The 72,089-nt window shown below is 39.8% G+C and overlaps 1 long non-coding RNA gene across 1 annotated transcript; it reads left to right on the top strand.

Moving 5' to 3' along the window:
* The first annotated feature begins 7,973 nt into the window (after nt 1-7,973).
* Nucleotides 7,974-43,874, top strand: LOC108434385. Its single transcript, XR_001858366.2, has 3 exons — nt 7,974-8,061; nt 43,555-43,723; nt 43,796-43,874. It is a non-coding gene; the product is annotated as an uncharacterized LOC108434385 (long non-coding RNA).
* The last annotated feature ends 28,215 nt before the right edge of the window (nt 43,875-72,089 follow it).

Genomic DNA, 72,089 nt, shown 5'->3' on the forward strand with positions numbered 1-72,089 from the left:
ATTTGAGATAAGTAACAAACGGACACATTTTTAGGAAAGTGGTTGATGACTTAGGCATATAGTTTTCACAATGCTAATTGGTCTGTTGGTTCTAATGTAGCCAAGCTAACCTTCCATTGCTTTACAGCTTTGTAGCATTGTAGCTTCAGTGCAAACCTAGAGAAGCAAACTGTGGATGCCAAATATGTCTTTGCTCATTTGGGATGAACATCACTTTGACCTTTATCTAAAATTGCACACGTCAATAGCATGAATTAATCCAACCCTGCTCTATCCATTTGCACCTTTTCATTGAATCTGTTCATGTTGGTAGTTAAGAGGACTCTTTGCAGTAATAATACCTGTTCCAACCTTGAGCTGAAATGATCAGTAGAGGACACATAAGCTCCGCATGTCCCTGACCCTGTTGCACAAGAAGCATTAGTGAGAACAGAAAAAAGCTAAATGGAAATAATGGAAACAATTAGTTCTGCTAAGGTCAGACTGTTTACCACCGCATATATTGTAACCTTTTTCCGAGATATTTTGCTCTAAGCCAGCAGTGTGGTAGCAAGCGGTCCACAGGATCGAGCCACAGCGCCAACTTAAAAGGCAGCCGTGGCTGATATGATAGCTGTTATACCCCAGGGAAATCAGAAAGCCAGCATCCACCATTACATTAGCAGGATGGCCCTGACATGAACACTGCTCTTATAGAAAGCTTCTCTCCTTACTTCCCTCTCACACTTCTTCTTTTCATGTGCCTTGAGCAGGGATTCGAGATAAAGGGGAAAAAAAGCTTCATGCATTATTCATGACTTATTTTCTTACTGTTTTGTTTCAAGGATGAACTCATAAACTTCAAAGTGAACTTTTGTCTTAGAACAATTTCAATAAGCGAAATTGCCTAATGTTGTTGTAAGTGGTGCATTTTCAGAATTATACAGCAGCGCTTTCTTTTTTTACAGATTTAGAGACCAAAGCGTGGGTGTTTGTTACACATACTAAATCCTCTAAAATGCTCTTCAGGTTGTTTTATGTTCACAGCGCTGTGTTCCATTCATCAGAGAGAACATGACAATGTGGTCTTGCTGTTTGAGGATTATCTTTGGATCAGAGGTGCAAGGGTTTCATTAAGATAATTAAAATACAGTCAAATGCTTAAAGTTATATGATGCTCATGAATTTACCACCTACTTTGCAGGGAACAAGTACCGAATTCATCGGCACATAGACAAATGTCATTCCAGAAATACAGTGTGTAAGACAATGTACCTGATTTTTAACCAAGACAAATAGGCTTTAATGAAAAAGAACTACAGCGATCAAATCCTTTGTATGCATTTGAGCCTTGCTGCAGTCGTTTTACTGAACTACAATTCCCATGAAATGTGTGTGAGTCTAGTCAATGAGTGATTATGCCTAATTCACGCCGTGTTCCTCTTTACATCAAACTGTCAAATAGTCAGTCAGCCAAGACATGCTCTTTAGTTTTGCAATGGAGCTACAAGCCTAGTGTAGCTAACACGTAACTGAAGTTCATAGTCAGCATTTAGGGGGCAATGTTCATCCACTAGCTAGGTCTTCCCGTCCCACATTGGCAGGGTGAAGGTTAGCACATGTGTCTGTCAAGTCTGTAGCTAATGCAGTTCCCACATTAAATAGCATCACGCTGACACATGAGGAGAGAGATGGCCATCCTACCCACCCAGAGAGATTGGGGCCAATTATTTGCTCTTATACTTAAAAGATTGTCATGCTTGGCTCCTCCCACTCCCCCATGTGCTTTTTGTTTACCTTTTGATAGTCCACGTGCTTCTTTGTTTTGGTATCCCTAGTCCTGCCCCCTTGTTTTGTGACTCCCGCCCCTGATAGTTTTCACCTGTCCCTCGTCTTCCCGGTGTCGTATTTAAGCCCTGTGTTTGCCCTTTGTTCTCACTGGTGTTTGTTTGATGTGTGTTTGTTGGATGTTTGGTTATTCCGGCCTCTGTCTTGTATTTCAGTGTGTGTTTATTTTGTCATGTCTGCCCTGCGATCTCTCCATGTTGGTTATATGAACCTGGACTGTCATGACCGCGACCCTGGATTTGCCCTCAATAAAAGTCGCTTATCTCAGCGTGTGCGTCCACCTCCTTGCTCCGCGTTACAAAGATGCACTGCCACATGCCAAAGTTTCAGTTTCCCAAAAATAGGGATGTGGTTGCAACACTTGGGAACCCTGCTCAACCTCTTGCATGACATACATATTCTCCCTAAACATGGGCAGAAGTATATTGCAGGGCTAAAAAGGGGTAGAGGGAGAATTTGAATCTTTTACTTTTTTTCAATTTTTGTAGATAAGGCTTTGTCATATGGTGTTTCACGAAAACATAAGATGATTTGTGTGGTGACCTGCAGAAAGCCTTCATGTGGTGAAATTTTGGGCTTTTTGAGTTTATTAAAACAATTATATTTTGCTTTATGAAATGAAATTATTATACAAAGTCCACCAAAACTGAGAAAATCACATTTATTCTGTTGCATTCCATCAAGGTTGTATTTAAGATTTTTCAACTATAGACAAAGCCCCATATCATTTCCATTATTAGTCACACATATACCACTTTAAAAGTTATAATAATAATAATAACATTTTTTATTTTATCTCCGCTACGTCTGCTGCAGATAACCTCCTCACTTCATGAGCGCTGCTCATCGCTTGATTTACTAGTAGATTTCTGTTTTTTGGACTAGATTGGATAAAAATCACTTCATGTCAATAGCTGATGTATTCACTCACATCAGCTATTTGAGTTTTTTCTGAATGTTGTTTATGCTTAACATGAGTGAGAATGTTCAAGTAATAAAGTTGCCTGCTTCTTTGAAGAAGTTGATAAGATACGAATTAAACCCAGTCTTTCAACAAATACTGAGTCTTATTCCAGAAACTACACAAACACGATCAAAATGTAAAATCTCATTATTTGTTTATTTCTGTAGAAGAGACTTCACTAACATCTGCTTCAGTGAAAAACTAAAGAAGCAAACTTCAGACACCAGACATGTCTCAGATGATCAAATTAGCACTAAGGGGGAAATTGTTTAAATGTAATTTTGTGTTTTAATGCAAAAACATATGATATTTGAAGGATAATGAACTACCCTGACTGAAACATCTGTATCTATCCATGTGCTCTCATTCTTTTCAAACCGTGTGGCAGAATTAACCATTTGGAAAGCTAAATGTGTCAGTTCTGTATGATTGTAAGTGCTGTTTGAATGCTTGAGCGGCATCCAATCAGCTATTTATATCTCGAAACATAACACTAATCTCTCATGCTTACATTGTTGTTTAGACTGTGGGTACCATCACCATTGGCCAAGCACTATTGGCACTATTTTCGCATAGCAATCAGGCATTCTCCCAAACATTCATTATTTACTTTATCTATTTTTAATGAGAAATGTTGGCAGAAAAGTCACTGAGGTAAGATTGCATCTCTGCCTTTTTTCTGGAATTACTGAAACATTTCAGAAAGTAATTTATGTCGTATTATTCCGCTCTTTTGCTGCAATATTATTGTCTCCACAAAGTATAACATTATTTCTGCATGGTGATTTCATATCTACCCTTTTCATTACTGATCTAATATAACTATATGGCAGAATAAGAACAGGGCACGTGTACAAATCACAAGGTAATTGTAAACATGTTGCATGCAAGAAACACAAATAGATCACTTCATGTGCAAGATGTGTGTAATATTTTTGGGGAGATTAGATGTATAACCCTTTTTCCAATGTTGGGATGCTGTGCAAAATGCATATAAAACCCTTATATTTAATAGAAAGTAATACAAAAACATCATATCAAATGTTGAAACTTTTTTAAAATATATGCCTGTATATGCTTTTTTTTTTTCTTTTGGACACCAAATTTTTTTTTTTTTTTTTTTTTTGGACCCCAACATTTCAAAAAAGTTGGGACAGTAGCATGTTTACCACTGTGTTCCATCAGCTCACGCTGTAAGCTGAGGAGACACTGCTGTAGTTTTGAAAGTGCTCATTGTTGCTTGATATACGATTTCAGCTGCTTAACTGTTCAGGGTCTCCTTTGTCGTATTTTTAGTTTAATAATGCGCCAGATGTTTTCAGTGGGTGACAGGATGACTGCAGGCTAGTTTAGCACCTGGATTCTTTTACTACAGAGCCAGGCTGTTGTAATATGTGCAGAATGTGGTTTTACATTGTCTTGCTAAAATAGTAAAGACCTTACTTGAAAAAGATGTCATCTGGATGGCAGCATATGTTGCTCCAAAATCTGTACACACACACACACACATATATATATATATATATATATATATATATATATATATATATATATATATATATATATATATATATATATATAGTTCAGCATTAAAGGTGCCTTCATAGATGTGCACGTTACTCATGCCATGTGCACTACACATGTGCACCCACATACCATCACAGATGCTGGTATGTGGTCCGTCTCTGCTTTAGCCTGGAGGGGCAGTGAATTTGAAATGGGGTTGTAAGATAATCGACTTGTCAAAAGAAAATAGGGGGAAAAAGAAAGGGAATTTCCAAAACTGAAGCAAGTGAAGTAGCAAATAATAAAAAACCCCTCCTGTTGTGTCGTCCATTCGTATTATTGAGTATTATTCCCTGTTGAAGTTATTCATCTGGTGGTGTTTAGCATTTAAACTGTAACATTTCTATTTAGACACTACCTTGGCACCCCCATGGGCCTTCTTACAGCACATAAAGAGACAGTTACATATTTTGTTTTGGCTAGGTTGGCTAGATCATGCTCTGTGAAAAGCGACCTTGGGTTTGTGAAGGGCACTATATAAATGTAATTTATTATTATTATTATTATTATTATTAGATTGGCCCTTTAAAGTAGTTGCTTTAGGTTCCACAGCCTGTAATGAACATAGAAGTAATACTATACTGGAATAATGCACAATTACTGATTATTTGCTGAATTTAACATTTTGCAAGATATTTTCTTGGTCTATGGCGCATTTTACAATATGTTAAACTCAGCAAATAAACTGAAATTGGCACTAAAATTTGTAGAAAAATGGCACGTGTAACTTTGTTTCCATTAAAAGTTGTGTTAACTTATTTACACTTCAAAACGTCAACAAAACATCACTTGACAGGTAAACATTTGACATTTGACTGTAAATTAAGCAAACCAAGGCTATAGGCAAGAACATTGTAAATGACAATCTAATGTAACATGCTTGATGCGTAGTTATTAGTGTGCACTCGTGCATTTTACTGCTTTGACTCATGTATTAGTCATTAGCAGCTAAGGCCATACTTGTTCCTTGCGTGTGGTACATCACTCCCAGTTTAGGTCGGCCCAAGCATTCCCGGATTTGTTGTTTAAAGGAGCAGAATGTGCCCCTCACGAAAAAACAACGTTAGCCTCGGGGTCACAGTTGCAAGTGTTTGATTAGACCCAACAGGAAGTTAACAATTAAGAGAGTGGCGAGGCGTGCTGCCCCCGCCCGCTAAGCTCTTTGAACCGTGTTCCAGGACTGCGGAATTACAAGGGCCACGAACATGGAATTACTATGAATGCTGGAAGCAACTGCTCCATTTCTTTGTACCAAGCACTAAACTCTTTTTCTTTTTTTTGTGTGCATTAGTGGATATTAAATGCTGACACCTTACAGAAATGCACAACCACTATGAATTTTATGTGCATACATTGAATAGTTGTCTTCAAAAGCAAGGGAAGTGGAGGCGTTCGTGTTTCGAAGTATTGTTGTACATTCATCATGCTTAAAATACCTTTTTCATTCAGCTGCAGGGTTTTATGGGCCTGTTCTTTACCGTATTTTTTTCCATGAGAGCAAGCCATTTGAGGGGATGCACAGCTCAGGCTCTGCGTTAGTCTGACATTTTAATCGCCGGTTGCCCCCCTGACATTTAAGTAGGAAAATACCATGGTCTGCTTAACTGCCTGGCCCAAGATGAGCAAAGATATTACGTTTTTATGGTAACATTTCACATGTAGATGTACAGTACTATGATCAGAGGGAAGAGTGCATTATGAAGCAATGTGCAGACAGAGACCAACCATCAAAACTGCCATTTAATAATAGTTATTCGTTGTTTTTGGGAAGATTTTTCTGAGGAGACTACATAGAAGATAATCCACTTGCATAAGAAAGGGGAAGTCAAAGAAAAATATGTGATAAAAAACAGGAGTTTAAAAAAACTGAAGTTCAAGAAATGCTCCAGACATAAAGTGAGAAGACCTGGTACACCATCAAAACTGTCCACAACAGATAAACAGTACTTAAAACTTTTATTCTTGAGAGAGGCAAGAAAATCAAGCGCCACTCTTGCATCAGATCTTAAAAGTCCACAAACAACTCAAAGCTGTGGGTCTGAATGAATGTCACCGCTGTTTAAAAGCCAGTACTGAGAAAAGAAAATGGACAAATTTGCGCTTGAATATAAATTCCTAATTTGGATTGCTTGGACCGTGGTTTTTGGAAGCTGGAATGAAGGTAAAGTGTGGACACACTAATAAAAAACAGTCAGTATTATATTAAGTTGTGGACGTTTCTGTGGAGGTCTTTTGTTGAATATGTGTTACCCAGTTGCCGTTTTGGCTGGAACTGAAAGAAATAACAGGGGGTCTCCAGCATTTGCGCTGTACTGTCTGCAGTATATGGTGGAAAGTAGATCGAGCGATAATACATACATAGTAAAATCAACAGTGTTTACCTCTGGACGGTGTTAACTGGACTGGTTATATGGACTCATTTAGTTTAGTGGAGTTCATTTATCTCAAGCAGTTATATTCTGTACAAATAGATTGGTGGCCTGAGATAACTGTTTTCCATCTTAATGCATTTTCCTCTGATTGAAGCCATTGTGATAATTCAGACTGACTGAATTAATTTCATGCTCATTGCTCATCATAAAGTATCAGTTGGCGTGGCTATTGGTGATTCATATGGCCAAGTGAGTTTCAGAACAGACTGTAAAATGCCATCCATTGTGCCCCTGAAATGAATGCCAAAAGATGTACAAATTCATATGCAGAGAATCAAATATACAGTACGTCTTGCTCTGGCTCATATGAATGATTTTTTTTTTCAGTCATGAGGAGAAATTAGGTGTTTGGAAACAATAAACAGTTCCTGAGAGTGCTTTGAAATGCTAGTGGTGATAGACTTAAAATGTACTGCCTTACTGCACTGCTCTCTTTCAAAGTATTCAGTTCAAGTGGAGTTTCGTTTGTCTTCCTCTAGCTCTAATGAAGTTCCTCGCACTCGAATTCATTGTAGTACATATTGCCTGTTACATCAAAGAGCATGCATTAGATTCTACCTATCCTTGAAGCTAGCAAAGCCTTGCAAATTCACTGGGGAATGAAGCAAGGTATATTCTGATTGGGTATAACCAGTATGGTTGTGCGCTTTATCCAATATTTATGACTGTCAGCATTAAAAGCTCATCTCATGTTTGGCATTAACACATGTTTATGCCTCAGATACTTCACATTTACTAACAGAGCTGATTGTTCCAATGACAATACTGAGTGCACTATCTAAGCAGAGTTTCACCCACAAGTATAGTGCCTGGTTTAGGCTTGACCAAAGAGAAATCCAGGTCCACAATATATATCAGCCTAGGACAACGGTGGTAAGGACATCTCCCTAAGAACATGAAGAAGAAACACTAAGAGGAACCAACACTCTAAAAGGGGAACCCGTCCACTAGGTACACTGCATAGTGTGGCTTTGATAAATGAGAATTATGTTGTAGCAGATGAGAGAAACAGGCACTCAGATCAGACCGTGAAGAAGGCTGTTTCTGAGATTGTCTGGTCTGATCTGGTGGACTAATTGTGTTAAATATATAAATATATATGTGTTAAATAGCAGAACATGGGAAGTACAGCATATGCTCTTTTTTCCTTCTTTCCCTGTAGATCTGCTCGCTCACTATGATGGACTCAACACTGTTTTGCGAGCTATTTGTGGATGTTGAAGCTGCACTGCTGTGGGAGCAGAAGCCGAGACATCTTTGCCATCTCTAAAGGTGATTACTGACTTATTTGACCTCTTGATGATATATTTGATTTCTTGTCCTAATATCTTCTTGATCTCTGAACGGCAAATCTGATCTCTTGACATATTTGATCTCTTCACAACGTGATTTTTGTCAAGATATTTGACGTGCTAATGATATATTAGATCTCTTAAGGGTGTACTTGACCTCTTCATGAAACATTTAATCCATTTATGATAAACTTGACCTCTTGACAGAATATTTAAATGTCTTGGCAGCAAAGGGCATCTGTTGACAGCGTACTTGATCTATTGACTGTATAGTTAACCTCTTGACAGCATAGTGGATCTATAGGTGGTGTACTTGATCTTATGAAAGTATAGCGGATCTTTTGACAGCGTACTTCATCTCTTAATGGCACAGATGTTCTGTGGGCGGCGTGGTTGATCTCTTAACAAAATATTTGACCTTTCAATGATATATTGATATACTTGACATCTTGCCAGCAAACGTCTGCTCTTGGTAGCAGTTGGTAGACAATCTCTTAAAAGCAGAAGTGATCTCTTGACAGCATAGAGGATCTATTGACAGCATGCCTGATCTCTTCACAAAATATTTGATTTCTTCACCAATACCAAGATTGATCTCTTGACAGCATAGTTGAACTATTGATAGTGTACTTAGTCTCTTGACAGTTTAGTGGATCTCTTGACAGCCTATTTGACCTCTAGGCAACTTAGTTGATCTGTAGACAGTATATTTGATTTGGACAAAAAGTCCATCTACAGCTCTTTTTAATTGTACCTTTTGTTTAGGTTTTGATCCACATTTCATAGAGCGCATTTACCACAATACCTATTCTGCAGGTAGCACTCTGTATATTTTATTTTATTTTTTAGAATATTTGATCTCTTGATATGCACTTTATCTCTTGACAATATCCAGGGCTGTAGGTCACAGTCTTTGATGATGAGTGTCTTGATGACAGATCTCTTGATGGCACATTTGATCTCTTGACAACATGCTTGATCTCTGGAGTATATAGTTGATCTCCTGATGATGCATTTGATCTTTTAATCTCTCTAACGCGCTGCTGTCATGTCATGTACATGTCCCACACATACGGGCAGGACCGATTGTGACGTACATTAACATGCTGTCACCTGCCCACATCTACACGTTTCATTATCCCTGTACCTGCCGGACTGCAGCAGCAGCAGCTGACATTTTAATTTGAAGCACTCTTTTCTCACTTTGGCCAAGATGCCTATGATGCAGGTCAATTGTTCCCCCGCTAGATGACAGAAGACAGCAATTAAGCGGCGCAGAGGCAGCCCCACAGAGGGGAGCAAGCAAGCGGCTGGGTGTGTGGGTTGGGGGGGGCGAACGGGAGGGGGTTGCTGAGACAGCCCGGAGGCTGTCATTGTCTTCAGGGGCCTCTGGGAGAAGTGTGGTTAGTGTGGGCGGCCCAGTGAGCCTTGACAAGGCCGTTAGCGGAGGGGGTAGGTCAGGTAAGGTGGGACGTGGGGGTTCATGGCGAGGGGTTAGTTAGTCGAATTCACAGAGATGAAAAGCAGGCGAGGTCCCTTAGCATGTACAACCGCAACAAACGTTTCCGACATGAAAAGGTGAAAGTGGCAATTAGAAGGCATGCTGCAAGATGCCGTGCTGGGAGTGTAGTTAACGAAGCACCTCTCACCTCCATCGCAAGCTCCCGACCTCCCCCATTTCCCCTTGGCCTTTTTTGTCAACTCATATCGTCCTTCGCAGCTGTCACGTTTGTCCGTTGCTAATTCGTACACATGCTCTCAGACTCCGCCATTTAACCTTGCTGATGAAAAGAGGCCACGCTAGCAGCTTTAAGACGAGCCCTGGCGGAGGAGAGGAGGAGCTTTGGGGCTTAAAGGTTTACTGCCTTGTAAAGATACATTCTGTTCTATTTACATCTAGTGTGTGTAGCACCAGCAGGAATATGAGTTCTTTCTAATAACTTATTTATACATTTTTTGCATCTCCAATCAAAGGGCCTCATTCACCAACTGTTCTAAAGAAGAAATTTCTTCTTAACCCGTGTGTGGTGTTCCTTGGCTTTTGCTCATTTTCTGTGAATAACACAAACACATTTTCAATGACTTCACACGGTTCACCCCCCAAACATTTATATTACCCCCCAAACATTTATATTACATTTGTATTAAAGTATGGAGGTGCTGTGTCCTTTCACTCTGTTCTCCTCCTACATGGCCTGCTGTTAGTGTGTGTTTGTCTGTGTGCATGTGTATGGTGTGTGTGTGTGTGTGTGTGTGTGTGTGTGTGTGTGTGTGTGTGTGTGTGTGTGAGGGTGGACAACATGGACAGGCTGCTGATTGGCTACAGCTGCAAAATGAGAGCCCTTCTACTTGTATATCATACATCATTATCATTTACACAAGATTTTAGCTGCCCCTTATTATTCTGTTAATAAGGTTAATCGAGCCAATAGCTTGTAAATCACATATCAAGCCAATACCTGCTGATTAACTGCTGCTTATTACTACAATATTATGCAGTAACTATGGTGAATTAAGCTTTTTTAGAACACTTCTGTTTGGGTATTATACATAATCTTTTTTTTTGGGTGTGCATTTCTGTGTCCTTTAATTTTAATGTTTTTGATTAAAACCAATAAATCTCTAGAACATTGGCATTATATTCTGAAGTAATGAAAACATGCATTAAAGAGGTGTTAACATTAATGTTAATGCATATTAATGTAGTAATTAACAGCCAGTCATTTACCAGTTATTGGCTTGATAAGGCGTTATAAAGGCGTAATAACGGACAACTAAAATCTTGTATAAAAGATTATGATATATATTATGCATTGCTTTATAGTAGTTACTGTTCAGGAAAGTAGTAATAAGCAGCCAGTATGAAATTTAGATATAAAAATTGCTGGTATTCAGTGCCTAATATGTTCGATTTTGTAGCAATAGTGCTCTGACAAATGTATTTCACCCTAGTAATTGCGTAATAAAGTATAATGAGCTGTTAAATACCAGTTACTAGCCTGATAAGCCTTAAGAAGAACCATAAAAGGATATTATAATGTCCTGCTATGCTGAAGTGTCCCCAGACTTTTGACAACCATTGTATATACTGTACATATGATGTCCACGTGAGTCCCTGCTGTAGCGTCTTGTAGCTGGCGTAATATGGCACTTTCTCAGCACATTCTGAACACTTGTACACAGAGTGGAGTGCCATGTGTGTGGGCTGCAGATTCCACTCTCTGGGCTGAGGCCATTAATCTCGGCCCCCGTGAACTGCAGCAAAACTTTTCTGCTGCAACAGCTCTCACCTCAATGAATATGTCAAAACACTCGAAGCAGTCAGGTGGATGTATTATTAATTTGAGGGGGGTTGTCATTGTTTATTTGGACTAAGCTCTCGTTGGATCCTGGCTATTGCGTCGGATGCTTGCTTCTCCTCGCAAGTCTCGGTCGATACAAAATGACGGCGTAGGTGAATGGAATTCTCTGAGCAGAACATGCCGTCTTGCGGTGGAGAGTGCTTGCATGCAGCGAAGCTACTCTGATTTACAGATGGAGGCGCTTGCAATTGGCTGCAACGTTACGGCCCATTACTAGACTGTTCATGGAGTGCTATGGGTGTGGGCAGGGAAGTTTAATGTCCTCCAGTAAAGATGAAAGGCTTCTGAAATGCATTGGTCAATCACATTGATTTTTGTCAAGCCCTTCCACTGCAGCACTCCATAAGGATGAAAAGCAAAAAGTTGTTCAGTACCTATATCAAAGCAGGCATACCTGCTTTTGCCTTTTTTGGTCTGGGGATAGTACTGTATGGGCAATTTACAGACAGGGAGCCCCAATTAATCCTGAGTGCAGATTGGGCATCTACCTCTTCATCTCAAGGAACTGGGACACAACTTCTGTAAGAGTAGTCAGTCGTATATGTAATAGCTTTCAAAGTGGGGGTTGCAGTGTGGGGGCTTATGGGTTGTGTCCAAAGTCTGTTTTTCTGTTGTTTGCCACAAGCCCACAAGGCACATATTACTAGTGCAGAAGTACAAAATGCAAGAAAAAGTACAAAGTACAAAATGTTCCTGTTTTTCAACAGCAACTATTGATACACAAATGTCCTGATTTGCCACTGTACCGAATCAAATCTGGAATAAAACAGGCTTCCTTTAGCCTAATTTGTGCTGATCATTTTAACAGTTTTAATAAATAAATGGTCTTAAACACTGGAGTTAATGTATAACTGCTAATTTACCGTTTAGCCCTAAAGGTTGGTGCACAGATTACTTGTCGCCACAGCAATGCAGACAACAGCCTTGTCTAGCTAGTAGCCAATGAAATGGCAAAGAGAAAGGTTTGGTTGGTTAGTGTAGTGGTTAACACCTTTGCCTTCTACGCTCTAGACTGGGGTTCAATCCCCGACCAGGGCAAGCACCCTACACTATACCAATAAGGGTCCTTGGGCAAGACTCCTAACACCACCTTGGCCTACCTGTGTAAAATGATCAAATTGTACGTCGCTCTGGATAAGAGCGTCAGCCAAATGTTTTAGATAAACATTGAAAATTTGGAGACAAATGGACACATTTGTGCTTATAAGTGCTCAGCTGGTTTCTTCATGCATTGAATTTGTGATGAGAAACAGTTAAACTCTAAAAAGTGGTGAGGCTGAAGTCAGTTTCTTGTTTGAATTTTCTTGTTCCACCTTAAATGGTGCAGCAGTTACATTCCTATTTAAGGTGGAGCGGAAAATTTCGAGCATGATGCAGGCAGGTGAAAAGCTGACTTCAACTTTGAAAAAAGTCTAACGTTGAAAGACATTTTACAAGAAACTATTCTACTGCCGAGGAAAAGTCTCCTGCTGGAGATGCTGAGCAAAAGCTTAAAGCAGATGAGAGTAAGTCTGTGCTTTCGTTTATATTATACTGTTCGCTTGTACTTGTACTAACTAACTAACTGTACATCAGCACATACTGAGACATACAGCAATCAGGCTTTTAAACACACAAGGACTGATCTGAAAGCCCCCCTCACACGCATACTCCACACTCACACACATATACCGCTTTTGATGCTCTACCTGCACTATCTGGAACATTGTTGCTAACACTGTGTTTACACTGTTACACTGTTTCCTCAGGTTTTACTACCTCAGTTACGTCTGTGTTTATGTATGTTATCTGACTGCATGGTTCACAGATCACAGCATGTTTAATATCTTTGCCCTCCACTGTACTTGTACATAGATGGAATAACAATAAAAGCCTCTTGACCCGACTCTTGACTTGAGTAATGATGGTAAAACGGATATAAAAATGTTGTGGCTCTCACAGTGGTTGGATTTTTATTGAAAGGACCAAATGACTCTGCCTAACATGTGGGTTGCCGACCCCTGGTGTAGGCCAATGCTTGTTTTATTCTTTTATCACAATTGTTTTACTCAGTATAAAGACTACGTTGTGACAAACGCTTCCTCTACATGTGGGTTTTGACATGAAAAACTTTGCCCTTGGTAAAGGACAGGCTAATTATACATCTTGGAGCCACAATAAGGCTGTGCAGGGTCCTTCAAAGACTGCACTTGCAAACTTCCAATAATTCTAGATCACTAGTCAGCCAGTCACTTTAAATTCTACCTCACTTCAGACCTAACCTTGAGTAAAATTCATAAAAATCTCATTTTGATTGCACTGGGTGACGCTAGTGGCAGGTTCTGAATTTGTTGAAAGATCAGTAATTATTGACTAACACTGTTGTCAATTTTCTTAGCTTTTCATGGAAACAAGTCAGAAGATCTACAAATCCGGAGAAACTGCGAGACGTTTCCACTCCGAGAAGCGCATATCTAATGTCACTAATGCATACACATACAGATGTTTAATTCATATCACATAGCTGATTAAACCCAGTAACCAGATTGATTCGATGACTGTGCTTCACAGCCATGGACGTAATCGATTATCAGAAACTTTCACATTTGCATGCCTCCCAGCATAAATCAGTGTCTCTGCCGTGGTACCAACCTGTAATACAGCAGTAATGATTTCTCTTCCTCGGCTCTTATTATATATTCCATATTGGAAGCAAAAGGAAGGCGATTCTATTGTTAAAAAGGCTAACTAGACAGGAATTGATAGACTTTCTGTTGATTTTTTTTTTTAACCCAGCTCAAGGCGAAGGCCTTTACAGATCAGTGGCTGTCATGGTAGGCCAGCTATTGCAGAGGGACTTTCAAAGGAAAAGCTATTTCTTATTTCAGCGCCACTTCCCCACCCTCCAGTGCAGGAATGGAAAAGTTATATTCTGTATTCAGTTTCAGTCTTGAGGGAGAGATCAATATTCATGATTCGCAAGGCTGAATCAATGCAATAGCACTTTTTCTTGCCTGCATTTAAGCGAGGACTTCTTATTACTTATGAACAACTGGCAGTTTTAGAGACGGTGTAGAGAGATAGAATTGGGAGACTGACTAAATACTGCATTTAGAAGTGTAATGCAAGTGTCTCAGCAGGCATTTTGTTTTTTTTACAAAAAAAAACAACTTTTTAATCTGAAGTTTAGTCTGTAGTCTTGCTTTACATGTGAAACTTTCACGCAACTTCAGGTGCCCAAACCTTACATGAAACTCAATTTTCAGTGAGTTGCTTACGTAACCTGTAATGTTTTAAAAGCTTTTAGTCCTTTTTCGACTCTCAGTATTGGACTCTCTCTTTTCTTATGCGGGAGGATTATCTTCTATATAGTGTTCTCTGAAATATCTCCTAGGGGCTGTTGTGACACCTAAATCAAATGATCTGAATTGTGGTATGATGGTAACAGTGGCTTGTTTGAATTCTTTCAGTCATGCTTGTGTGAGCATAATTTTAAGTAATTCTCATTCAACTTCAAAGTAAATAAATAAACAAACATGTTAGTGCATTTTTTTGGTTCGTTTAAAACTTTGGAAGCCAGCACGTTACTGCCAGTTAATGTGCACATTTCATCCTACGCAGGTATTCCTCATTAGCTCTTCAAACACAGTGCCGGGGATTAAAACGTTCTTGTAAACAGTCTAAAAGATGATCTGCCTGGAAAGAAACATTGCATGAAGAAACATGTCTGAAATCCCACCTTATTAGCACAATGTAAATTTGTACTCATTAATTTGAATAACAACTACATTCCCGCTAACAGACATGACAGATTTGTTAACTTGTTCAGTCTTCTGTCTTTAAGCGAGTAACATCTTAACTGAGGCAGCCTGGCTGACGCGTACCTTTAGAAGATGATGCATAACGTGCTTTTATTCAAATGCTGGTGAACATTTACTGACAGTATGCAAGCTTGCTTTTTTAATGATGTTTATTTGTTTACTTATTCACTTGTAAGCGCAGTAAGAGGTGGCAGCTGGGGAGTTTTATGATCTTTTCATCAAGCACTTTCCTGAATATCTTTAACTATGTGATTTGACGCTGCCTTTTTTTCATTTTGGAGCATTTTTTGTCTGGTGAAATGCATTCCATGATATTTCAAAGGGACATTCCAACCTGAAAATGGACTTCAGTGCGTTGTTTGTTGTGTAATGTTATGTTTTTTTGCACAACACATCCCTCATCCTCGTCACTTTGACAGAATTCTCGATTTTATGTTGTTTTCGTGTTCGTCATGTTCATCTGTGTTTTCTCACTACAATACCCACCATGCGTTAAGGAGACAATTGGGAATCACTGTGGTGTCAGACAGCCTTGACTCCTAATAAACACGACCATTCCACTTTCAAGATACGTCTTCAGACCAAAAGTTTCAGTATCTTTCAACCAGGCACTGACGTGAATAGGTATTTTTTACAATAGATGTAGCAGTGGTCTCATTTTGGCTAATGTGTCACTTTAAGGTCTCTCTGTTTTGCCAACATGGACACTGAAGTGATTAGCTTCTCTCATGATTCACATTATGTTACTGAGCTGTATGTGAAGCCCCTGCTGTGCTGATGATTTCTTGCATTGATGAATGAGTGCAGGTTAAAGTGGAGAGAAATATGGCCGTACATGAATTTCTCAGCTAGTGAAATTTGAAATGTGGGCAATATATCTAGCGTTTCTCATAATCAGGTTGGTCTAAGAATATTATTCAATTATTCAACCTATTTCTACACCTTTTATTTCAGTTATCTTACTCCTTTATACATTTTTTATTCGATATAGCTCAACTTAAGATGTATTGCTGAGATAAAGTACAGAACAATATTAATTGTGAGGACTTCTGTCTAAACTAAGCAAAACTGCTGTTAAATATGTTAATTTTTAACTCAACATGAGGTCAGATGCTCACAGTGAATACCAACATTACCAGAAGCTTCATGTCAGCCTTGAAAGTACTAAAAGTGCTATCCTTGTAGTGTTAACTAATCCTGATTGCTAGCCTGGCAACTAATCTGTAGGCTAATGAATACCACCAGGCAAGCATTAGTGTGACTCTTAACTCACTGATCGAAATTATAAAGAAAAGAGTGATCAAGAAAATTAGCAGGTGAAACACCATATATTCACAGTTGACTAGCATTTCATAGAAGAAAAGACTGAGTCTTATGGTCTGGCTAAAAATGATGGATGAAATCAGTTGCTGCTGATGTCTCTATGAAATTTTGATGCTTTGCCATCGTTACTTGATGGTATAAATTTTATACCAAAATTGGGTAATGCTTTACTTGAACCCTGCCACATAACAATGATATGAACATGGCATGGCAGATATTATATGCGGTCTTGGGTTTTCATGACATATTATGCCCAGTAATTAAACAGTATCAATTTGCTTATACTGGTAAATATTATGACAGATGTCAAAACATTTTACTGGCTAACTTGTGATGTTAATGTGATATAAGGTGCCATAAAACACAGCAATATTATACAATACAATTCCAGTGAAGTTGGGAAATTGTGTAAAACATAAATAAAAACAGAATACAATGATTTGCAAATCCTTTTCAACCTCTATTCAATTGAATTCACTACAAAGACGAGATATTTAATGTTCAAACGGATAAACTTTATTGTTTTTTGCAAATATTCACTCATTTTGAATTTGATGCCTGCAACACATTCCAAAGAAGTTGGGACAGGAGCGTGTTTACCACTGTGTTACATCACCTTTCCTTTTAACAACACTCAATAAGCGTTTGGGAACTGAGGACACTAATTGTTGAAGCTTTGTAGGTGGAATTCTTTCCCATTCTTGCTTGATGTACAACTTCAGTTGCTCAGCAGTCCGGGGTCTCCGTTGTCGTATTTTGTGCTTCATATGCGCCACACATTTTCAATGGGAGACAGGTCTGGACTGCAGACAGGTCAGTCTAGTACCCGCACTCTTTTACTATGAAGCCACACTGTTGTAACACGTGCAGAATGTGTCTTGGCGTTGTCTTGCTGAAATAAGCAGGACGTCCCTGAAAAAGACGTTGCTTGGATGGCAGCAGATGTTGCTCCAAAACCTGTATGTACGTTTCAGCATTAATGGTGCCTTCACAGATGTGCAAGTTACCCACGCCATGGGTACTAACAGCCCCCCATACCATCATTATGGACTGTAGATGATGAAATCCCTAAATTCCTTGCAGTTGCACGTTGAGAAACGTTCTTAAACTGTTGGACTATTTGCTCACGCAGTTGTTCACAAAGTGGTGAACCTCGCCCCGTCCTTGCTTGTGAATGACTGAGCCTTTCAGAGCTGCTCCCTTTATACCCAATCATGACACTCACCTGTTTCCAATTGACCTGCTCACCTGTGGAATGTTCCAAACAGGGTTTTTTTGAGCATTCCTCAACTTTCCCAGTCTTTTGTTGCCCCTGTCCTAACTTCTTTGGAACGTGTTGCAGGCATCAAATTCAAAATGAGTGAATATTTGCAAAAAACAATAAAGTTTATCCATTTCAACATTAAATATCTTGTTTTTGTAGTGTATTCAGTTGAATATAGGTTGAAAAGGATTTGCAAATCATTGTATTCTGTTTTTATTTATGTTTTACACAACATCCCAACTTCACTGGAATATGACATCTGCCATGTCATGTTTATGGCATGATTGTGTCAATGTTATATAGCAGAGTTGATGTAAAGTGTTACCCAAAAATAGCTACAAGATATAAATCCAGGGAGAGTCTTACTAATATTTTCAGACTAAAGATGTCTTTTGCTTTCTTTATTCTCCTACATTTCAGGGATTAAGGTCAGCAAAAAAAATGGTGGAAACTGCCAAAATTGTGAGTTAACCTTTCTAACTAACCTTTATAAGGCTACAGTGCTACATTTTATGCCTCTGATATGGCAGTACAGTTTGTCAGGATGTCAATAAACTAGTGCTGAATAGAGATCAAATAAAAAGGCAATGAATTTCACCTCCAGTCACTTCTCTTCTAGTCAGCCATTTGTCGACTGCGTCTGGCTTAAAAAAGTCTTCCTGTCAGAGAAGTTGCAGTGTGCCTTTCCTGTGCTCTGAAATCCTGTGTTCTGAAAGTGTCCTGTGTATCTGAAATGCACATCAACTCCCTCGCATGAGGTTTGAAGATCTATTTGTGAGCATTTCCAGGACAAAAATGCACTGGTTCTCACAGTCCTAGTAATCCCAGACGCAGTCAGTGATGTTGAGGTCTGGATGCTGGGGTGGTCAGTTCATTCTTTTGAGACCACCAGCTTCTTCCATACTTTTATACTTTTTTTTAAGACTTTATCACCTTCTTGACAGCTACACATACATCCTTTCAGACCCGTAGCGCTGAGTTGTCTTCTTACAGTGGAAGGATGGACAGAAACGCCGGTGGGTTATTTCAGATCTGAAGCAAGAGTTGATTTTCTCCTCTCTCTCAAAGTACTTGAAGTACTGATGGGGGTGGGGTAATGGTGGTCTGCTGGGTTGTTAGGAGTCATGTTTTTGTATCTTTTCCAAAGCTCTTTATCTTTTTCCAAACTCCAATTTTGGAAACTCCTGTCTTTTTCTCACTTGTCTTCCTTTAACTTTCTCCTTCCTTATGCAAGTAGATTATCTTATAGTTAATATCCTCAGAAAAATCTCCTGAAAAATAACTGACTTTTGGCCATTTTGACTAGAAATGTATATATGAGACACACTATTATTACACAAACACACACACACACACACAAACACACACATACACACACATATACGCACACACATGCGCACACACACACACACACACAAACACACACATACACACACACATATACGCACACACATGCGCACGCACACACATACACACATATATATACACATACATACACACACATACACACACACACATACACACATACGCACAATAAAAATACATATGTAATGTACTATATACTATTTCACCCCTCATGCAGTGCCATTGTATAGAAAACTGTGTGTGTGTGTGTGTGTGTGTGTGTGTGTGTGTGTGTGTGTGGAAGAGAGAGAGAGAGAGAGAGAGAGAGAGAGAGAGAGGCAGATTTTGGATGACAAGTATATATACCACTAGCACTGTATTTCCTGGGGTGGTACACAAGCCATGTTTAATTTTCGCAGTGTGAGACCACTGTACACAAACCTCACGCTCTGCTGTGCCAGGAAACAACACCTAAATAAAAGACGTTTGTTGAGTTTATGGCTTGGGGCTAAGGGAGCAGAACAGGCAGACTTTCCCGAAAATATCCTCCGCCATATCACAGCAAGTGTTTGGGTGATATTTCATCCTCTACAAAGATATGTCTTCTTTTAATCTGATCTAAAAGTTAACAAATGTTTAGGTCAGAAAACACTAACACTTTAAAAAACTGCTAAGACTTTGTGTGCTTTAGAGTCAGTAAAGAGCAGGGACTTTTGGAGTAAATGACTTGGCAATTTAACTACTATGATGTTGAGCATATGACTGTATGCCCAAAAGTATGTAGACTCATTTCTAATTAGTGAATTCAGCTGCTTTAAGGTGCTTCTATCATTGGCACAGGTATTCAATTACACACCCTGCTCATAATATCTCCATAAAAAAGCTTTTCCAATGGAATGGATTGCTTTGGAGGAGCCACACAGGAGCCCAGGATCAGCATTTCTATTGCCAAGCATTGAGCTGTGGAACTGTGTTTGTGTGATGGAGCTCCGTTCAATCTGACATCACTAATTGTGGCTGAATGCAGTCAAATTCCTCACAGCAGTAATAACCAGTCAAACAGTGAGCCTGTGGTCAGAAACTAGCCCGTATAAGGTAGAGTAGTGGGCACAGCATGTAAGCCACAATCTTAAATTGCACACTTGTTTAGTGAATTTTTAACTTTGGTGGAGTTGGTGGAGTCCAGTCCTGACTGCCAGCCTAGCCGCTGAGCTATAGACTGATGATCACAACCAGTCTAGCCTAGCATAAATGTGCGTCTTATCTCTGTCGGTAGTTAAAAAATTTCTTTTCTTGAATTCTATTCTTATTTCTTATGTTATTTCAGCACAAGTACAGTGTCCCAAAAATTGGCATAATTTTGTAGTCTAATAACATAGATTATTGTCCCTCAAATGATCTCAAATTTTAAAATAATGTGTAAAAACAAACCAAGTGTAATTTTGAATGTTTTTTCAGGTTGAGGAATGGCGTTCACTAGAAACGAAAAGGCATTTTGTGTGTTAGAACATGCGCAAACACAGTGAAACAAGAGTGTGCATGTCACGGTTGGCCCCTCCCAGTCCTGTCCATGTGTTCTTGTTTTGGTTTGTAACTCTGCCCCTGATTGTTTTCACCTGTCCCTCATTGTTCCGTGTATTTAAGCCCTGTGTTTGCCCCTTGCGTTTGCCAGTCTTTGTATCATTGTTTCATTGTACCTGGTCTTTGTTTGTGTTGATTCTAGTCTTTGTCATGTCATACCCTAACTCTGTACGTGTCGGCTCATTGACCCTGGACTGTTCTGACCACGACCCTGGATTTGCCCGTAATAAATCTCGCTTATCTCAGCGTGTGCGTCCGCCTCCTCGCTCCCCCTTACAGTGCAGCATGCACTTGAGAGAAAATTAAATAAAAATCCACCAACTGGAAAGCAGATTTGAGCATGGCACAAAAAATTCAAAGAGGCATGAGCTGGACTACCAACTTGACGTGTGTCGTGTCACAGGCGGTGCACATATTGAACATTTGTGAAGCTGTGAAATCAGTTATAACATCTAGAACCCTTGAATTTTGATAAATAAACCTTGTGTTGTTCAACATGAAGCCTGTTTAATTTCGCTTGCCTACGACATGTAATTATACGGTAACATTAGAGATCGTGATTCCTTCTTTCCTTCTTTCTGGTCTTTAAACCGGAAAGTCTTAGAGACCACTACAGCAACGTGGTAGGATTCCAACAAATGCAGGGATGGTTAGATTTTCCATACTTGCCGTGTTCCTTGTGGGACGTGGGATGATTGGGCATTGAAATTTTGAGCAGTATATATATGTTGTCATGCAAAATGATTTGCCTTTTTTCATTTAAATATTTTGATAGAATCAGATCATGTCATGACAGACCACAGTGTGGCAAGAAAGGACAATATACACACATAACCGACGTCAAACTGCTGGTGCACTGCTGGATTACTCTCTCTCCTTCTGGACAAGCATTGCAGATGAGTTGAGTGAGGTCCAGTCAGGTTGTTGGTGTGTATTGTGGTAACCAATTGTATCAGATAGAAAAGTCATCAGTATCAGGCTGCTGTGGTCCTCAGAAATGGCCTACAGCTCTGCACACACTGTCCCTCTTTGCACCTCAGCCTGCCTGCGTTTAGTAATGCACCCAGTCAGCGCTGAGAGAGGGAAGTGATTCAGCTCACTTTAAAGAAATTACATTGTTAACTTAAACAGAGCAAAGCTACTGACTTTTTAAAATGCATAAATAAAAGCTAAAAATACAGTATTAAACAGGCAGATGTAGAACGTTATCGTATTTTAATTGTTTTTAACTTTTTTTATTATAATTTTTAGCTGCTGCAGTTAAGCAACCCTGAAATCTGAATGGTTCCTGAATCCCTGTGTTACTTTAAGGAACTGTATTTCGCTGTTGTTGTTAGAAAACCTCGTATCTCCAAAATGATAAGTTTACAGAAGGAAACAACATACTTTACTTTTAATGTAAGTCAATGGAACTAGAATTTTTTTTCCAAGTAATTTTGGGTCAGTACTTTTGGTCCATTCTTCCCAACATTTCCACACAATATAAAGGGCAACAGGCATTTTTATGTCAAAAACTGAAAAACAACAAAAATGGAAATAGTTTTCTTCCAAAAGCAGCTATTTGTAAATGCTGTGAGAGTAAATAATGTTCTCTGAATATAAAAAGCCTCTATGTAGTGTTATAAGATTATATACATACTTTTTTTCTACATATGTTTTTTTTTTCCCCCTAGATCTCTACTACCAAGCCAAGAACTATTTAGGAACCTTTATTTTTAAGCTTGTATGGGGTGGCTTATTGCTTAGACGTTTCATTTTTTTCTGTGCTGGTGGTGTGTGTGTCCAGTCATGGCCCATCTATTCAATTCCGCAGTGCAGTTATATCAGATGCAGTCACTGAAACTGATGATGACTGATCTTGTCGATACTAGCTTCTTGAAGTACTAGCTCTTCCCTCTTTATTGACATACTGATTACCAGCAGATGACTTATAGCTTCAGTATCACCTTATATCTATTGGTCGCTTTGAAGGATTACTTCACCATTTAGCTAAAACCTCTTTTAAGCTAGTTTGAAGATGGTGCAGAGGTTTGAGATGTGTCCAAAGCAGCTGTGCTTAGCAATGTCTGTGGAAGGGCATGGGATTAGCTAGTTCTTCTCAAAAGTGGAAGACTTCAAGAGTGTGGTGTGTTATCTGAAGAGTTTATCTGGTTTGACATTTCAAAATGTCAGAGATTTCATTGATAATGCCATGAAGTAAAATTCACTTAGCCACTGCCTCACTTTCCAAGTTACAGCATTATTTGGACTGAATTAGAAATGTATATAAGCAAACATAGATGGGCCTGAGTGAATGAGAAAACAGACGGGTATACTACATGACACGTTTAAGCAGTTAACATCCCACCACACCCTGTGGCGTGTATACAAAATCTAAGCAGATCCAGTTTTGACTTCAGTTTTGGGTCAAGAGGAAAAGATCTTAGTGACTTTGAGGACGATTCTTTATTGAGGCACGGACGGCAGGAGCTTTAGTCGCAAAGACTGCTCAAATGGCTAGAGTTTCAGTAGGACTAGTGACTAAAATGTCATATGCATTTAGATCGGTGGGATCTGAGGCAGAAGTTGTGGTTGGAGGCAAGATAAGACTATAACTATGGTAGAAATTAGGGTAGCGTTGCAGTGCATAAGCACCTCAGTGTAGTGGTGCAAAAACCATCGGCATTTGTCTACAGAGATGTGGGAATAAGTAAAACGGTCCGATGAGTCGTTTTTTAGCAGTTTCCACAAGTGGGAGAGTGAACATACCAAGATAACAGTACAGGCCTGAATGCTTGACCCCTACAGTAGGATGGCTCTGTTGTACTGCGGGGGTATGTTTCGCCCTCATGGTTTGGGTCCACTTGTCCCCTTACAGGAAAGAGTTCTGACTGATCACTTGTATCCTGTAAATAAATATTTATCTCCTTATGGATTAATCTCTGACCATTTTCCCATCCACAGGGCACAAGGCGTCACTGAATTGTGAGTGAATGAAGTATGAAAAAAGTCTAAGTCACGTGGCCTTCATAGCCACCAGTTTGCTACCCAGTTGAACTAAAATTGGACATTTTGGATCATCATGTTGGACTGCGTATTATAAAACAGACAGTTCAGGGCCTAAAATCTGATTGCCTGAGCCATGTTTGAAGCCACTGTGAAGTCCACACATTACTGTGTCACAGCACAAAAAAAAACACTTATGCTGTGAATAGAATAGTCCTCAGCTCTCATGCTGCTCACATGGACCACCGAGTACATTAAGTAAAACCTGTTTTTTGTTTAAACTGAGAGACTTACAACTTATGTTCTTAACTAGAACTAGGCTGGTCAGCTAGCTAACTGGCTAAAAGATAGCTAACAGGCTAAACAGTTCGTCATTGTTATCACAGGCTTGAATTGAAGCACTTACGATATGATTAACTGTTAAACTGCACTATAAAAGTCTAAACAATGTCACTTGAATGACTTACATGTTTCAAATGTCCGTGTTTCAGTCAGAAGTCACGTCAAAGTCAGGCTGCATCCCAAACAGCTCTGTATTCTCTGAATAGTGTGCTGTTGAAGTTTAGAAATTCTTGCCTCTGCAGTGAAATATTGCATCATTTATTGAGTATGGATGTGGCCAAGTACCAAATGACTATTTGTTAGCTATATTTTGCACTGTTGGGGTTCAGGATCCAGTATTTATTCCAACTTAGTGCACTACATAGGGACCAGGAAGCCATTTGGGACTGAGCCCCAGCACGCATGGAGGGCACCACTGGATTAATGCTAAATAAGACTTGTGGTGTTAATTTGGTGACAAAAAGTGCTGTCTTATCATATGTTCATTGTTATATGACAAAAAGCAAAAAAAAAAAAAAAGTAAAAATCATGAAATGACCACAATATACAGCGATGGGTGACCAAACATTCTCCTCATGCAGTGGTTGCTTGGCAATGATACTATACTCTAAAGCAACTATATTTCTGGCAGAATACACATTTATGTTAATTATTATCAACAATAAGTCACATTATTTTCTGAACATTGTGTACTGTATCGTATTTCATGTTGGCTGCCATTTTATAAAAACAGCCTCTCTTGGCTTATTGCTTTATTAGACAGCACTCAAGATTCAAGATTCCAGAGTTTTATAGTCATATGCCATGCAGGAACAGGCAGGTACACTGTACAATGAAATTCTTACTCTGCTGTTTCTCCATTCACCAAATAAAATATTGAATATTGAAATATGATCTTAGAATAAAAAAAATAGAAAAATACAAAATATTAGAATAACACATAAAAAGTACAGTTTTATGTGCAAAGTTGAAAGAAAATTAAAGTTCCATGTGCATATGTTCAAGTATGTAGAGCCGCCATTCATAAAGTGCATGTTGCAAGTAACAGATGTAAACAGTAGCGTTCTGTGCAGTAACAGATGTAAACAGTAGTGTTCTGTGCAGTAATAGATGTAAACAGTAGTGTTCTGTGCAGTAACAGATGTAAACAGTAGTGCTCTGTGCAGTAACAGATGTAAACAGTAGTGTTCTGTGCAGTAACAGATGTAAACAGTAGTGTTCTGTGCAGTAATAGATGTAAACAGTAGTGTTCTGTGCAGTAACAGATGTAAACAGTAGTGCTCTGTGCAGTAACAGATGTAAACAGTAGTGTTCTGTGCAGTAACAGATGTAAACAGTAGAGATCTGTGCAGTAACAGATGTAAACAGTAGTGTTCTGTGCAGTAACAGATGTAAACAGTAGTGTTCTGTGCAGTAACAGATGTAAACAGTAGCGTTCTGTGCAGTAACAGATGTAAACAGTAGTGTTCTGTGCAGTAATAGATGTAAACAGTAGTGTTCTGTGCAGTAACAGATGTAAACAGTAGTGTTCTGTGCAGTAATAGATGTAAACAGTAGTGTTCTGTGCAGTAACAGATGTAAACAGTAGCGTTCTGTGCAGTAACAGATGTAAACAGTAGTGTTCTGTGCAGTAATAGATGTAAACAGTAGTGTTCTGTGCAGTAACAGATGTAAACAGTAGCGTTCTGTGCAGTAACAGATGTAAACAGTAGCGTTCTGTGCGGTAACAGATGTAAACAGTAGTGATCTGTGCAGTAACAGATGTAAACAGTAGTGTTCTGTGCAGTAATAGATGTAAACAGTAGAGATCTGTGCAGTAACAGATGTAAACAGTAGTGTTCTGTGCAGTAACAGATGTAAACAGTAGTGTTCTGTGCAGTAATAGATGTAAACAGTAGTGTTCTGTGCAGTAACAGATGTAAACAGTAGTGTTCTGTGCAGTAATAGATGTAAACAGTAGTGTTCTGTGCAGTAACAGATGTAAACAGTAGCGTTCTGTGCAGTAACAGATGTAAACAGTAGTGTTCTGTGCAGTAACAGATGTAAACAGTAGTGTTCTGTGCAGTAACAGATGTAAACAGTAGTGTTCTGTGCAGTAACAGATGTAAACAGTAGCGTTCTGTGCAGTAATAGATGTAAACAGTAGAGTTCTGTGCAGTAACAGATGTAAACAGTAGTGTTCTGTGCAGTAACAGATGTAAACAGTAGTGTTCTGTGCAGTAATAGATGTAAACAGTAGTGTTCTGTGCAGTAACAGATGTAAACAGTAGTGTTCTGTGCAGTAATAGATGTAAACAGTAGTGTTCTGTGCAGTAACAGATGTAAACAGTAGCGTTCTGTGCAGTAACAGATGTAAACAGTAGCGTTCTGTGCAGTAACAGATGTAAACAGTAGTGTTCTGTGCAGTAATAGATGTAAACAGTAGTGTTCTGTGCAGTAACAGATGTAAACAGTAGTGTTCTGTGCAGTAATAGATGTAAACAGTAGTGTTCTGTGCAGTAACAGATGTAAACAGTAGTGTTCTGTGCAGTAATAGATGTAAACAGTAGTGTTCTGTGCAGTAACAGATGTAAACAGTAGCGTTCTGTGCAGTAATAGATGTAAACAGTAGTGTTCTGTGCAGTAACAGATGTAAACAGTAGTGTTCTGTGCAGTAACAGATGTAAACAGTAGTGTTCTGTGCAGTAATAGATGTAAACAGTAGAGATCTGTGCAGTAACAGATGTAAACAGTAGTGTTCTGTGCAGTAACAGATGTAAACAGTAGTGTTCTGTGCAGTAACAGATGTAAACAGTAGCGTTCTGTGCAGTAACAGATGTAAACAGTAGCGTTCTGTGCAGTAATAGATGTAAACAGTAGTGTTCTGTGCAGTAACAGATGTAAACAGTAGTGTTCTGTGCGGTAACAGATGTAAACAGTAGCGTTCTGTGCGGTAACAGATGTAAACAGTAGCGTTCTGTGCGGTAACAGATGTAAACAGTAGCGTTCTGTGCGGTAACAGATGTAAACAGTAGCGTTCTGTGCGGTAACAGATGTAAACAGTAGCGTTCTGTGCGGTAACAGATGTAAACAGTAGTGTTCTGTGCGGTAACAGATGTAAACAGTAGTGTTCTGTGCGGTAACAGATGTAAACAGTAGTGTTCTGTGCAGTAACAGATGTAAACAGTAGTGTTCTGTGCGGTAACAGATGTAAACAGTAGTGTTCTGTGCGGTAACAGATGTAAACAGTAGTGTTCTGTGCGGTAACAGATGTAAACAGTAGCGTTCTGTGCGGTAACAGATGTAAACAGTAGCGTTCTGTACAGTAACAGATGTAAACAGTAGCGTTCTGTGCGGTAACAGATGTAAACAGTAGCGTTCTGTGCGGTAACAGATGTAAACAGTAGTGTTCTGTGCGGTAACAGATGTAAACAGTAGTGTTCTGTGCAGTAACAGATGTAAACAGTAGTGTTCTGTGCAGTAACAGATGTAAACAGTAGTGTTCTGTACAGTAATAGATGTAAACAGTAGCGTTCTGTGCAGTAACAGATGTAAACAGTAGTGTTCTGTGCAGTAACAGATGTAAACAGTAGTGTATTGCACTTTTAAAATACAGTATGAACGGTATAAAGCCTGATCTTTAGCTTTTAGGACTACTTGAAATAGTTGAATATTTTACAATATTGTATTACCCACTGAAATTCAAATCCATTGCTTCTAATTTTAATTCGGACCTTAACTAGAATTAAGTCATAAACCGAGAAGCAAGTTTCAAATGTAAATTTTCTGCAGATAGTAAAGTAATTTGGCTTAAAACCGCCTGCACTGGTTATGAATAAAGCAAACAATTAATAGGGTCCTATGGATTCTTTGGATGCAAAGCCAAAAAGCAATTGTTTTACAGCAAATACAGATATATTGATATCTGATATGTGCCTCCACTGGCTTCCAGAGTAAATACTTGCATCCAATCTCAGATGAAAGCAATCCCAGTCAAAGCAGGTGTTTGCATTCAGCTTATTGCAGTCATCTGTATATTAAAGTGCAGCAGATTGGTTTAGTCAAACAGCATAGTCAACTGTCGATGCCTTTTATCGCATAGAATTAACCATCTTAGAAGAATGATGAAACAAAGCAATTAGATTTTGAACTCGATTTAAAACTGTTACTATTTGTGTTCAGTTGTAAAAGCAGACATGACATGGTTTGATATCGCTTGAAGATCTAATGCAACTAGTTTAATGGCCTGTGGCAGCTGTAAAGACTGCCAACACTGTCATATGTCATGGGACTTGGGCTGGTGAGGGATGACAGAGAAGAAAATGAGTATAGCAGGCCCCATTCTACAGCCTGCACTGAGAAAAGGTTCTTTAGCCAATCTAGGGTAAATTCCCCATGCTCAAGTCCCAGCCTTAACTTAATAACAAACCATAAAAACTTGATCTTGGGTGAGACTAAAAGGGCAGTCTCCATAAACTTCAATTAACCCATTTATCAGGACATAAAGTGAACAGAACCACACAGATCTCGGAACAGCCCTTGTCGGGTTGGTTTGTGAATTGTGTAAGTTTAGCCGTATCAGTGCTTTGAGCTAAACACTTTGCAATATCTTTTAGCTTTTCTTTGCTTAGAAAATAAAATCTTCAGTGCGGCTTCACCAAGGGGCCAACATGGGAAAAAAATCCAGAATGCATGCCTCATACATATGTATTTAATGGAGGATCATGCTAAACATGGGAGGGTCCATTCCATTTACTGAAGTTTCGGTGGCAAGTTTTGTGTCGACATTTACCAGCTATGGCAGTACCATACCTACCATACCTGCTGGTACCAGGTCCATATGGTCCATATATCTACAAGCTAAGCCTGTTTTGAAGACTCCTGTCAGCCTACAAAAGATAAGCTCCACCCATGCTTGTTAAGGTTATAAAAAAAGTGTTTCACCTCAAACCGCTTTCTGAATGAGGCACAATAACAAGCAGGCAATCTTAACAGAGGCCACTTACATAAAGACATTAAGGACACAAACAGCCTGTTTAATGTTAGGGGTAAAGAAAGGAAAGAAAGGAAAATGGCAATGTAAAAAATTCTTGACTGTTTTTTTTTTTTAGATAAAACCTCAAAGATTATAAGTGGCCTTCAGGGAAAAATAAATTCAAGACAAATGTACACAATAGGCCTTTTCAACAATGGCAGCGTGCATAGTGATTAGACCAGGTTTTTCAGACTGATGGACACTTGTATGGACACTGGGATGTAACAACCAAAAGGGTTCTTCTATTCTATTCATTCTAGGCTTGACACTGTCTCTTGAGGAACTATTTGTTTCAGTTGTAAGGATACTGTTGTGTGTGAAATGTTGACCAAGTGTTGAGCTGCTAGCCAGTAATGAGGGGAGCTGTGAAAACTCTCACCTCTTCACAAAGACAGCCTCACCGAGATAAAACAGAACAGCACAACTGCAGATTTCTTCAAATAAAACAGTATAACTGCTACAATAAAGAATAGCATATAAATACAGTAAAAACACTTTGATAAATGTTGACTTGCTTCCCTACAAAGGTGGAAATCCAGTTCACTTCTGGTTTTGTATGTCGTACGTATGTATTTCCATCATCCAACCTTATTGAAGTAGAACACAGCTCAGCTAAGCAGATAGAAGTTGCATTTTATGGTTACTGTAAAAAAGGAACAAACCCTATGCAAGTGAATACTGTGGCCACATCAAGTCAGCCCTAAGTAGCAGTCCACACACCTGTTGGAGAAGGCACATGCAGGCTTATGAACTCTGGTTGTATTACTGTGGAGATGCCCAAGCAGAGGTACTCTTATCTATGATGGTTAGAAAAAGAAACAGTTTGTACTGGAACATTTAATGAACGACACTGTTTTTTCTCATAAATGTCTTGATGTTCTCAGTGACGTCTGCCATCACTGGCAAAAGGTTAGTCGGAAGGCTCCAAGTCCTGGGGCAGGCTGGATGTTCATAACCTTGTCGGTTTCATGGAGCCATAAATCTGCGTGAGGTCAATCAAGTGCTGCATGTTGAAATAGGAATGGGCCCTGGGGTTAATTGGAAGATTCTGCACCTCACATATCCCTCTCTGTAAATTGCATATACAGTAGAAGCTTCAGAACAAGAGAGAGAGTAAGGTGGTAAAACCATCAAGCCATTTAATAGCACCCTCCTTCTTATAATGCGAAAAGCTTTTACTGCGACACCTTTTTCAATGATCTGACTGTGGTTAGCAGAGTCTTTACGGGCAAAATTAGCACACTTAAGTAATTCCGCAGTATCGCTTGCTAGACAAAGCAAGGGCATTGAATGAGTTATTTTTTATTTAGTAACCTTGTCTGGTGGGCAAAGGGCTTTTTATGGTTATTGACATCATTATCATCAATCTGAGATCACGTCTTAAAGGTTAGTAGTGCTCTGTCACAGCTTCTACCAGGTATGTTTAAGCAGAGTTATTAATCGTAACAGTTTATTTGCCGTCATTGTTGAAGGTACAAGCCTACGTTTTTGGCAGTGAAAACGTCTGAAGGTGAGACATTCTGTTTTTCATAGATTTCTTTTCCAAGGCCTACATTTGGTGGTTTTATGTCAAATCTGTCATCAGCCATTTTCAAATGATCATTTCCCAGCCTCTAATTGTCCCACAGAATGTTACTGTGCCTTTAAGAATTACCTCTGATAGTATTGTGCCTCATTCAAAAAGCTTGATCTGAAAACTCCTTATAACTTCAGTGTAAATGGGCGAGACATCACAAAAAACAATATTCAGAACGGTCTGCTTGTGTACACAATACAACATTACAACACTATACTACAATACCCATCATGCATTATGCAAATGCAAGAGATAATAATTGGGAATCCATGTGGTGCTCAGCCAGCAACGGATCTAGAGGCTAACAAATATATCTGCTGCGCTAGGCAACATTAGTGATCTAGCACTAACTTGGTCAAAACTAGAGTTCTACCTTCAAGATACATTAAGATTAATATTAAGTGACCCTTATTAGTCCCACAATGGGGAAATTTCACCTCTGCATTTAACCCATCCGTGATGTGAAACACTACATACACTCTAGTGAGCACACACACACTAGGGGGCAGTGAGCACACTTGCCCGGAGCGGTGGGCAGCCCAATCCGCAGCACCCGGGGAGCAGTTGGGGGTTAGGTGTCTTGCTCAAGGACACCTCAGTCATGTGCTGTCGGCTCTGGTGATCGAACCGGCGACCTGACATCGTCAGAAGGTGAGCTGAATACATGTGACTTTAGAGACTACTTCAGCACAGCTGTAAGACGGGAGATGGCATATTAAGAACAGATTTTTATGATGGTTACATAGTGTCCCTTTACATTTTACATTTATATTTTACATAATAAACTTTAGACCAGTTTTGCTGGCATATGCTGCTGACATAAGCAGCTGTCTCGGTGTGAAACGAGTGCTTAAACACCTAGTTGAGTGGAGCCAGATGAAAGTGTCAACAAAGATAGGGCCTGATATGATAGTGGCAGAATTGGCAAAAGGGACAGCGTCTGATCCATGGTTTCTATTCTAGTTGGTGTTTAGAGACACAGATGCCCTCACGTCAGTCTCTCTCGCCCCCAAAAGACTTTCGTCCCTGTGTGCCGCCATACACCGCATTTATCATTCATTGTAGATCTGCGGGCTGGGGACACCTCCGTCTTTTCTTGACAATGTCATCCATCCCAAAAGCTTTCCAATCTTGTGTGTCCTTCAAGAGGACAGTTATGTGCAGTCTGTCCACCAGTACCCCCCTCTAGAAATCTCCAAAGACTGGCGTGGATATGACAGAACCATAAGTCTGATTCATTAGGACATTTTCACTTCCCTACACCCCGAGGAGGACCATCAGCAGGACTTTAATTCATTACTGGAGAGACATTGGGGGCCATTAAACTGGGCAAACGAACACTCATAATTGCCTTAAATTTGACGGATACATTGAAAACTTGGTTGTTCATAGCTCTTCAGGTAATTATCTTCGCACCTCGGACGTTAGTTATATTGATGATTTAAAATTTTTTAGCTCTGTTAAGGATTACATTGACATTCACCGAGTAACAGTGATTCGGCAGATATGTAATAAAATTTTGCCTGGAGCGCTTTTTGTGATCCCCAGGCAAATCAATTTGAGTGACCTGAAATCTAATATAGTGGCTTGAATGTACAAAATTGTGAAGGTTTTCACTGAAACAGCCACTATGTGACTGTTGTCCTTTCAGAAAAGAACTGTAGTAACCGAACAAGTAATGTTTGTCTATGGTGCTGTATAATACTTGTATAGATTTCTGTGGTTTTATGCAGTCCCTAAAGGAGTGTTTGACCTGCCCAAGCTCTGCCCACAAACTCATTCTTTTATGCTATCCAGTTACTGTGAAGTTGAGCAAGCTTTATAGAACATTGAAAAAAAAATCCTTTTGATCTACCATATTTACATTGAGTTTAAAATGCTACTGAGCTGGACTGCATTCTTGCTAATTGAAACTAGGCAGGTTAAAGCTGAATTTGAAAGGTTGCCCTATTTGTCAGTTTTTACATGCATTCTTGTAAGTATTTGAAATGAGTATCAGTCTACATTTCCATGTTTCAGGGCTCCTAAGTGGTTTGGCCTGTCATTGTAAGATTAGAAGTTCGATTTCTGGTGATGCCACAGCCATCTGTAGCCAGTAGTCCTAGAGAGTGTAACTAGCCTTGCTCTTTCTAGCTGGGTCCTTCCTCTCCCCAGTCACTCTAGGCAATGCTATCCAATGCTGGCATCTGTTATCTGACTAACAGAATTGGTGGCTAGCTTTCTCCTCCAGGCGTCACAGACATTTTGGAGGATGGGGACTCAAAGGGAAAGGGGCAACATAAACATGAAGAGAGAGATAAGTGTAATCAAGTTTCAGATTAAAACAAATGCGGTGTTAAAGGGTTTTCAAAGCCAGAAGTACTTACATTATTACCTACACAGGGATTTGAACCCCAGTCACCAGCGTACAAAGCCACAGTGTTACTCACTTATTACATTATTTATTTATTATTTAAGATTCTGATTCTAATTAAATCACTATGTAGTACTTGCTTAAGACTCTAAGAGCTTCACAGAATCTCACATAAATCTCTGTATTTTATACAAAACTGAGGTGTAGCTGTTAACACCCCTTATTGCTAACATTATGTTTCTTTGTTGGTGGTTGTTATAGTGTAGTGGGTGACATTTCTCTATAATATGGAGATGTAATTCAGTCCCCAGCCCAGTCAAGCGCCCTATGCTATGCCAGTAAATGTCCATAAGAAAGACTTTTAACTCCTCCCTCTGTGAAATCCAACTGCCTGTTGCTCAGGGTCTGCCAAATGTCATAGTGAAAATGTTGCTCAAAATGTTGATATTATGGAATGTGATGCTTTCTTATAGAGATTATCAACATTTTTTTGTTGGGAGAACAGCAGGTGGTCTGTACTGCAACAGAGAGGGCACCCAAGACCGATTAATCCTGTAGAGCCCCAGCCAACACACAAGCTCTATCCTGCTGAACTTCATGCCATCAGATCTTGAAGAAAGGCAGATATAAAACACAGTTGTAATAAACACCAACAAAGGAGGTGCTTGTACCATTCTAGTTCAGAGGGCCAGGACCCAAGCCCTCTGGCATCTATTGAGAAGGTACAATGTCTTGTTTCATGTGCTTCAGAAGAAGTGTGTCTTCATCCTCTGTGTCGTTTGCTCCAGTTTCTCTTTAGTTTGAGTGGAAGGTTTGCTAACATTTTGTAAAGCTTGTTCAATCTACCAAGACCCACGACAGAGTCTTGCATTTGAATAGTTCAGTTACTATAGGAATTCTACAGGAAGAAAGTTTTTTTTTCAAGTTGTTTGCTTAACAGCAAGTTTTTCCTGGGTTTAATTTCAGATATCTGTATGTGGGAAGATTTACTTAAGCTTTAGAAAACGGTTGATTTTGTGCACATCAAAGCCCTCTCGCTACCCCTAGCTACTGGTGGGCTCTTGGCAGTTAACTCTTTTGCTTCAGTATTGATCAGACGGAGGAAATGAGCAATTTGTGAATGAAGGCTCATCCATAATAGATGATATTTCTAGTAGCTGTGGAGCCACAGGTGGAAAAGGATTTCAGCAGATCTTCACTGCCTTTAGCCTTCACTTCTCCCAGAAAACAGACCCCTCAGAGCAGGTGTGATGGATGGATGCCTCTCTGTTGGCGAGATCTCCCTAGATGACCCAGCATGATTGATTTAGCCAATGTCACTGACAGCTAAACCACTCAGTACTTGGCCAGCGTGCTGCAAGTGTGTTTCTAAGGCTGGAGGTTTGGGCCAGGTTTGAGTTTTAAATTTATCAATACCAGTTGAGCCTGGCAGGGTCAGGCCTCAGAGTATCAGGTGTGCTTCCACACCTGTGCAGACCACTAATGAATGAGAAGGATTTCCTAAATAATGTCTGTTTTTTTCGTCCAAACTGTTGTTCAGTTTCGACCTTCTTTTGGCCTAGAGTCACTTATTTCCTGACATTTATAAAAGCCTAAAATAATAGAGTCATGTTGTTGATTCACTACCAGTTTTATTAGTTTAATATATTACAAATAATATCAGAATTTTAGTATGTAGTAATATAATTGTAATTGGCCTGCTGGTGTTTCATCCTTATTATATAGCCTTAGTACAGAGAGAAATAGACCGAGGGAGAAGGAATAAAGAGAGTGGTAGAAATATAAATGAGAACGGGGGTCATATCCTATATTTTCTCTTATTGTATCTATATTTTGTTTCTGCCTGAGGTGTTAAGATGTTAGTGTGGGTTTATTTACCAAAAATGTTTTTATATGACCATTTCTAAGCTCCTGTTAGCCCTTAGAATGAAACAATTGCTGTGACTGTAAGTCTTATATATGTAAATGAGCAGTGTCCTGATTGGCTGCAATGTACTGTGCCTCATTCAAAAGCAGTATGGGCTGTGATATTCCTTATAACGTCAACGAGAATTAGGAGAGCTGAACTACTGCAGGCTGAATAGAAGGATATTTGAGCGCAGTCAAATGACATGTTTTGTTTTCTAAGAGAAATTAGGTTATTAACGCATCCTCTACAGTGAACATACTTAAATATGGCAATTGTCAGTGCACGGTTTCTATTTATTGGCTGAGTTTGACACGGTGGAGAAATATACATATGATGTAATATATGCTGTGATTTTTGTACAGGCCGCTGTTTGTGTTCTTTCCCCCAGTATATTGAATTGAGCTAATAAACTGTGAGTGTGCATCATAATATGCAGAAACATGTCAAAATTGACAAGGCGCACCAAATCTTTTGCATGCAACTGTATGTATGTACATTTATAGGACATCATGAAAACAATGAACTCAAAATAAACTGTATAGACAATGTTTATATCTTACGTCAAACTCTTATTTCAGAAAGGAGAAGAAAAATGGGTTTTCTGTGATATTCCTCTTTAAAGTTGAAGCTGCACATGCTGGATTAGTTCCATAAAGCAGTAGCTCACCTGGCTAGCAATAAACAAAGCTTCCAGCCCCTTCTAAACACTATTTAGCTATGCAGATCCACAGGCTGAGAACGCACCCTCAGCCACAACTCTCGCAGTGGTTCCTTCTGACGTTCTGAAATTAAAATGGCCTTTAACACTGCGTTTCTCTGTGCTTGCTTAATTACACCCTCTTTCCTGGCCTTGTCGTTTGCCATGAAACTTCAAAGCGCGCTTGCTTTCAAGGCCTTCAAGGTCCGCGATTATTCAAGCCCCTGACGTGGGTGGTGGAGAGGCTGATTAAGAAAAATTAACACCTCACGCCTTTGCTCAAGCTCATGCTTTGAATCTCGCTTATGGAACCAACAAACAGGAAGCTAAAGACACACCTCGGCGCTCCAGCGAGAACGATAATGGGTAATAACAGAATGTTCCAGACAGGCAGACAGGAAGCACACCGCGGGCTTGTTGGGGGAAAACGGAGAACGTGACAGCAGCGTCCACGGTTTGTTGGTGGTGTTGCGATGGACGAGACAGGCCTTTTTTCCCATTTAAAATATATGCTGAGACCTTGGCCGTTAGTTTTTTTTCATCTGCTGTATATGCCAAGCGATGAGTAGAATTTATTTTGTGGAGACAGCCATTTCCAGAGAAGACAATCAGAGCGTAAACACAAACTTTTGGACTACAGGAGAAGAGGAAAGGGCAGCAGGCTTCTAACTTCTGTCATAAATAATGGACAAGTGCATCCTGTTGTGCCTGGAAACTTCTGGAGCAGCTGAATTGGCCACAATGGTGGGCCAATGGCTAATTATTCGTGGAACTAAATGACCCAGTTGCAAGATTGCTTTCATCATTAACTGGAGCCACAGCTTGTCCTTAGCCCCTTAGTTCAGTTTCCTTAGATCAAAATATAAATAGGCATACTGTGAAATAGAACTGTGTCCTTGAAGCCTTGAGGAAATGTGGTGGGGCCAGTGAATGCTTGAGAAATAAGCAAGAAGGTGGACAAGCTTTACTGGTTGTCAAGATAATGGTTTCCATTCTTCCACTGTCAGGAGACAACACTGTGGGTCTTAAAGGATGTGTAGCTGTAAAGAAGCCCATACTGAGAAAAGGGAAAAGACAAAAAAACAAGAAAAAGTGTCCTCTGAACAATGGTTTCACCACCCCAGAGTCCAGGTTCAAAAGTGGTTGCATTTTCTGCTTCTCTTGTTCCAAGTCATGTGTTTGGGATTACTTGGAACAAGAGAAGCAGAAAATGCAACCACGTTTTAATACTGAAATAATAAAGTGTTCCCTGCAGATTTCTTTCAGAAAACTGAAAGACGTCTCTTGAAAAGAAAGAAAGAAAGAATAGCCGCTATGGTACATTATATCGACACTTATTTTTACTTCATTAATCGACTGACTGTGGTTCAGAGATGTTTTTTGCTCACAGGGGAGCTTCCTCTCAATGTGGACAAGAAGTTATCCATAATATTAAATTTGATTGATTCATTTTAGTTAAAAGTTGCAGGAACTGTCCAGGAACTGAAAGCAGGTGGTGCAAGAGAATTAGAAGCCAGCACATTTAAATGGTCTTGCACCTCCATTTGTGTTAGCCTTTGCGATATTCCCTGTTCAGCTAGGAGAGGTCAAAACACGCATTTAGCTTGATGAAATTTCTCCTAGGCAGAGCATGTTTTTTGAGAGTTTGAATGAAAGTTTTGAGGCCTGTAAATGGGGAAAGTGTTCCAGCACACCAGAGAAGTGAAAGTTGCCAATACCTACAGGCTGAAGAAATTAGAACCAAGGCCTGTGGTCAGGCTTGGGCAATACACAGGGTCATTTAAAAAAAGATTCATCCAATTTCAAAGTGCCATATTTTTACAACTGTGAGGAGCCTAGGGACCAATCACATAGCAATTGAAAGAGTGGGTCATAGAGTTTCTGACTGTCACAGGAAGATGGCTCCCTGCGAGGATATGCTGACCCCTGAGCAGAAAGCGTGTTGCGTTCTCCACTTCAACAAGAATGAATTCACTAGAACTGTGCAACATGATTTTCGAAGGCAGCGAATGTCCAACAGCTCAGAGCATTCGTTGTTGATTCCACAACACTGGATGATCTCCAAAATCGCACTGAAAGAGCTGTGAGTACAGTGGCAGCTAAAATGCTCATTCAAGTATGAGATAAATTTGATTATCGCATTGATGTTGTCCACACAGCAGGAGGAGATGCATATTAAGCACTTCTAAAATTGCATAATAAACTTTATGCTCACTTAAACCATTTACAATTTGCTGCATTGTTCTGCAATGATTTACAAGTGAAATAAATCATTTTGAAATTATGATTATGTATATCCATTTAGTATTACACTTTATGGGCAAAAGTATCTGACCATTACACCTGTGTGAGCTTGTTGGACATCCCATTCCAAAACCGTTTGCAGCTGTAACAATCTCCGCTCTTCTGGGAAGGCTTTCCACAAGATTTTGGAGTGTGTGTGGGAATTTATGATTTATCACTCTAGAGAACACATTTCCACTGCTCCAGAGTCCAGTGGATTTATGCTTTACACCACTTGAGCAGACAGTTGGCATTGAGCGTAGTGAGCTTTGTCTTATGCGCAGTTGCACTGTAAGTGTTGCATGGTCTCGTATATTGTGGTTAAATCGTTGCTTCTAGATGCTTCTGTTTCATAATAAGAGCCCTCACAGTTGACCAAGGCAGATCTAGAAGGTCAGAAATTTCATGAACTCTTGTAGCCAAGGTGGCATCCTATGACAGTGCCATGTTTAAAGTCTCTGAACTTATCAGGGTGAGCCATTCTACTGCCAGCGTTTGTCCGTGGAGATTGTATGTCTATGTGTTTGATTTTATACAGTGACAATGGCTGTGGCTGAAACACCTACACTCAATGATTAGTAGGAATGTCCACATACTTTTGGCCAAATATTGTATGATTTTCAGCTTTGTGTTAAAAAACAAGCTGACCAGTCAGACCTCTGTTGTCATTGTTGTAGTCCAAGTGAATGTGTATAACAATTCAGCAGAACAGCTCATCTTACTTGTGTCAGAGCACAAAAGCTTATAGGACAAGCAGTAATAAAGCAATAAAATGTGGGGGTTAAAGAAAATATATGGTAGTCTACAGCTGAAAGGCTGGGGAATGACAGTGACTGTAGTGACTCTTTATAGCCTTTTATTTGTATATCTTATCGTATTCTAGATATGCGTATGTCTGATCAATGTTCTAGAATATGGTGTATTCAATTTGCACATCTTTTAGTTTAGGACACCTGCTACTGCTTGAGAATTCTGTTTCTTTTTTCTCTTCCGTCTTCTTCCCACATTCTCAGTGGAAAAAAACACATTGGACTTGATGTATAGGTTCCACTTAAATCACAGCTGTTTTAATCATCCAAAAAATGACAACTTTTGCAGTTAACCCCTCAAAATCCCAGGCTTATTATTCAGTAACTGCAGGGACTTCAGTGCAATCTGGTCAAGCTGTTCTTAGGTTATAGAAGTGGACTGAAAAGCACCAAATAAAATGTTGAGTTGAGAGTAAATGGTAAGTTTTTGCAGGAAACACCTCCCTGTTATAGATGCCGTAAAAGATCTGGCTCCCAAAAACCCTTACAGTAAATGCTTCTTCAAATAAACTTTTATGTAAATGAGGTAAGCATGAAAAACTTTCAAAATTCAAAGGAACCTCCACATAACGTCATTTGTTGGTGTAGAACCTGTACAATGAAAGTTTAGGGATCTCTCTAGTGAAAATATATAATTGGATGCAGTATTTTGTATCATTGTGAAGTGCTTCTGACCCCGAGCAGATGAATGTGAAGATTAAAATAGAATTCAAAGGGAACTCATCAGTATAATGTTGATGTTGCCTGTTCATGACATTAATACTTGGTCTGAAAAACTCCTGTGAAATTCACCCCGACACCTCTGACTTTTAAATGATTATTTCAGGCAGTGAATACACACCATATGTTAGCCTGTTGTTTCTTACACTATCACTCGTAGAACACTTTGTGGCAGGTGTACAAGTGGCAAGTGTTTATAAATGTTTTACTGAGTGAGCATTTTGATTGGTTGAAACCAAATGAAATAAACAAATAAACAAAACTAATCAGTTGTTCAGTGTTGAACTCCTGGGGCTCTACGAAGACCCTAACAAAGAGTTAATAGTTTGGCAGGAGAACTTGTTTTCTCCAGACTTTGTGTCATCTTTAAACAGCTGGCAGCAGGACCGTGTTACATTAATGAAAGCCCTCCTCCGCACCAGGAATTCATCTTCCTGACAGCTTTGTCCCAGTTGAGCACTTACGTATCAAAGGTGCGATGTCATTTTTAGAAGTTTATTTGGGCTGTCTCAGCCCCGCGGCTCAGCTCTCCAGTCCGCACTGCCTGTGGTCGGCAAGCCACAGGGATTTGACAGGTGAGGAAAGGATTCTTTTGCCCTACTCTTGCAGAAGGTGTCCCAGATGAGGATTTGGTGCAAGTATGGTTCACTGCATAAGCTTGAGGATTACGGTTTATTTGGAGGTCAATGGGGTGACATCAATATTCAAGAGCTGAGGTTGAATTTAATGTGTACATACTCGTTGGCTGCATTATTGGATACATCTCAGCACTGTATAGAAACTTAGCAAGCAGGTAGCACTAGAAGTGTTATTGTATGGATCCCAGTACTTTGGTTTATATTTGCTTAAAGTATTAATTAGTGTTATTTTAGCAGCATTTTGAACTTGAACGTTCATTTTGTTAAATCTAAAGGTAATTCCGCTTTTTCTGACAACAGACTAGTCTCCCCACAAAGGAGTGCTGTTGGCACACAGTTAGCATTTGTGTGCATCTTTGAGAGAGAGGAAACCCACACCAGCAGGAGTTGATGAATACACATGTGTTTGTAGTCACAGATTTCAAAACGGAGGGCAGAACACAGATAAGGCACAGTGGTATTTACTATGCTATTAATTTAATCAAATAAAAAGGGTGTAGGCTAAAGATAGTAGCAGTTTCCACATATGAACGTGTCTTTGGACTCACTTGCTTTTTTCAGAAGGCAAATGGTAAAATTATAAATCATTTTGAGCTGTTAATATAGCATTACAGCACCAAACTACTAGATTTCAGATTCCTTCTGTATATAACCATTTTAATTCATCCTAGTAGTGTTGGCTACCTGATGGACTACAGTTACCTTAAACACTAGAATGTAGTGGAAACACTAGAATCTATTTATGTGGGTTTCCTGTCCCTCAAAAAAGATTCAAACAGAAGCTAATTGTATGCCGTTAACACCCCTTTGTGGCGTGAGCTGTTATGAGATGCAAGGATCGATGGGCTATCTATTGGTATTGGTAGATTTCCCAAGTTTCCATTAAGGTGCAGAACGTAACTGCGGCAACATTTAACTTGAACTTGTGTGAACTTGCAGAGCTCTTAATAACGCAGTTTGCTGTCAAAGCTTTGAGGATTCGTTTCTGTTAGCGTGTTAGCATCTAAGCACTAATCTTAACTTACACCGCAATAGCTTCATGATTTATGGCTTTAGCAGGGGCTGAAAATGAAAATAAGACGCAGAACTATAAAAGTGATTGTATGTCAGCCTTTCTATTGCATATTTAACAGCCTTTTCATGTAGCAGGAGGACCTATTTGCCCTGTTAGCCGTGCTGGCTGCATGGCTCTGGTTATTTCAGCCTTATTTGCTGGAATGTGAAGATTAGTGATCAGTATCGCCTCCAAAAACACTGACTGGTCTATCTCTAACTGTGGCAAGATGTAGTTATCTATACAGTTTGCATAAAGAACATTAAAACTCAGCACACTTACACACTGACACAGTGTTCTAGCAGCACTTTATGGAAGTCTTATGGACATTTGTCTCAGTGCTACAGTGTTTTTATTTGTGCCGCAGTAGTTGCAACTGTTCTAGCACCAGCCCTACCTGCTCATAAATTTTTTACAGTGGTAAGGTGTATCTAATGAAGTTGCTGCTGAACGTATATACATCTAAATATATACCTCACCACTTGTGACCTCAAAATAAAACTTAATCCTAAAGTTATAGTGGACCATACTTCCAAAATCTTCTTCATCTGGGACACCTTCTGCAAGAGTAGGGCAAAAGAATCCTTCACTTGTCAAAATCCCTGTGGCTTGCCGACCACAAGCAGCGAGGACAGGAGACCTGAACTGCAAGGCTGAGACAGGCCAAATAAACCACTGCAGTGTGTAAAAGTTTGAACATCCCCCAGTCATACTTAAAGCTCCAGCAGCTCTACTGTGTGGTGTGGATACATAAGTAAATGAAACGACACTTTAATAACATATTTGAACTTTTATGCCAACAATGTACGCGATGACAGCTGAGACAAATTGCAAACACGTTTGATTGGACATATGTTCTTGAAAATAGTGTGCTTTTGGGACTTTATTGACAATAGTGAAAAACGTATTTCCTTTGATTAGAACATGAGCTGAAGTTGATGACTACAGTGATGGATTTTCTCTGCCACCGCAGAATGAATGTGGCAAGGGAAAACAGAGAAAACTAATTTAGTCTTCGAACACTGTTAGATTAATTGTTATGTAGCCTATAACATTCTCCACAAACGAAAGATAATTGGACCATATTGGCCATACCTCAAGCTGTCGTAGGCTGTATTTTCTCCTTCTGAGCCAGATGTTTACTGAGTGACAACCCTCTGTTTCACCAGCTTACATTTAGTCTAGTTTTTTACTCTCAAAATGCTGGTCCACGTCATACAACTGTGTGTGCACTGTCCAGAAGTGATGACCTCTACTCACTGGTCGCTTTCCGAAATACACTCTTTGTACTAAATCTATCATAGTAAATCTAACATGTGGGTGTACTCTATAGGTCTGCCATTACAGAGTGTAGCCAGTCTGTGGTCTGACATGTTCTACCCATTCAACATTGGTCACTGTAACTGACCACTGATGAAGGGCTGCTGAATGGCTTGCCCAAACAGTGCATCAGCAGCAAAGTGAAGGTATGAAGTTATGGGTTTCTAATAAAGTGGCCCATGCACTTTAATGCATTTTAATTTAATAGTAATCTTCTAGGAATGGCACGAGCAAACACGGCTAACATGGCTAAAAATGAATGAAAGCTAGTAGTAATCCCACCCACTCAAAGAGAGAGAGAGGTCAGTCATGCGCTCTTAGAATCCCAGCCCTGGATGGCTGTGGCATCGCTGTGGATCAAACAATCCAAGCACAAAAGTGTTATTCTGAAACATTTTTGTCCATTTATTTTTCATCAAAACACGGATACAGAGTAGATATAAAGATGTAAGATTGGTTTTAATTAATTATCAAGGTCTTCTGGGTTGAATTTAGTAAACTTAATGAGTTTCTTAAATGTCTTAGCACAAAAAAATGTTTGTCTGCTGTTATTTACTGTTACAGTTACTTAGCTTTTACTGTGAACATCTGGAATTCGACAGCTCTTGACCAATTTTATGTTTTATAATTCTGTCCCTACACCAGTCAGAAGTTGTTATTCACAATGTTGTGTGCGTCAGCAGTGATTGAAAGCTGTAGGGATGGCTCTATTCTCCGTCATAACAGTTGTGCTGGATCATTCAAATTGTCTATGGTTACTTATAACGGGGGTGTTTACATTTTCTGTTAAGTCTGGGTATCAAACGTTAGACATTATGACTTTAGACTTCAGAAGCTTAACAGAAGGTAATTGTTAAGTTTTCATATTTAATTTTGTTCATGCCCTCATACTTTCTAACTCAGGCTTTGTGGTGCAAATATATCATTATTTATCATGCCAGTAAAATATCTGAACTGAACTCAGTACAGCTGAATTTAATTGAACTGAATTGATTTTAATTTATCTGAGCTGAACTGAATTGAGCACAAATGACATCTGTGCCCGAAATAGTCTTTAGCTTTCTATAATCTGTTCCTTACTCGTTCTTGTCTCTTTCAGCCTCGGCTTGTCTGAGTAAAGATGATCAAGACTAGCGGCATATCCCGCTTACCTAGAGACGTACCATAAACGCAGGTGGCTAAATGAGAGATCAGCGGGTACAAATGACTACAGCGGCACCACGAAGTACCTTGAGCTGCAGAAATCAATAACACAAAGCCAGTCCGAGGTAAGCATATGTTCCCAAATTTTCTCATCAATCTGGTCTCATATAGCATTAACGAATCAACATTTCGTCTAGATTTTCTTCTCTCTTCTGGGAGCAGAATTGGGATTCCGAGGGCACACGCACAATTCATCAGTTTTAGAGGGGCTCGGAGATTTCTCGCTGAAGATTTCAAGAGAAGCTGACTCCTCCATTCATTTCTGTCAAAGACTGTCTGTCTGAAGGGGATGGCAGGGGATCACTGAGCCAAACCCAAAATGACAAGCTAATGGAATTCTCTCTCTCTCTCTCTCTCTCTCTCTCTCTCTCTCTCCCAACACCTCCTACCCGGAGTGCTTATTTCAGAGGCAGCTCTCTTTGCAATTTATTATTTCAGAAAGAGTCCACACTCTTTGTACAAACATCAAAGCCATTTAACGCACACTCATCCATGCGCTTACATACACTAACAAACAATTAATTAGCAATTAAGCTCAGAATGCTTTCATTGTTCTTCCGTCACGTACTTGAAGCATGAGCTCGGCTTTGCTCTGTGTGCACGAGTCTGCATTATGAGAATCCGCAGAAAATATAGAAGCAAAAATGAAAGTTGACACTCAGCTAAGAAGAATAAATGACTGCTCCCTTGTTACGGAATTTGTTGTGGATTGAAAGTGGCTTTGTGTGGGCTAGTCTGCACTTGTGACAAATGCATTAGCATTTATCTGGTTGTACTTTCATATGTATGAAGTTAAACGACAACGTTTTTTTTTTAGTTTACAGCTTCCAGTACAGATTTGAGGCTGATTAGGTCTCATGCACTTCATCAGAGTGATTGTGTTAACAAAGCATGCTTAGTACACAGTCTTAAAAAGACAACACCAGCTGCTTGGAGCTTTGTCACACAACTGTCTGATATACAGGACGGGCAGTTTTATGCAAACGTTTGAACTTCCTGCGTCAAATGTTGATTTTCTAGATGAAGAATAGTTGCCACATCCTCTACAGGAAAACTGAAATATGGCATCTTCCAGCTCAATACATTGTAGCACACAGGAAAACAAATGTTGGGGGTAAAAAAACAAATATGTATATATATATATATAGTTTTACTCCTTAAACGGCCAGGGCCCACCAGCTGGCCCAACATTTTATTACACACATGTATAACTTAAGAATAGCTCAACCAGTTTGCATTGAAGTCCCTGTAGTTACTGAATAATAAGCTTTAGTATATAATAAGCCTGGACATTAAGGGGTGAAGGAACCACAACGTAATGTAACGTATCTACACCAAGTAAATGTTTCTCTGAGGACATTATGTAAAAGCCAGGAACCATTTAAAAACCTTTATTTATATAACAAGCATTTTTTACTGTTTTTGTTATTTGTTTGATGGACCAGAGATACTTGCATTTAAGGCAAGCCTGAAATCTACAGTATTGTACGTTTCAAATATATCCAAAGCTGCCCGTCTAGCTCTGTCTTCATGCTCCAAGGCCTTTTAGTATCCACTTATGAATAAAATGCACCAAGCTACTAAATTTACATCAAAAAATAGGGATGATGTCTCAGTATTTGTGCAGATCTTTCTTCTTTCTTGCTTTTTAGTTCAATAAAGAACCATTCACTTGTTGCATGATTGTCGGGGGTAGTCATGTTTTGCAGGCCAGGCTATGACCCACACACACTGTCCCAAAACACTCAGATGCTACTCAAGTGGTTTGAGTAATTTCTGCAAGGTACAGACCCTTTAAGGTTAAGGCCCTTTTGCTTATTTGTAGTTTACTTTAGTATCACAAGAAATGCGTATAAGAAATTGAAAGTACACCATTTAAATCTAAGTGATGCCATCTATTGCATCTATTTTTGGTCCATTTGATGCAATTTTAAATCTTTTTTAAAACCCATTTGGTGCTCTCAATTGAATCTCTTTTTAATCCATTTGATGGCATAAGTTGAAGTCATTTTGGTTCATTTTATGCCATCTATTTTAAGTAATTTACTGCCATATAACTTGATGCCATCCACTACATCCATTTCATCCATTTGATGCCATCCACTGAATCTATTTTTAATCCTGTTGATGAGTTTGATACAATCTACTGTATCTTTTTTGACACATTTGACACCATCAGCTAAATCCATTTTCATCCATATAATGCCATCCATCCAATCAATTATTTTCATTTGATGCCATCCATTAAACCCATTTTAGGTCATTTGATGTCACCAGTATTTTGTAGCGTTTGTTGACGGTGCATTTGTAATTTGTTGCTCGAGGCCACACATGCAAGTTGAATCATCCTTCCTGTCTCTTGCTATTAGTGTAAAAATAGTACTTTTCATAAAAATGTGCTTAAAATTCTGCATGAATAAATTAATCACATGGCGATTAGACACGAGCTTTTATATCTGAATTTAATCAAGACTCCCATTATTAATATCTCTGTGCTTAAGCCCGACAGCCCATTCGTGGAGCCCGCGCTCCTTCCTAGTGTCTCTGGCTCATTTGAGTCCATGTTATAAAAACCTTAATGGCGGCTGGGAGAAATAAATGAAAGCTTGGCCACTAATTAATTTCAGAACGCATGTATTAGCCTAATGTTCGTCATTTGCACCAAACGTTTACACCGGGCAGCTTTAGAGAAGAGCGAGGACGGGTTGGTGAGCTGGATGAGATTGATGGTGCATTGGGGGCTGATTGGGCAGGGTAAGCCAGGACTGCGCCAGTGACAGACTTGGCACGGCCAGTGTTTGAATGGGTGAATGCTCTTTTGATGGATCATGTGGGATCTTCTCTGAGATGGGGACGACTTAGGGATTTAGAAACTCTGCCCGTGCCATGCGCCTCCAATAATGCTCTCCCACAGTCTCTCTCTCTCTCTGTTTTCTTGTCTGTCTCTTTTCCCTCTCTCTCTCTCTAACTGTCTATCTCTCTCTCTGACTGTCTATCTGTCTCTCTTTCTCTATCCATTCCAGCAGACTCTTAATGAGTCCTTGCCGCTGATCTGTGAAGGAAAAAAGAAAATGGCCCTATTTAGGCAGAGAAACAGCCAACCTGATACGTCTTGTCCATTGTCCCAGCTTTAATTGCGTAAATCAATTTGTCACGACACTTTGCCAATAATGTAATTCCCCTTTTCTCCTCACTTTCCTCATCTGCTATGTACACTGGGAGGAGTATGTGAAAGAGCAAGGTTGAATGGTTGATAATCTCTCTCTCTCTCTCTCTCTCTCTCTCTCTCTCTGTCTGTGTCTCTCTCAGTCCAATAATTCAATTGAAGGTTGCTCTATCGTCATGACTGCCTTACGATGTTGCCAAATGCTGTTGCGGACATTAACAAATGGATACTATGTTGTCATTGTTTGAAATAAGGTGTGAGATAAAAAATCAATTGTAGGATGAAAAAAAATTAATTAGAACTCTATTGCTGGTTAATCCTCTCTATAGAACGTCATCGCTTGCTTTGTTCCACTCACTCCAGTCTCCAGTTGTAAGGCCAGGTAGTAGCGGGATGGTATCGGAGGGCCTGTAGGGACTCGGCAGAGCCGTGCTTCATGAGAACCACACTCGCTGACACGTGTCATAGGCTACAGGGGAAAATTTATTAGCAGCCTTATCTCCTTAAGAACGTGAACCTGACAGAAATTTGCCTCCATCCAATCAATCACACGTGTCCTTCGCCAGAGGACACTGCGCCCAAATCTGCAGAGCGGGCCACGTGCATGCCTGCTTTGAGCTCCAGCGAGCAACAAGAGAGAGAGCAGAGTGAGAGAGGCCGGAAGATGATCTGTACACACAAGATTCCGCTATTTTTAAGCACCACTCCATTTGTGTTTAACAATATCTACAATAAACAGCGCAAACAAACACTATATAGAAACATATCCAGTAGGACCACTTAAGCAGACAAGTGGACGTGAGCTGGCCTTCTCCGGTTCCATTGAACAGACATCTGTGCCATATGACGACACAAACAAAGTGAAGTTCAGGAAGCGGGAAGTTGTTTAGGCAGATGCGGTTAAAGGAGTATAAGCGATTGAAGAGGGGAGGACAGAGTTCATTAAGCAAACTGGGTAAGAGCTGATGAACTGCCTTGACTTTGTAGTGTTGTGCTGCATTGTAAACAGGGAAACGTGGCATTAAAAGTGTGTGCGATATGGAGTGTTTCTGAGGCTATGGAGATGGGAATATCAAAGGCACTGAGGCTAATCCTTTGCAAATCACTTTTTTTCTAGTTTTCCAGAAAAGCAGGGCCAGGCCTGTCAGAAAAAAAGGTACGACACTGTCACTGGGGCAGTACCCCTCTTGTCACTGTGGTGGTACCCTCAGGGGTACATCTCAGTACCTTTAGTCAGGAAACATAATTGTGCCATAATCCATTGAAATGATATTTTCTAAGCTGTACTGACTCCACACACCCCGTCTCTTCTCCAGAACTTTTATTGTACTGTTCAGTTTTAAAACATTCGGTAATGAAAAGGTAAAAATATCTACTTTTCCACCAGGAAAAACTCATGTAAGGTACAACATTGGACCTTTAAACCACTGTTGTACCTTCGAGGGTACACTTACATTGTTTGTACCTTGATGAATGAATCATATACCTGCATGGTACCTACAGTATAATAAAAAAAATACCTAAGATCATTTTGTATGTTATAGGTTAAAGAGGTTTTTGATTGCATTTTTCATAATTTAACATTGTAAAATCCTATAACACAATACCACATTTCAAAACATTAAAAGGGCATTCTGGCCTACAACTAGAGTTTCGTAAGTTTAATTAAGTAATTTGTCATGTTATGGAGTTATTGTGTCCCTCAGCCTCATGCGTGGACAGAATTCATGATTTTATATCGATCATCAGTGTTTTCACTATCCCTGTGGTGTCAACCAATCCTGACTTCTGATCTAGAAGGCTAATAAGTACATCTAAGCTAGCGTTAGTCTTGGTAACACTCTATTAGTACAACTTGGGCATGGAACAAAATCGTAAAGAAAATAGTGATTCTATCTTTTTTAGCACAAAATGAACACCAGACACACATTTTAAACATTTCATCCAGAGAAAACAATCCAATCAGGTAACGTATCTGGACAGCTACTTTGCAAACTGCAGCCTTTAGCTTGTTGCCCTCTTCAAATAATTAATTACTGATGAAATCAGTTGTTTTTCAAAATGTCCTCCTGCCTTCAAGGCACATCATCAGAAGGGGTCTTTCTTGGTCTTTAAACAGGCACATCTGGAGATTACTGCAGCACTGCTGTAGGGTGCACCTAGGCCTGTTTACCAGATTTACCAATAGATACATTTTTCATTTTGGCCAGAGAATCCCTTTAAGAACAATTTCTTTCAATTGGTTCATGTTCCTCTAATTAAAACACGTTTTAAGAAACAGTTCAATTGGATAGTAAGATGAAAACTTCAGGACAGTTTTGTGGAGGGTCAGATGTTCGTCTCATTCATCCTCCTATAGTCAGCTACAGGTTTCTGATTGTTCTTTCAGTCACGCTCAAAAGATTAATGCATCCATATGTGTAACCCACCTCTCTATCAGCTACAGCTAATTGTGCTGTAGTGCAATTATAACATTTAAGAACATGCAGTTGTAATGCTGGGTGAATGAACCAGACACCAGATATTAAAAAAAACGAATAATCCAAAATAATGGAAAGCAAACAATAACCGCAGGGAATAAGGTCCATCAACATAAGTAAAGGATACAGAAAAGGTAGAAGCCGCAAAAACAATGCCTATGATTAAAAATGCAGCAGTCGTAGGGTAGTCCATACATAAGTGAGGGTCTAAGCCAGAGAGCAATCAGACCGATAACCACAACCCAAGGGCAAAATCCAAAAAACACTACTGAGCTGAAATAATATGTCTTAACAGGGAGACAGACGGAAAGAGAAGCTCTCAGTGTCACTGAAAGACACAGAGACAGTGTTTCACAAAGTTTGTGACAAACGGACAGGTGTAAATACTAGTAAATTCAGTTGAATGGAAGTAGAATTTAGGTCACAGAACTGGATACGGGTTGCCTTGCTGTGTCATGTGACTAAAAGATGCATTCTGGGAATTGGAGTCATAAGATCATGGAAGAGTTCAGGGAAGGACCGGGAATCCCAATTACAAATTTAGGCTGAATCTCAGCTCCTACTCTCTGCTCCCTGCTCTATGTGGATATGAAAATACAGTATTGCCCTGCACTATTTTAATGCATCAGCCAGAATGTCATAACTTACATAGAGCACTATATAGGAAGGAGGGATCCATCTTAGAGTCAGCCTCAGACTCATCAGTACATAAACACACACACATTTTCCAAGCCGCTTCTCCCTCAGGGTTGCGATTGCCAGTCCATCGCAGGGCACACAGACAGACATACACATTTACGATCACGCACACTCACTCACACCTAGGAGCAATTTAGCGTGTCCAATTAGCCTGACTGCACATCTTTGGACTGTGGGAGGAAACTGGAGAACCTGGAGGAAACCCACACAGACAGGGAGACCCAGGGAGAACATGCAAACTCCACACAGATAGGACCCTGGTCGACCCCATTGAACCTAGGCCCTCTTTGCTGTGAGGCAACAGTGCTACCCACCGCGCCAACGTGCCACCCCAGTACATAAACATTACTCCATATCTCAGATATCAGTGAGACCTTTGGAAGCAGTTTTTATTGGGAGTGGTAGGTTTTAAGATTGGAAGGATGGAAGAGTTAAAGTGGCAGAAGATGCACAGAAGTGTTTGTCCACACAGAAGAGTGGACAAATGAATTGCTGATAGCGTGGTCTCTGACTTTTGTGTAGTGCTACATAAAGGAGGAGCCATTTTTGCTATTGTGCTCTTTATCTTGCTACACTGGACAGATTAATTTGGGCAGATTTATTTTGGTTTACTTTGCTGTTATATCTGATAGCAAATCCACATCTGGCCACATTTGTGCATTATTTTGGTCTAACCAAGACGTGGACCTTATACCCCTTTTTCTTTCTGCTTGTGAAGCTGCTTTCCACTTTGGGCTTGGTGATTGAGCTGTTGGTGAGGAGCACTGTCTCTTTATGCTGTGACCTTTTCTAGATGAGGTCACAACAGAACCTGTGGGCAGCAATCACAAAGACCCACCAGGCCATTGTCCACATTTTTGGACTTCATAGAGACTGACCTGTGAGTGATATTGTGAATATATTTTGAACTCTTTCACTGCTGATGGATTAAATGTACTAATAATATTTCAGACTTTATCTGAAGCATTTTACTTCCCTTGGTGGTTCAATGAATTATTTATGAGCAGGCTTTTGTATTGGCTCATATTAATGATGCGGCTAAAACTTTTAAAGTGTGGCATTTTCCATGAATTTTAGATGATGTGGTTTGATTAAAATGTCTTTGGGGAGCTTCCTTTAAAACACAAGAATCTTATTCTTGTTTGTTGGGGAAAATTCACTTGTATTTTATGTAATAATAGCTAATCATAGAGAGTGGAGATGGCTTTGGGTTGAATCTGGACCTAGATGGCTTACAAGCATGTTTCCTCAGAAGTGACATTGTTGCATAGTACAAAATGATAGTCTGCTAGATTTTTAACCAGGATGTTCCATCATATAGTGTAGAGTCTAACCACCTGCCTATATACACCGATCAGGCATAACATTATGACCGCCTCCTTGTTTCTACGCTACGTCCATTTTATCAGCTCCACTTACTGTATAGCTGCTCTTTGTAGTTCTACAGTTACAGACTGTAGTCCATCTGTTTCTCTGATACTTTGTTAGCCCCCTTTTACCCTGTTCTTCAGTGATCAAGACCCCATGGACCCTCACAGAGCAGATACTATTTGGCTGGTGGATCATTCTCAGCATGCTCTGCTGCTGGAGTTTTAAACACTGTGTCCACTCACTGTCCACCTTATTAGGCACTCCTACCTTGTTAGTCCACCATGTAGATGTAAAGTCAGAGACGACAGCTCATCTGCTGCTGCACAGGGTAAAAAGGGGGTAACAGAGTATCAGAGAAACAGATGGGCTACAGTCTGTAACTGTAGAACTATAAAGTGCACCTATATAGTAAGTGGAGCTGATAAAACGTAGAACGTAGAAACAAGGACATAATGTTATGCCTGATCGGTGTATATCACTGTTGTTGGAACAAAATCACAAACATTTTTCAGTTTTTGACACAATTTGAAAATGTTTTTTTTTTCCCTTTTTACATTGGATGTAAATTTCGTGATGAATGGACCAAAATAAATGGCCAAAATGGTTCCACTGACTTTCATTAAAAGTTAAGGATGTTTTTTTTCTTCTCCTGTAAAGTTAACATTTTGGAGATACAAGGTTTTCTTCCAACAACTGTGACATATTCCAGTTTTAACTTTTATGAATTATTTTCTATGGTATTTCAGATAAGGATACATCATTTTCAAGACATAAATCTTTTGTTTTTATCCAATTTGTTGTTATCCATGTTTTTCATAATGAGTTCACTAATGTTATAATGTTATAACAAATAATAATGACATAGTGCTAACTTTGGTAAGTAAACAAATCTCATTCAGAATAATCAGCTCAGCATGTTATTTTGGTGTTTTATACTACATTTGTATAGATGGATATGGCGGTTTAGTTATAGGAAACAGAAGTTAAGATCAGCCAGATTGCTATATTTAGTTTTGTCTCTGTCTCTTAGTTCCAAGTAAGCCTCTAACTCTGAAAACTGTCAAGGATTCACAGTCTGCTAGATCTAAATCTGCTACATCTACTAAATGAACTTGCTAGTGATTACTAATGAACTAGACGGAGTTAGTATTAATCTTTTTTAATCCAGTGGAGAGCTACAGCCTGCAGTATAACAAGTTGGCAGTTTCTTACATCATCACAGTTAGCCTGCTTGGTTTACCTCAGGCCCTTGTTACTCTCCATTAGTCAAAAAGTGCAGACAGATCAGTCTGCTACAGCACATGAAAGCTGTCATTGACTGTGGGGGGGCAGTTCACTCCCTTCCAACCATTGGGTGGCCCCTGCCGTCCTAGGTTCGACCATACCTTAATGCATGCTTACCGCAGGAACCTACCAAAAACCCTTACTAGTTTTGAACTTCTCTTGGATAACAACATTATTTGGCTAGCTTTAATAAAGTGTAGTGTTGATGAAAAGCCCCTGTCATCTTTTTAACACGCCAATGATAGCGGCTCTATCTGTTTATTACTAGAACCTTGAAGAAGACTGCTGACAGATCCAAACAGCCTCTGAGGCTCTACCTCAGCACCATCAATCTCTACAGCAGACAAACACTGCGTAAGCTGTATTCTACTGTCTCATTTTCACCCCCTTGTTTTCATCTTAGTCTCTGCCCTTGTTAATTCAGGCTCAATTTGATTAGCTCCTCTTGATCCTTATCTTTGTCCATTTCTCTCTTGTTAGCATTAGCAGGTTAAGTGCTCCCTTAGTATCAGCTATGGCAATCAAACACACCCTTCTTTCTAAGAGCAAAGACCCTGTTAGTGCTGGTTAACCTCTGAAACCTGCAGACGACTCAGCCTGATTAATTCTGAGGGCGACCTCTATTTCCTTACTGCTTACGATAGCGGCTCTCGAGACCCTCCTGCTTCACTTCCGAGCATGAGAAAGACTCAGTAATAATCAGTGGTGGGATCGGGAGCCGTCTGCTTTTGACAGTGTTTCATCTGGAGAGGCTTATGCACAGTGCTCGGCAGCCAGGTTAGATTTTGTTCCTGTTTGTGTGCAGCTTCAGGCCAAACCCACATCCTGGAGGGCACCAACAGTGCACAGCTTAGTGCTTACTCTTCTCTAACATGCTGATTCAGCGCAAGAAGGTCTTTAACCAATAAGTTGGATCATATGTAGTCAGACGTTTTCAGAAGAGTCAGCTCAGCTTGCTATTTCAGTGTTTTATACTAAATTTGTTTAGAGTAACGGCTGCATAGTCCTAGGAGACAGTTATCTCTGTTTCTCTCCATCTCTCAGCTCCACGTGACCTCTGAACACTGTCAAAAATCCACAGTCTGCGATTAATGTAGAAGCTGTTGTGAGGCGGTCACAGATTTTAGGACTGGAACTGTCCATTTTATACATTTTTCCACTGAGCTAAATTGAATGAGCAGAAACCCTAAACTCCCGTGTTGCGGATTGATCCCCCAGAGCTCGGCATTCAGAGGGTTAGGCCTCAGAATGGACAGCAGAGTGGCAGAAATGATGTAGCTTTGTGCGACTTGTGCCGCCGCCCTAGATGCAAATAACTGCAAAAACACAGGGGGCGCTGTGCACTCTCCTGATAGCAGAGCGTTCACTTCAGTGCATTTATGCAGTTATTCATCTATGCAACTCACTCGCTTCCTCACCCCTTCCTCATCTGCTCCTTTCCCTTCCCTGTGTTACATTCTAATGTGGCAGTACCGTACAGCCACTTTACTTTTGCTGCAGTATGCCTGCTCCTCTTATACTTACACACAGAGGAGCCAAAACAATCGCACATTTCCTTTGCCAACAAAAGTTGGTTCCTTTGCTATTAGTAAGATTAAGGCTGGTTACCACGTGCAGAAACTCAGTAGGGGCTTTTTGTTCTGTGCTGATTACATACACTCACAGTCATAGGCTCACACAGTGGGTTACCTGAAACCATAGCACCCCCCGCACTTCTCTTTACCAAGTTGTCCTTTTAAATATAGAAGAGGCTCATTCCCATGCATTTCTAATGCTGAGGTTGAAGTTGTTTCTCCACAGGCTGATATTATGCAGTTTTACAGGTCATGAAATAGTAGCATGAAACGTTGGGAGAGCAAAATGAGTCCAGGGGACGGCTCAGTTCTGAGAAGAACATGAAAGTGCAGGTTGATAAAATATAAAAATGGACAAAACTACAGACTCATATTCACGCCTAAACATTACTGTGAGTAATGTTTTAGTGATGCACAGTGACACTGCTCTTAAAATTGGATGGGAGCGCTAAAAATTATTTTTTCATGTAAATAAATTAGTATTTGCACTCAGACTTGTCTCGGTTTTGGCCACCGGTTTCACAAGATTTAGTCTCCTGTCTTTTAATTCAACTTCTATTTATAATACTTGTGTTTTTCTTTCTGTTAACTATCACCGAAGCTCATTGGCTCAAAGTGGTTAGATTGCGTCAGAGCAAAGCTTCTGTATTTTTAATTCATGTGAACAGCAAACGGAGCTGAGCTGCAGTACTTTAAATGTTTTGGATGCCGTCTTTGTGAAATCCATTTCTGAGGATGCTAAATCAAATATTTGTTTACATGGTAATCCTGTTCCATGTAAATGAGTATTTACTTAATACTGCCTTTTTGCTGACTCACTGTTACTAAATGCTAGTTAAGGTGTAGTATTAAACTACAAACACTGGTAGCTTTCTAACTAGGTGCAAATGTAGGAAGGCTGGAGTTTTCATTAGTTTGATGCAGGTTTTTAAATAATAATAATAATAATAATAATAATAATAATAATAATAATAATGGACTTGTCTTAACTGAATCTTAACTAGTCTTAAGCTATGACTAAACACAGGCCTAAAAGCTTGGGCTGGATGTAAATTAACCCCATGTTTGTCTTAAGACCTTTTGCCTTTCGTCAGTGCAGTTGTTCCACACAGAAGTCCAAAATAATCGGCTATTCATTTTATAAAGCTCAAACCTTATTTTGATGCCTTGCTTACTTTGAAAGAGAAGGAGGGCTTAGCCCGACTAGCCCATTTACCTCAGGCACCACTGGCTATGTATGTACTTTTGTCCATGTTTATAGCTTAACGTTCTGTCCTGCAGTGTCATGAATCACATAAGTGTTTTTGAGATGGACTAACAGCTTGAGATAGTTTAGGGAAAGTATGTGATGATTTAGTCATGCAGTTAGCATGGTGCTGATTAAAAATCAATTGAAGTACAAGCTTCAGTTACTTGTTAGCTAAAACAATATTCTTGACTTTTGCACCTTCAGTGCAAAAATGCTAGCATGTAGCCAAACATAGGGAGCTTTAAACAAGATGGAGTCAGGTGTGTTTGAGCAGGAAAATCACCAAAAAGTGTGTTGGAGCAAATTTGAGGAACACTGTCAGAACAGTGTCAGAAACCACATAAGCAAGTCTATTTTTGATATCAATATAACAGAGTTAGAGGCAGGTTTCTAATGATTTAGGCATGGTTTGCACAATGCTAATTTATAGCTACCATTACTTGTTACCGAAAAAGCTGATGTCACGTACTTTTGCACCTCACTAGAGGGGACCGAAGAGGGTAGCATGTAGCAGAACATGAGCTTTAAACAAGATCGGGAAAAAGTTACCATACCAAAAATAACATAAAAGACAAGTTGATGCAAGCGTACAGTTACCTGCATGAAGAAAGAAAAGCCAAGAGGAAAGAAGAGCGGCTAAGCCTGATGCTCCCTACCAGCTCAGCACTTTCAGCAGCGAAGCCTTCCTGCTAATAATAAACTCTCTTGTTCTTAGCTATCCCCAGGGACGTATTGCCTGAGGGAGTCTGGCCGCTGGGACGTCCAGGTATTGTGTAGCCCCCCCCCCCCCCCCTCCCCATTGCCGCATCCCCCTGCCCGGGATGCAGGCAGAGAGGGAGTTTTGAAGGATGTCCCCAGAGGGAAAAGGGACGAGATTGGAGGAAGGAAAAATGGCTCGGTGCTGCGGCTTGATTCATGGTGACGTGTTTTGATAGCATGTCTAAGGTAACAAATCTCGAACGAGGACGCTGGGCCTGTAAATATTGTCTCTGGAGGAGTTTGCACCACATCTCCCCGCACACAGAACCACCGGCACCGCAGGGACCCTTAAATATGATCTGGAGAATCTGGAGGATGTGGCCATAAACTGAAAAAATAGGCCTCTTTACTCTGTCCCAAATAGTTGCTATTGGTATCTTTGAGAATTTTTTGTAATATTCAGAAATGTGATTGGACAAGTTACAGGACATGGCTGAAAAGCCTATTGCCTTGATGCCGCTCTCGTTCACTTCTAAAAATACTCCTTAGCACAGAATACTTGGAATACAGTGAAATACTACAAAGCAAAAGCTGATCCAGCAGGGACACCGTGGGACTAGGTTGGGCCTGCTTGTAAAACATGCTTTTGTTCACATAAGAATAAGTAAAGACACTGGCTTTTTAACTTGTAGAGTGGTCAGTAAAACTTGATTTCCATGAGAGACTAAATTGATTCGGTTACTTGAACTTATCTTGGTTGCTGTTATGAATGTTAACACTTGTTTGCCTAGCAAAAGCATAGCATATATTAATTCCACAAAGCAATGAATAACTTCTTAATTATTAATACCGTCAAAATCTGTAGAACCGGTGCGGTTCAGTAAGGGCTGTCTTAGGAACATAATAGCTAACAGTGTTTCCATAAAAATCCTGAACGTCAACCAGTTCAGTGACATTTACACCTAATATGCTGAATAGGTAAGATAATGTCAACTTATTTCATGCTAATAAATAATGGATTCGTGCTAATGAATATGTTATTTAGCTTGAATGCCTGACTAGGGTGGCGGCCTATTGTCAGCGGTGCACATCATCTCATAATTTGGCCTACTTTGCCAAGAAAAGGGCCTTTTGACTGATGATTTTGACAGATTGTTGTTTTAGCATGGCTTGCAGGGACAGGCGATTTTCAAAATGAAGCTACAACCGAAGCACATCAATATGCATCACGAAAAATGAGGACATCTTTCTTAATAGCTGTAATGTGCTTTAAAGAAAACTCGTGAGTAGCTTTTAAAATCAAGTTAATAACCCCTTAAAATCCCAGGATGTTTACATACTAAGGCTTATTACTTAGTAATTACTGGGACTTCAATGGCTGAGCTATTCTTACATTATAAAAGTGTGCACTAAAGCCTTGGGCCTGCCAGCAAGAGAACTTCTTGCATGTGTTTTCTTTCTCAAGGTGCACAAAGTGCGTTCACACAGAGGTGCAAGTAGCCAATCAAAATAGACCTGTAAAGTTGTGTTAGTTTGGTAAGCTTAACGTGCAAGAGGTATCGGTGTGGCAAAAGCAACTACTTTATTGGCTGCACACACTTACTGCACAAGAAAGAACACATAGTGGATTGCCACTGAACTGAGGGAAAGCGTGGGTAACCTTCCTGATGGCATCTTTTCATTGTGAAATCTATGAAGTCCCAATGGCTTATTAAAAAGAGAGAATGCAAGCCATTCGGTGCTTCAAGTCAAGCAGCAATGTAGACAAACAACTTACCTTTTATTTCATGTAATAGTTTACCAAAGGTTTTCCTGTTTCTACAGAACATAAAAGCACCGCCACATATTTCACAGAACTGTTAAATAGTGTTTTTAATCTAGTTAAACGTTCTATAACATGTATTTTATAAAACGTCTTATGTCATCTTACCAGTATTGGCTCAAGCTGCTCATAAATATCCAAGTAGTGCTTTATAGTCATGTTATTTAGAGTGTTATGACATCCCTATGTAGGTATCTTTTGAATAAATTGTTACCAGTGTTTCAACAGTCTTCAGTCAGCAGTTAGACTGACTCTGATAATCAAAGCCAAGCTTTTTATCTACAGCAGCTACAGCTAGAGTTATTACATGAAGATGTTTAGACACCAGCAAGGTCATGCTTATATCCATGTTGAAAAGGCCATTTGAGGCCTTTCAGCTCCAGCCCTAAACCCGATGAAGTTGCTTTAATGTGTGAAATTGATTTTGATGGGGTTGCTCAAAGCTCTGTCAGGAGGTGTTTACACAGCGCTTTGGGTAATGGAGATCTAAACATTGAAAAGCGATGAAGAAAATGCGCCAGACTTTTCGGAATGACAGCGCGCACTTGTACAAAGGTTGATGTGGAGTATTCTGTGTGCATTCTGGTTAGTTCTGGCACCACAGAGCTGGCAGTGTATGTGTGGCACAGTTTTTGACTGGCTGGGGGGAAAAAGAGTGAACGAAAGCAGCTCAGGTTGGCTGTTTGATGTTTCTGCCCTCTGTCACTACTTTGGAGCGTGTGCAAATGTGTGTATGAATTCCATGTTGCTGAGAAAGCAGACCCAGATGGTTGGAGGGAGAGAGGAAAAGAGAGATAGACTTTGATAGAGAGATAAATAAGGAAATCTAATTAGGTCCCAAACAGAATGGCTAACATGAGGTAGAGGGCTTCTGATGAAAACATGAACAGGCTTCTAAACGTGTGTTTATTTCTTTATTTAGATCTTTTTTAATTTGTGGTCATATGGCTGCAGTCAGTGTGGATGTGTTGAAGATAATTTGCTTGTTAAGAGGCAGATGAAGTTGGTACTAGTATATAAATACTATTATTACTACCAGTATTATTATTACTACTGCTATTGGTGTTCCTATTAATACTATTACTATTAATACTACTGTTATTACTTCTACTTTCCCTACTACTGCTATTTCTCTTACTACTACTCTACTATTGCTATTACCTACTGCTACTGCTACTACTATTCCTTATACTGCTACTTCTGCCACTACTGCTACTTCTCCTTATACTACCCTTACTACTTCTACTGCTGATACTTCTACTGCTACGGCTTCTACTTTTCCTACTACTGCTATTTCTCTTACTGCTAATACTTCTTCTACTACTGCTACTACATCTCCTACTGCTACTTCTCCTACTACTCTTACTACTCTTACTATTCCTACTACTGCTACTACTCTTACAACTGCTACTGCTGCTACGTCTTCTACCACTGCTACTTCTCCTACTACCCTTACTATTCCTACTACTGCTACTACTCTTACAACTGCTACTGCTGCTACGTCTTCTACCACTGCTACTTCTCCTACTACCGTTACTATTCCTACTACTGCTACTACTCTTACAACTGCTACTGCTGCTACGTCTTCTACCACTGCTACTTCTCCTACTACTCTTACTATTCCTACTACTGCTACTACTCTTACAACTGCTACTGCTGCTACGTCTTCTACCACTGCTACTTCTCCTACTACTCTTACTATTCCTACTACTGCTACTACTCTTACAACTGCTACTGCTGCTACGTCTTCTACCACTGCTACTTCTCCTACTACCCTTACTATTCCTACTACTGCTACTACTCTTACAACTGCTACTGCTGCTACGTCTTCTACCACTGCTACTTCTCCTACTACTCTTACTATTCCTACTACTGCTACTACTCTTACAACTGCTACTGCTGCTACGTCTTCTACCACTGCTACTTCTCCTACTACCCTTACTACTTGGGCTACTGCTACTACTCTTACAACTGCTACTGCTGCTACGTCTTCTACCACTGCTACTTCTCCTACTACCCTTACTACTTGGGCTACTGCTACTGCCCCTACTACTCTACTATTACTGCAACTACTGTTATTCCTTATACTGCTACTTCTGCTACTACTGCTACTGCTGCTACTTCATTTTATACTAGTCTTATTACTGCTACTGCTGATACTTCATTTTATACTAGTCTTATTACTGCTACTGCTGATACTTCTTCTACTACTGCTACTACAACTCCTACTACTGCTACTACTTGTGCTGCTGCTACTTTTACTACTCGTACTATTGCTATTACCCCTACTACTGCTACTACTTCTTATATCATGTTTTATTGTATTGCACTGTGTATTGTAGTTTACTGTATTGTATTGTATTGTATTGTATTGTAGGGCACAGAGTTCTGTGTTCAACTCTGCTCCTTTTCTCTCAGTATCTACAGTGACTTTTGTTTCTAGCAGTATCTGAGCTCTGGACTGTCTTTTTCTCTAACCTATTGGTAACTAGCAAAGATACTTTCTCTAGTAGACAAAGCACTTCTTGTAAGTTGCTCTGGATAAGAGCGTCTGCTAAATGCTGTAAATGTACTTCTCCTACTACTGCTACTCACACCACTGCTATTACTCCTAATACTGCTACTGCTGCTACTGCTGCTACTACTATTTCTTCTATTCTTACTACTGCTACTATTGTGACTACTACTGCTACTACTTTTACTAGTAATACTAGTACTGTTCATCAGATTGATGGAGAATATGTTGTATTGGATTCTACATAGAACTTGTTTTGTAATGGGTTTAATATAGCACCCAAAATGGTTCTGCTGTTGCTATAAGCCTGGCAACATAATAGAAGAACCCTTTTTGTTGCTGTAGGAACCCTTTTCACTGTAGGACACTTTTCATACACAGATTTGAAGCTCAATATACCTCAATAAAACCGTATAAAATTCCTGAAACAGAAAGTTTAACTGAAGTGTCAAGTAAATAAATGTGTTTTGAGCTGTCTTCTGTCAGCAGAAGGTACTGGATGGGTCTGAGCAGGCAAAGAAGTCTTTGTAGGAGAAACTAAATGCTCTAATTTGGACTGTCAGGCACCCTGTAATGTATGAGCTAATTAGAATTACCCTTAAACACCTAAGGTCCATCAGTACGTTGCTGCATTGGTGGTAATTTATTACCAAAGGTAATAAATAACATTGTTATTTTAGTTTGTGTTGAAATATAGCGTTGAAATGTAGTTCAAAGGAAGTCCTCAAACATAAATCTATGAAAAAAAGGAAAATAGGATGCATATGAAATCAGCTGGTGCAATGATGGACCACATAGGTTTAAAATTCTAGACGAGACAGACAACCGATGCAGTGATGCAAGAACAGGTGTGGTGCTTAACCTTGTAGGAGTTAATGTGCTGGTAGCTGCATTTTCTGCAGGCTTTAACTGAGGAACAAACATTTTAGGTAATCAGTAGCATCCACCACATGCACATCTCAAATGCCTGTGTGGAAAAAGCTATAAGTTTAAAAAAGCTTAAAAAGCTGTTTTTCTGGGTGTAGTTTCCCACCTCCAGTCTTGTTACCCTTGCAGAGTTTTGTGTTTTCGCTGCACTTAGATCACATCATTAGCTCTCAGGGTCAGCTGAATCAGATGTGTTAGAGCAGGAAAAACATGGAATGCAGAAGTATCGCACAAAATATAATTAGCTCCCAAGCAGAATGGCTAACATGAGGTAGGGTATTGTATTAACCCAAAATACAATCCTACTTACATACTACATATTGTACCTGCTCTGTAAGGATCCATTGGGGTCCTGACCACTGAAATATATACACTGCTCAAAAAAACACTTAAACAACACAATATAACTCCAAGTAAATCAAACTTCTGTGAAATCAAACTGTCCACTTAGGAAGCAACACTGACAATCAATTTCACAGCTGTTGTGCAAATGGAACAGACAACATGTGGAAATTATTGGCAATTAGCAAGACACACTCAATAAAGGAGTGGTTCTGCAGGTGGGGACCACAGACCACTTCTCAGTACCTATGGGGTAGGCTGGAGGCGCTACCAGGAGACAGGCCAGTACACCAGGAGACAAATGTGCATGTGCCTGCACAACGGTTACAAACCGACTCCATGAGGATGGTATGAGGGCCCGACGTCCACAGATGGGGGTTGTGCTCACAGCCCAACACCGTGCAGGACGCTTGGCATTTGCCAGAGAACACCAGGATTGGCAAATTCGCCACTGGCGCCCTGTGATCTTCACAGATGAAAGCAGGTTCACACTGAGCACATGTGACAGACGTGACAGAGTCTGGAGACGCCGTGGAGAGCGATCTGCTGCCTGCAACATCCTTCAGCATGACCAATTTGGCAGTGGGTCAGTAATGGTGTGGGGTGGCATTTCTTTGGAGGGCCGCACAGCCCTCCATGTGCTCGCCAGAGGTAGCCTGACTGCCATTAGGTACCGAGATGAGATCCTCAGACCCCTTGTGAGACCATATGCTGGTGCAGTTGACCCTGGGTTCCTCCTAATGCAGGACAGTGCTAGATGTGCTCATGTGGCTGGAGTGTGTCAGCAGTTCCTGCAAGATGAAGGCATTGAAGCTATGGACTGGCCCACCCATTCCCCAGACCTGAATCCGATTGAGCACATCTGGGACATCATGTCTCGCTCCATCCACCAATGCCACGTTGCACTGCAGACTGTCCAGGAGTTGGCGGATGCTTTAGTCCAGGTCTAGGAGGAGTTCCCTCAGGAGACCATCCGCCACCTCATCAGGAGCATGGCCAGGTGTTGTAGGGAGGTCATACAGGCAGGTGGAGGCCACACACAATACTGAGCCTCATTTTGACTTGTTTTAAGGACATTACATCAAAGTTGGATCAGCCTGTCGTGTGTTTTTCCACTTTAATTTTGTGTGTGACTCCAAATCCAGGCCTCCATTGGTCAATAAATTTGATTTCCATTGAAGATTTTTGTGTGATTTTGTTGTCAGCACGTTCAGCTTTGTACAGAACAAAGTATTCAATGAGAATATTTCATTCATTCAGATCTAGGATGTGTTATTTGAGTGTTCCCTTTATTTTTTTGAGCAGTGTATATATATATATATATATATATATCGGTTTGTAACCGTATATATATATATATATATATATATATATATATATAAACATATAGACATTGGTATAAAACATGAGATATAATAATATAATTAATAATTATAATAATTTGCATAACATTGTACCTTGCACTACATTGAATTACTTGTATTACTGATCTACTCTGAGCCAAGGCAACGAAATTTTGTTCTAATGCTCACTCTGCAGTGTTAATTTGAATAATAATAAAATTTGTCTGTCTAAGTCTAATGGTTGTATTTAAAGTGATTGTGCTGAAACCTTTCGATTCTTTGGGGAATCATAGGTCGACCTTTCATGGTATCCCCTGCCTAATTTGATTGATGTGCAAAATAACCAACTGTAGAGCTACAAGAAAAACAAACCCACGATAAACAAAGTCATACACGTGAAAAAACACAGAGCTGTATCTTATTTATTAGCTTCTATGGGTTGCACTACAATTTATTTTTACTAGCTGTTCAAAAAAGAATTGGTCTGATCAAGCTTGTCGACTAGTCTTTATTACTCTTAAAATAAAAAAGGTTAGAGGCTGCGTTTTGGAGCTTTTTGTGTGATGTGCATTGAGGATTGTTTATTGTATTGTACTTCAGAGGCTCATTCTTTATTCACTATACTAATAACTATTGTATATTTATTAGTCAATTCTTCACTCTTCATTTATTTTGATGATCATGTTTTGTTGTTTTGCTGTCTTTTGTTGACCAGAGCAGTATGGGTTCCCATTTCGTGTCTTCATTCCTCTCAAGGCTTAGACTTATGTGCTTAAGGCTCTGAAAATAGAAATGAAATTAAATTGATTTGTTGCATTTCAGTCACTTTCAGGGCCAGACACCTTGCTCACACCTCCAGACTTTAACATAATTCAAGTTTTTTTTTTCTATTCAAGAAGGGTATTTGTTGTATTCTCAGTACATTTTAGACCACTAGCCCACTGTTTGAGTTCCTGTAAGTACCCACAATCCTCAAAATAAGGCCTTGGGCTGAACAAAGCATAACAAAGCCCATGGCTCATCCTTACATCCATGAAAAAGAAGAAGAGATTAAAAAAAAAAAGCTCCATAAACAGTCCGTTTAAGACCCCAGTGGTGTGCTGAGCATTCACAGTGGTATGAAGCTGTGAGGGGGCGCTGGCATATTAATCTGGCCGGCGGTGGGCCGTTTGTTCGGGGTGTGTTAGGTACCCACTCTGTTCGGGGGCTTCTCGGTAAATGTCTCTCCACCTCTTGATGAGGCGAAGATGAAAAAGAATCAATTCATTAAGATGTGCATAAATTGCCAATTGAAACAAAATTAAAATTAATGTATGGTAAAATGCCATTACTAATTTAAACTTTTCAAATCGCTTCTTGATGAGCCGCGCAGCCAGCGAGCCGCTCGTTTGCTGAACACCCCCCAACTCCCCCAACTCCCCCAAGCCCCCCCCCAAGCCTTTACAGGGTCCCAATGAAAAATGTATGATTTTGACCTATTTAAAGCACCGCACTGAGGAGGTTAAAACAAATAAAGAGCATTTCTGTGTTTGCTTGGTCCCCTTGCTGTGTGGAGCTTCTCCTGTCAAAATGTCAAGAGGACTCCCTTAAAAACAGCAAAAATAAAAGCCCTCATGTAATTTATGGAAATTTTTAATCAATATTTTATTGTTTCCACAGGATATCAAGATGTCAAGCTTAAGCAATACGTACTACAAAGAGTAACCCAAAGTAGTTTGTGATGAATAACGCACATGAAAATACAGAGGAGATTAAAAGATAAAAGCAGAAATGGGTCACATACATTCTGAAAAATTTTGGTGGTTAAGGAAATTATTTATTTTTTTATCAGTAATGTGTTATTTCCATAAAATATTAAAATATCAAGCATAACAATATGCAACAAAGGCAAAGACTACAAATATTCATAAACACGTTGAAAGTTAATGTGATTTTAATGGTTTAACCCATTACAAAGTAAGGTTCATTGTTCAGTAACTATATGGTCTTCAGTGCAAACTGGTTGAGCTAAGTGTGTTTTTTGTTCAAGTAGAAGCAGAGGTCTATTGATCTTGTGCCTATAGCATTTAATAGCAACAGGGTGCTACAAAGTGTTGTGGGTGTTCCACAGCAACATAAATTGTAATTCACTGGGAAAAAACACTAGATTTTCTTCCTCTTTCCTTTTTTTTCCTATTCCAACAAAATATAACCCAGAAGACAATATAAAACAAACCCATACAGAATGTTGTTACCTTAAAAAGAGCTCCCACATCTCCTGCAAATACCTTGTAGTAAATAATTACACCAGTAATCACCTGAGAGTAGAGCTTAGCAAAATAAAATACAACATTAGTTTGTTTAATACAGTAGTGTACAGGATAGGTGTGCACTGTATCATGCTTTATGGGCCTGTTTATGTCTGAAGAGTGAGCTGAGAATTGGGTTGAATCCCCAATGCACAGTATAAATGAATATACAGTACAGTGTGGAAGTTTTAGGCATCTAAGCAAATTTTTTTTTAAATTACCTCAGCAGTGAGGGTATCACAATATACATTAGAATAATGTCATAATTATAATTCAAATAAACATAAAAACAATAAAAACTAACAAGAATTTCTTGGGTCCATATTTTTCCTTGACACCTTCACAGCCGCCACAGAGACTTGTTAGTATCATCAATTATGTCATGAGCACAATTTACTGAAGCACTGAGCTGCTTTTTAACTACACATAATACTGGGCTTCCTCGAGGAGAGGCTTGAAAATGGTTAAACAAACACACTAACATCCAGTGGAGAAGCAGTGTACTGGTCCCCATTTTTAAGAACAAGGGTGATGTGCAGAGCTGCAGTAACTACAGAGGTATAAAGTTGATGAGCCACACCATGAAGGTATGGGAAAGAGTTGTTGAAGCAAGGCTAAGGTGAGAGGTCCAGATCAGTGAGCAGCAGTTTGGTTTCATGCCCAGAAAGAGAACCACAGAGGCAATTTTTGCATTGAGAGTGTTGGTAGAGAAGTACAGAGAAGGTCAGAAGGAGCTGCATTGTGTCTTTGTGGATCTAGAGAAGGCATATGATAGGGTGCCAAGAGAGGAACTGTGGTACTGTATGAGGAAGTCAGGTGTAGCTGAAAAGTATGTTAGGGTGGTGCAGGACATGTATGAGGATAGTGAGACAGTGGTGAGGTGTGCAGTTGGAGTGACATGGTTTCAAGGTGAAGGTAGGGTTACATCAGGGATCAGCTTTGAACCCCTTCTTGTATGCAATGGTGATGGAAAGGCTGACAGATGAGGTCAGGCAGGAGGCTCCATGGACCATGATGTTTGCAGATGACATTGTAATCTGTGGTGAGAGTAGAGAGCAGGTGGAAGAGAATCTGGAGAGGTGGAGGTTTGCACTGGAGAGGAGAGGAATGAAGGTCAGTAGAGACAAGAGGGAATACATGTGTGTGAATGAGAGAGAGGCAGGTGGAAAGGTGAAGATGCAAGGAGTAGAGGTCGTAAAGGTGGATGACTTCAAATATCTTGGGTCAACCCTCCAGAGCAATGGACAGTGTAGAAAAGAGGTGAAGAAGAGGGTGCAGGCAGGATGGAGTGGGTGGAGACGGATGTCAGGGCTGATGTGTGACAGAAGGATAGCAGCAAGAGTGAAAGGGAAGGTTTACAAGACAGTAGTGCGTCCTACTGTGATGTATGGTTTGGAGACTGTGGCTCTGTCTAAAAGACAGGAGGCTGAGCTGGAGGTGGCGGAGATGAAGATGCTGAGATTTTCGTTGGGAGTGACAAGGATGGACAAGATTAGAAATGAGCAGATCAGAGGGACAGTGAAGGTGGAGCAGTTTGGAGATAAAGCCAGAGAGGCCAGGTTGAGATGGTTTGGACATGTGTTGAGGAGGAATAGTGGGCAAAGAATGTTGGAGATGGAGCTGCTGGGTAGAAGGAGAAGAGGTAGACCTCAGAGAAGGTTTATGGATGTAGTGAAGGTGGACATGGAGATGGTTGGTGTGAAAGTAGAGGAGGCAGTAGATAGGGCAAGATGGAGGCAGATGATCCGCTGTGGCGACCCCTAAAGGGAGCAGCCGAAAGAAGAAGAAGATATATGTGTGTGTGTGTGTGTGTGTGTGTGTGTGTGTGTGTGGGTGGGTGTGTGTGTGTGTGTGTGTGTGTAAAATCATTATTACTTAATATTCTGTAAATTTTGTTTATTCAAATATTAACACTTTTCTCAGCAAACAAACACAAACTACACAAACAAATACATTTTGAAAATGTGTCTTGGGTGCCTAAGACTTTCGCACAGTACTGTAGCTTTAAAATGAACCAGGTTATCAAATAATAGCAATAAAGTGCAGTGTGGAAGCTCTTTATGGCTATACGATGCAGTACAACTCATTGCACTGTCTAAGAGAAACATTTTGATGGGCAGCAAACTGTAAAACAATTTTAGGTGAGGTTAGGTGGCATTTATTTGGCTATTTTTCATTCTAATGTGGCAAAACTCTCAGGAAATGCTTTCTTAACTAAATCTCTATAATTGCCCACACTTTATTGAGTTTTGTGGCAGAACTTAAAAGAATTCTTAGCTGATTCCAGCCATGGGCATGAGGGGCACAAAGGGGGGAGTGTAAGACACCCACACCCCTCTCATTTCTCTGCTGAGTGATGGGGCCAAATTTGAACTCAGTACATTTACTTATTGGCTGTGCCAGAGATTTATACCTCCAAAACCCATTTGATCTTATTTACTGTCAGTGGATAATAGTTGCTTATGTTACGTTTATAACTCAGTTAAAATAAATGACTGGATTAAATGCACTGATTGATTAAAAAGCATGTTCTATATGAAGATAGATTTATAGGTTAGTTCTTAGTTTCTAATACAAATGATAAACAGGGGGTGATTAATGCAATGTAAGAGGGTACTGTACAACTGTACACTAACCATTTGCAGTTTTTAATCAGTTGCTCTTACAATGCTGGATATTATTGCCTTGTTTACATAGTAATCCTGTAAAAATCGACCCACATTTGATGCAGAATTTGCTCAGTAGGTTTATGTATGATTTTCATTTTTGTGCCAATAGTACAAAATTGACTGCTGTTCTAAGGTATTTGCCCCAAGTGTACAATTCGTCCTTCACATGCTGAACTCGCCTTGAAACATGGCAAGCGCACATTGATCTTAAGGAGGGCACGTTCCTCTACCCCCTAAATTCTGACTTATGTCTTATTAGCTTCAGCTGATCAACTCTTCGCTAACATTTCCAGCAATTACATCACATTTGGACTACTACTGGAAGAGCTCTAAACCTTTAGAGGTTTAGAGTTTTTTGCTTTTAACAGCTGTACAGCCTTGAGCTTGACATGTTAAAGTCCTGGATGATTGTGAATGTTGTCTGTCACTGGAGTGCGGTACAGTGGTTTTCTCTGCAGATGCAGGTCCAAATCATTAGCTTTCACAGCTAGTCTGCATTCCTGAATACTGAAAATAATTATGCATTGTGCATATAAATGATTCAAATGCACAGAATACTGCACAGCATGCTGGCCTTCAGGTCTGACACTGTGCATTATGTTGGTGGATATGTGGAAATATCGGTGGACTGCTAATATTAGCAATTCCCTGTTATTAATGCACTGCAATTGGACCTGAGCTCAAGAGTGGAAATCAGTGTTAGGATGCTAGCTGTGTGAAGCCTTCCAGTACAAGACATCTACTTGGGCCAGAATCACTTTGTTTAATATGTAACACATACAAGGAATTTGTCCTGATCAGTGAACACATGTAGGACATGTAACATACTAAAGAGACCAGCCCAGCACACAGACCACTAACAAGTATTTAACTAAGGGACAAATAAAATAAGAATACAATAAATGGAACAGAGCCCATGTTAAAGGAGCTAAAGAGATCTGTGAATATTTAAAGAACACAAGCAAAGGTGGTGTTTAATTAGCGTTTAGCTGTGACCTGTGTGTTCTGCCCTGCCTCAGCAATTGGCACTGCACAACTATAAATGTACAATGAACTTGCTTGTAAGTTCATGTGTGAGAATCAGTGTATTTGTTCTAGCAGCATGAGATGATTTGTCACAGAATGCACTTCAGTAATGAAAAATATTAGCAATAAAAACGTATAAATAGTAATAAAAGGTATTAATTCACTACTAATTAAGAAGCTATTTGTTATGTCATGGTCTAGTTGGGAAAGGCAGATGCTGTATCTACAGCCTAAATTTGAAAAAGATATGATTTAAGTAACGTGACTAAAAACTGTTGGTACTGAATCTCTGTGTAACATTATTTAGCATTTGTTTAATTAACATTATGCAATGCAAATCTGTTTAATTGGTGTCAAACCTGTACTTTAAGGCTAAAACTGAGAAAAAGAAGACAAGTAAGAGATAGCAAAGTGTTAGGGCTATAGTATGATAGCACCAAAACATAAGCTATGTTACTCTGTTGCATTAGCATTTAGCCACTTAGCTTTACTAATTCTGTGTAATCTATGCTAAATCCGTATCCGAATGCTAACGCTGAAAAAAGAATGGTGTTTTGATTTGCGTCATTGTACGAAACAGAAAGATTTTAGTATTGAAACATACACTCACCGGCCACTTTATTAGGTACCCCATTCAATTGCTTGTCAACACAAATAGCTAATCAGCCAATCACATGGCCTCAAGTCAGTGCATTTAGGCATGTAGAGGTGGTCAAGACAACTTGCTGAAGTGCAGACCGAGCATCAGAACAGGGAAGAAAGGGGATTTAAGGGACTTTGAACGTGGCGTGGTTGTTGGTGCCAGACAGGCTGGTCTGAGTATTTCAGAAACTGCTGATCTACTGGGATTTTCACACACAACCATCTCTAGGGTTTACAGAGAACGGTCCGAAAAAGAGGAAACATCCAGTGAGCGGCAGGTGTGTGGACGAAAATGCCCTGTTGATGTGAGAGGTCAGAGGAGAATGGGCAGACTGGTTCTAGATCATAGAAAGGCAACAGGAACTCAAATAACCAACCAGAATCTCTGAGGAACGTTTCCAACACCTTGTTGAAAGTATGACATGAAGAATTAAGGCAGTTCTGAAGGCAAAAGGGGGTCCAACCTTTTACTACCTAATAAAGTGGCTGGTGAGTGTAATAGCATATGTACATTATAACATAATGTGTAATTCGCTTTTAGCATTTGTTTAGTTTTCCGTGCTAGAAAGGCACTGACCAGCATGAATTCTATGCTGTTCTATGCTGGTTTATGTTGGTCTAGTGATGGTTTAGCTGCTCAACCAGGATAACTATGGCAGTATCCAAATACCAGTATCCCAATGACAACATATGCTGTTTTCGCCATCACATGCAACGCTAAATCTGTTTAAGTCATATTAAACCTATATTTCTAGACTAAAACTGGAAAAGTGTTCAGTTTCAATTAAAGTGTTAGTACTACAGCAAGACAGCATCAAAAACAGTGTGTACTTAGTGTGTTTACTTAAGTAGCCTTTGGCCATTTAGCTTTACATTATGCTCTATGAAGGATGTCATACAAAGCTACCAATTGCAGTTCAAGCCTAAAACAACAGAAAACTGTTAATGATGGTGCGTGATATCACCGAAGCCATTAGTTATAGCTACCCTGTTTAATTAGCATTTTGTCATTTAGCTTTGATTTGTGCAGTGCTGTCTCGAAAGCTGAGCTTGTGGTTCAGAGTTACAGGTGGGTTCATGAATAGTTTGACACGTAAGGGATTTATTTAAGTTATAAATGATGTAATGTGATAAGGCTATTGAAAGGCTGTTGTGAATAACAGGCATCCAGCACAGAGAATGCTACCTAAAGGCCCTACCTGGTTTCAGTTCTAATCATCATATGCCCCACCTCAAGAGGATAGCAGAGGGACACTGCACTGCAATGCTCATTTTAATGGCATTAGAAGGTGTCACACTTATTTCCACATCAGTGGCGCTGCCTCCCCCAGCCTCGCTCCATTCTGAATATGAATAAGCGTATTAATTTTAATAAAGAACCAGGACCCGGTTTCCAAATGTGATTAACCTTGCAGAAATTACCTTTCCGTGTGCTGTTTGTCAGGTTTTCACCCTGAGTGAATCCTTTTTTTTTTCTCCACTCTATATTCAGAATTGCACATTTCTCAGTCTACTTACTTGTTTCAAATAAGGAAGGAACTGAGTCTCTGTAAATGTTGATTTGACGCATTTTTGGTTATCATAGCTTCAGAGAAAAATGGCTGGTCACAGCAAAAAAAGGTAAAGTACATTAACTTCCATAAATTTCATACCTAGCTCTTTCTTCATCCTACGCAGCAGTGCCCCCATAACGCGCTGCTATCAGAGACGATCACAAACAGCCCAAGCTGAGCTGGTGTTCGGCAATCACTGGGTTTTATGCATTCCGTCCCGCCGCATCAAGGGCAGTTAGATAATTCAGAGCAAGATGACGGCCGTGTTTTAATGAAGACACTTTCGAAAAACAGCTGCGTGAATCCACCCAACTTGCAGAAAACAGAGGCATGAATATGCATAGAGGGCCCCATCTGGGTCCCCCACAAGTGCTCAGTCTGGGTAATAATCTGTCTGTGTGGCACTTGAGAAACAGCACTTGAACATATGACACCAGTCAGATGTGCCGACGCGAGCCATTGTCTTTGAGTCATTCCTCATTTGCCTACTTATTTATTTATTTCAGAAATAACTGCAGGAATAGATTGCCTTCTGCAGAGTAATAGATGTCATTTTCAGTAGAGGTATGTCTGTGAATTCACAACAATTCATTATGATTTTTCAATACAATTTGATTATTTATTGTGTGAAGACTTAAGCTTCTTGAGCTTGACATGTTAAAGTCCTGGATGATTGTGAATGTAGTCTGTCACTGGAGTGCGGTACAGTGGTTTTCTCTGCAGATGCAGGTCCAAATCATTAGCTTTCACAGCTAGTCTGCATTCCTGAATACTGAAAATAA

Source organism: Pygocentrus nattereri, chromosome 22 (genome assembly GCF_015220715.1).
Source record: "Pygocentrus nattereri isolate fPygNat1 chromosome 22, fPygNat1.pri, whole genome shotgun sequence".
Classification (NCBI taxonomy): Eukaryota; Metazoa; Chordata; class Actinopteri; order Characiformes; family Serrasalmidae; genus Pygocentrus; species Pygocentrus nattereri.